Source organism: Antedon mediterranea, chromosome 9, assembly GCF_964355755.1.
Source record: "Antedon mediterranea chromosome 9, ecAntMedi1.1, whole genome shotgun sequence".
Lineage (NCBI taxonomy): Eukaryota > Metazoa > Echinodermata > Crinoidea > Comatulida > Antedonidae > Antedon > Antedon mediterranea.
The window spans coordinates 17,289,939-17,362,027 of record NC_092678.1 but is presented as its reverse complement, the minus strand read 5'-3'; the positions used below and the strand labels follow the sequence as shown (position 1 = coordinate 17,362,027).

General features: G+C 32.7%; 1 protein-coding gene and 1 long non-coding RNA gene across 2 annotated transcripts; one reads left to right on the top strand and one right to left on the bottom strand.

The window, feature by feature from the left end:
- The first annotated feature begins 9,464 nt into the window (after positions 1-9,464).
- LOC140059213 (uncharacterized) lies at positions 9,465-12,847 on the top strand. Its single transcript, XR_011847143.1, has 5 exons — positions 9,465-9,850; positions 11,287-11,362; positions 12,019-12,069; positions 12,264-12,326; positions 12,783-12,847. It is a non-coding gene; the product is annotated as an uncharacterized lncRNA (long non-coding RNA).
- A 24,783-nt stretch (positions 12,848-37,630) lies between these two features.
- On the bottom strand, positions 37,631-56,177 carry LOC140058258 (NCK-interacting protein with SH3 domain-like). Its single transcript, XM_072103823.1, has 6 exons — positions 55,938-56,177; positions 52,539-52,648; positions 50,709-51,300; positions 49,347-49,505; positions 47,990-48,076; positions 37,631-37,855 (listed from the first exon to the last, which is right to left on the bottom strand). The coding sequence occupies exons 1-6, from the start codon at positions 56,106-56,108 to the stop codon at positions 37,631-37,633; spliced, it is 1,344 nt and encodes a 447-aa protein (XP_071959924.1). The 5' UTR covers positions 56,109-56,177.
- Between the last annotated feature and the right edge of the window lie 15,912 nt (positions 56,178-72,089).

Here is a 72,089-nt window from a genome sequence, read left to right as displayed (position 1 = left end):
TAATGTTATAAAAACGTATTATAATAACGTAGTTTATATGTTATTCATTAACGTAACATTTTTACGTCTTGATAACGTACCAATATAACATTTATACAACGTTCAAGACAAACGTTCAGAAATACGTTATACGAACGTAAAATACAAACTATAAACTAACGTTAATTTAAGATGTAATAATAATGTTCTAAAAACGTATTATAATAACGTAGTTTATATGTTATTCATTAACGTAACATTTTTACGTCTTGATAACGTACCAATATAACATTTATACAACGTTCAAGACAAACGTTCAGAAATACGTTATACGAACGTAAAATACAAACTATAAACTAACGTTAATTTAAGATGTAATAATAATGTTATAAAAACGTATTATAATAACGTAGTTTATATGTTATTCATTAACGTAACATTTTTACGTTTTGATAACGTATCAATATAACATTTATACAACGTTCTAGACAAACGTTCAGAAATACGTTTTACGAACGTAAAATACAAACTATAAACTAACGTTAATTTAAGATGCAATAATAATGTTATAAAAACGTATTATAATAACGTAGTTTATATGTTATTCATTAACGTAACATTTTTACGTCTTGATAACGTACCAATATAACATTTATACAACGTTCAAGACAAACGTTCAGAAATACGTTATACGAACGTAAAATACAAACTATAAACTAACGTTAATTTAAGATGTAATAATAATGTTAAAAAAACGTATTATAATAACGTAGTTTATATGTTATTCATTAACGTAACATTTTTACGTCTTGATAACGTACCAATATAACATTTATACAACGTTCAAGACAAACGTTCAGAAATACGTTATACGAACGTAAAATACAAACTATAAACTAACGTTAATTTAAGATGTAGAAATAATGTTATAAAAACGTATTATAATAACGTAGTTTATATGTTATTCATTAACGTAACATTTTGACGTTTTGATAACGTATCAATATAACATTTATACAACGTTCTAGACAAACGTTCAGAAATACGTTATACGAACGTAAAATACAAACTATAAACTAACGTTAATTTAAGATGTAATAATAATGTTATAAAAACGTATTATAATAACGTAGTTTATATGTTATTCATTAACGTAACATTTTTACGTCTTGATAACGTACCAACATAACATTTATACAACGTTCAAGACAAACGTTCAGAAATACGTTATACGAACGTAAAATACAAACTATAAACTAACGTTAACTTAAGATGTAATAATAATGTTATAAAAACGTATTATAATAACGTAGTTTATATGTTATTCATTAACGTAACATTTTTACGACTTGATAACGTATCAATATAACATTTATACAACGTTCAAGACAAACGTTCAGAAATACGTTATACGAACGTAAAAAACAAACTATAAACTAACGTTAATTTAAGATGTAACAATAATGTTATAAAAACGTTTTTTAATAACTTAGTTTTAATTTTATTTATTAACGTAACGTTTTAACGTCTTAATAACGTACAAGTATAACACTTATACAACGTTTAAGACAAACTTTGTGAAATACGTTGTACAAATGTAAAATGCAAACTATAACATAACGTTAATTTAAGATGTAATAATAATGTTATAAAAACGTATTATAATAACATATATTTTATGTTACTTATTAACATAACATTTTAAAGTCTTGATTAACTCCAAATATAACATTTATACAACGTTCAAAGCAAACGTTCGGCAAACACGTTGTAAAAACGTAAAGTACAAACTATAAAATAACGTTATTTTAAGATGTAATAATAATGTTATAAAAACGTATTATAATAACGTAGTTTTTATGTTATTTATTAACGTATCATTTTAACGTCTTGATAACGTACCAAGGTAACATTTATAAAACATTCAAGACAAACGTTCAGATAATTTTAGATGTAATGCAAATGTATAATATTATCATCACGTAGTATTTATGTTATTTAGTAACGTAACATATTGTGTTTTGATTATTATATTAGATTAGTATTTTTTATATTAAATAATGTTTTTGAACACATTTACGGCCGGCATCTTGTTGGTTCCCCCTCCTGTTGGAATCACTTTTTAGTCTGGAGTACGCCCTCTCTGGATAATTTAACGGGTTTGTCGATCGCGCCCTCAATTTAAGAGTTATTTTGAACAACAATCTTAATAACAATTACGCTATTAGAAGCGCAAACAAATGACTATTTTTATAAATGTCTCCTTCAATCTGTGCGCGCGTCTTACAAAAAACAAACTTACATTAAATTAGGTTTTTTTAATATATTTAGGCCTATTTATATTTTTATAGAATAATTTGTGTTTATAAACTATGTATTTTATTTCCGAACAAAAATTTATATAAATACAGGTATAGGCCTAGGCCTACTAATACTACTAGCCTAGTTAGGCCCCAGCCCCTCCCCCCCCCCACACCCTAAAAATCCCCTTCCCTCTTATTATCATAATTATATGATTGTATTGCAACCACGTCTTTAGAAAAAAACAATTTGTATCCAAATCTAATTTGATACGAAAACATCCTTCCACATTCCAAGAAAAAAACTAGCTCCTACTACTAGCTATTCTATACAGTACAATTTCTACAATACAACATCAATCAAATTTCCCCCCGCAAAAGAGGCCTACACTTTTTGAGACTCGTCAATATTTTCCCGTCGAAGTAATTCTTAGTTCATTACTAGGTAGTATAAGTATAGGCTTTGATAAATCATTTAATACAAATAAAAAAGTAGAACCACCAGAAATTTTTTCCGCTATAGTAGGCCTAAATGGCATGGTCTAACTTAACCTTCTACCTACTAGGGAACGTAGGTTGGCCGAGGCACTCTACTTGACTTGCTAGGCCCCCCACACTACAAGTCCTAGGCCTACCCGTTAGGCCAATTTCTATCGCGGAGTGGTGATAAGGATACGCAGCTAAAGTGAATTTCCTCCGCTACACTGAACCACGAGCTAAGCCTACATGTTTACCGAGACTCGTCAATTTATTTTTTATGGCATCAATGCTACATATTTTGCCCATTGGTAATACATTTTATCGTACTAAAAGTACTTATTAATTTAATTAATTATGTCTATACTTTATTTATTTAGATATTTAGTTTTCGTTTCTTGTTGAATAAACTACAAATAAATAAAGCTATTGTATTTCTAAAGGTTCCTTTAGCAAAATGGAATCACCTTTCCTATAGTATAAGAATACAAAAATATTTATGATCTCGCTATCTAAACGATGTAGCCTGTGGGGTTAAAGAATACTCGAGCGGAAGAATAGAACACACAATAACCATATCTATTACCAGTAAAACAGCGTCCTCTCATATTATTGCGCGTAGGTTTCAAATAACGGAAAAAAAATCAAATAATATCTAATTAATGACTAATAATTACATTACATTTAATATTTAATAGCATAAGTGTGTTCCACTCATAAAAGAGTATTTAATTCCAAAATTTTAATACAGTATATCGGAAAGTTAGATTTTTATTAGTAATAGATATTTAGTATTATTTGGATAAAATAAAACTGTAAAACATCATTAAAAAACCATCGCGGAAAAATACTTAACCAATTTCAATTTTGTTCAAATTTGGTACAATAATTTTATATGTATTTATTTATCTTTAGTATAAAAATTGGGCACTTTACTAGAATTTTAGATGATTTGGACATTTTTATTTTTTCAAAATATGATGCCTATGGTTCTATAATACATTTACAACATTTTTTTACTAAAAGTGCGCCTAAGTTAATTTTTTTTAAATACTTGACACTAGTATTTTTCTTTTACATTATAACATTTGTGTAGTACATATAAATAATACAAATACAAAAAAGTAGGCGCGCCTATAATATTTTCTTGAGTTTGACAGTAATTTTCATTGGTGAAACGTTGGCTGCTAGTTAAATTTTCTTAATCAAAAGATCAATTATTGTTCATTTTGGTATATTAATGGAGAGTGAGATCAAACCAGTCGTGAATTAAAATTTCCATAATTTCATATTATTACATTCGCCATTTACATCGCATTATAAATAGTATTTTATAGTGGATTTGGAATAGCTAACATCATGTGTGTAGTTTAAACCATGGAGGTATAAACTAACTACACTATATCAGGAGATAATGCAAAGATTAAAGGAATTAATTGTAAGTCCCCCATGCATTTGGCAATTCGCATTAATGAATACAACAACAGGAAACAACATATCATTGCATATTTACTTTAAAATCTTATCTAAATGTCTAATAAAACCATGAGATAAAAACTACAATTGCAATCTTCTAACCTTAATCATATTTGGCACTTATTCATAAATTCTAATACTGATGTTAAAATACACCTAACACTTGGAAGCGACTGTCAGTGTTCAGTAAAGAAACCCATCTAATACTTGATAAATTTTGCAAAATAAATAAATGTCTAATAAAGGAAATAATATTGATCAAAGTATTTAACTACACTCAACAAACAATCGAATTCTATAAAGCAAAATTGTTTATCTAAATTAGGATGAATACAATTACATAAGTAGTCATCAGTGTAGCTCATTTCCTTTAATAACAAACGTTGGTTCTTAGAACAGTGTATTTTTCACTTTTTCATTAAATTGTGTATTCAAAATAAGTATACACTCATTAAAGAGCGTTATTAAACACAAACGATTGTATTGTATTTAAAAATTTGAAAGTTAACATTTAAAAAGTATAATACACGGCCGATGTACATAATATTTAATCCGAGTTCTACACTGTAACTTGTGCAGATATCCTATTACAAGAAGGTATATCGTTAATTACCATGGTAACTTATATAAATCAACCTTCTAGAATGGAATTTAAAGTATAGGTCAACATTAACCGCTTGGCAAACAGATCTTAAATTAAAAACCATTTAAAGACAAAACAGTATTGACAGATATATATGTTTGTTTTTGTTCTGTCTGATTAATACAATTTTATTACCAACTATCATACTTTTCTGCTTAACTGTGTTTTTATATTATTATATAGCTACATTTATTCATTCATATTTTGTATTTCACCTAATATGTTATCACATTTATTTCCGCCCTTTAGATACAATCTTTAATTTCAAAATATAATCCTGTGTTCTTATTTTGTTGTGTTTTGTATAATGTAATTAATGTGTAATTAAACTATCCCCTGCTATTACTTCATCAATAACGATTGCACGGGACCATATTAATTATTAGTATAAAGACGGGAAAGGCACAAGAATTACAGTTTTTATGGCCGTTTGACTACAAAATAGCTGGCTGAGAGACCCATATTTTTAAATAAAACTCACTTCACTTTCCAAATCCTGAGTTTGAGAATGCAAATTGAAAAAAAGGAAGATTAGGCCTATTGAGGGGGCCTATTGGTAAATTGAAAGCATGAAATGTTCCTTAAATTAAATCCTCCGAATTAATTTGTATGGCGTAATTATGCTTAGTTTATTTCTAAATTCTGAAGAATACGTTCTTATTGAACAAAATATGGTGCGGCTTGCTAGACTCCCAACTTGTACCGATCATATTACAAGAAGGTAGTCATTAATTTCCATGGTAACTGGTCTTAAATGTATAGAATAAGGTCAACTCCATCAATTCATTAATATAAAGAAACAGAATCGTACGTCCAGTTATGATAGTTAATGATTACAGTTTACATTATACAGTTTCATTATTTATTCGGTCTATTTCAGTATATACATATACAAATTTGGGAGACCAGTCAACCTAAGTGAACCTAATCACTGTAGCTGAGCCGGTTATTTTAAAAACTATTGTATCTTTAGAAACTAAAGTTTCACATATAAAATATACTAACAAATGGTATGATAGTCTAGTAATAGTATTTAAACTTTTTAAGCGCAATAATGCTGAATAGGGCTTACAATGTCATCAACATGAACTATTACTTAATAATGTTTAAACGTTTGCAGAATTATTCTGTTGAATTAATGATTAGTATAGTACTAGTAGGTATATTATTAATTAGGTGAATCTAGTACTTATTTGTGACTTTTATGAATAATATAACCAATGATCTCAGGGAATCGGTTAACCATGAAGGAAATAATATTGATCAAAGTATTTAAATCTACTCTCAACAAACAATCGAATTCTATAAAGCAAAATTGTTTATCTAAATTAGGATGAATACAATTACATAAGTAGTCATCAGTGTAGCTCATTTCCTTTAACAAACGTTGATTCTTCTTAGAACAGTGTATTTTTCACTTTTTCATTAAATTGTGTATTCAAAATAAGTATACACTCATTAAAGAGCGTTATTAAACACAAACGATTGTATTGTATTTAAAAATTTGAAAGTTAACATTTAAAAAGTATAATACACGGCCGATGTACATAATATTTAATCCGAGTTCTACACTGTAACTTGTGCAGATATCCTATTACAAGAGGGTATGTCGTTAATTACCATGGTAACTTATATAAATCAACCTTCTAGAATGGAATTTAAAGTATAGGTCAACATTAACCGCTTGGCAAACAGATCTTAAATTAAAAACCATTTAACAAAACAGTATTGACCGATATATATGTTTGTTTTTGTTCTTTCTGATTACAATTTTATTACCAACTATCATACTTTTCTGCTTAACTGTGTTTTTATATTATTATATAGCTACATTTATTCATTCATATTTTGTATTTCACCTAATATGTTATCACATTTATTTCCGCCCTTTAGATACAAACTTTAATTTCAAAATGTAATCCTGTGTTCTTATTTTGTTGTGTTTTGTATAATGTAATTAATGTGTAATTAAACTACCCCCTGCTATTACTTCATCAATAACGATTCACGGGACCATATTTATTAGTATAAAGACGGGAAAGGCATAAGAATTACAGTTTTTATGGCCGTTTGACTACAAAATAGCTGGCTGAGAGACCCATATTTTTAAATAAAACTTACTTCACTTTCCAAATCCTGAGTTTGAGAATGCAAATTGAAAAAAAGGAAGACAGGAAAGCTGACAACGAATAAGTTGTCAATGTATTTTAAGCAAATGAGTGGGCCTATTGGGGGCCTATTGGTAAATTGAAAGCATGAAATGTCCCTTAAATTAAATCCTCCGAATTAATTTGTATGGTGTAATTATGCTTAGTTTATTTCTAAATTCTGAAGAATACGTTCTTATTGAACATAATGGTGCGGCTTGCTAGACTCCCAACTTGTACTGATCATATTACAAGAAGGTATTCGTTAATTTCCATGGTAACTGGTCTTAAATGTATAGAAGGTCAACTCCATCAATTCATTTTATAAAGAAACAGAATCGTACGTCCAGTTATGATAGTTAATGATTACAGTTTATATTATACAGTTTCATTATTTATTCGGTCTATTTCAGTATATACATATACAAATTTGGGAGACCAGGGTCAACCTAAGTGAACCTAATCACTGTAGCTGAGCCGGTTATTTTAAAAACTATTGTATCTTTAGAAACTAAAGTTTCACATATAAAATATACTAAAGTAACAAAGATGGTAGGATAGTCTAGTCATAGTATTTAAACTTAAGCGCAATAATGCTGAATAGGGCTTACATTACAATGTCATCAACATGAAATATTACTTAATAATAATATGTTTAAATGTTTGCAGAATTATTCTGTTGAATTAATTTGTAGTATAGTAGGTATAAATATTATTAATTAGGTGAATCTAGTACTTATTTGTGACTTTTATGAATAATATAACCAATGATCTCAGGGAATCGGTTAACCATGAAGGAAATTATATTGATCAAAAATATTTAAATCTACACTCAACAAACAATCGAATTCTATAAAGCAAAATTGTTTATCTAAATTATGATGAATACAATTACATAATTAGTCATCAGTGTAGCTCATTTCCTTTAACAAACATTGGTTCTTAGAACAGTGTATTTTTCATCTTGAAAATCGTTCCATTGATAATTCCGTATGATAATTCAGAAATGTTGATCTCACTTTTTCATTAAATTGTGTATTCAAAATAAATAAAATTATAAAACAAAACATAGTCATTGTCATACACTCATTAAACACAAACGATTAAAAATGTGAATGTTAACATTTAAAAAGTATACGGCCGATGCGGTGTACATTATAATATTTAATTTATAATATTTAACCCGAGTTCTACTCTGCAACTTGTACTATCCTATTACAAGAGGGTACGTCGTTAATTACCATGGTAACTTAATGGAAGTTAATTTATAGGTCAACATTAACGCATTGGCAAACAGATCTTAAAATACAATTTAAAAACTTTAAAAAAGTATTGACCGATATATATGTTTGTTTTTGTTCCTTCTGATTACATTTTCAAAATTTCAAATAAAAAAAAGTTTGCAAATGTAACGAGGTTGAAATGAATATCACTTTGTTTGAGTATGTCCAAACTACAAAGAAATTAGTCACTGCTTTTTGAAAAATGAGAAAAGTTTATATTTTTACTAATGAATAACAAAAATAAAAAAGTAATCAATAACCTGGTATAATTTGCCCTTTTCGCATATAAAAAAAAAACTAACTATTATGCTTTTACTGCTACTTACATTTAATTTTATGTAGGCCTATTATTTTATATTATGGTACTTGGGCCAGTGGCCTACTGTTGAATAATGTATAGTTAACCTGTTGATCAGCTTATTGCTAATGTCGGTAACTTGATCATACATTACAAGAATGTAAGGTCGTTAATTTCCAGAAAGCCAACAATTACAGAATTAAAGTATAAGGTCAACGTTATTAACTTGTACAAGTAAATCTAAAGATAAAAGCTCTTTATGGGATGTTCTATCCAATAAATAAGTAAATTTAAATTTACGAATAAAAAGAAATTCAATTATTAGGCTCTATAGGAATGGTGATAAATATCTATATAATGTAGCGATATTCTAAAAGCAGTATTGTTATCTTATTGTATTTAAGTTCATATTTACTTAGTAGCTTGTATATCCTCAATGATAGTTTGATTTTACACATTCCACACTCTGAATTAATTAAGATTGTACCTCCTTTATCTAGGTTTCCATAACAACTGGTCAATTTTGTGGGTTTTGTGGTGGGGAATAAGAAAGTTTTATACCCTGTGTTATCATGGAATACTGTGAAATTGGATATATGAGTCAGATCTGTGTAGTTAGTATTGAGTTTTAAAAGTAAGCAGTTGTGTTATAATTAAAAAAAGCATTTTTTATTGGAATTCTGTGTTTCATCGATTTTGTAGCTGAAATTGAGAACCTGGGTTTAAGTTATTATTGTTATTATTTTGTGAAGAGCTACATATAGAGTATAGACTAAAGTTTCACATAATATAAAATCTACTAACAAAGGGTTATGATAATCATAAATGAAGCGCAATAATGCTAAAGAGGGAATGCTAAAATAGGGCTAAATAGTCTACAATAATACTGGGTTGATCAAACCATGGATCTATAAAGTATAGGTTCAAACTATAGAAGTCTAGTCAATTTGTTTTAGAGCTACAAACATTATTTGTTCAAAATAAATAATTGTATTCGTGGAGGTGAAACGTCGCCATTTAAAAAGCTTGCTTGAGTCATCGGCACTGCGCCTTCTTTACATATCAGGGTATCAACCAATCACAGATGGAGCTCAGAATAATAAATTCGACACGGCGCGGGATTTAAATTCTAAATACATACGTGTCACTTGCATTCTGCTGCGGAAAAAGAGAAGCTCGTTCAAAAAATCAAGTAAACTATCCTAATTATTATCAACAACAACTTCTATCAAGCCAATATATTTGCGGTGAGTTATTGTTTCATTAATCGTTATATATTGAGGCTTTTTAATTTTTGGTTAATCGACGATGCTTTGTATCTTTTCCTACAGAAAACAATGCAATGTAGGTTGCTTATGTAATTACTAGCATAGAGATATTATAGTGTATAATAGATAATAGATATTATAATATCTCTATGTTACTAGATATTAAAAAATCCGTGAATATTTATTTAACATAACATGGTTTATTTATTGTTTGGAATACATTATCAATAAATAATACAATTTTGCGATGTTACATTTATACTACCTTTTTAGAAAACCAAATCTAATTAGGCTTACTACTAGGCCTAGCCTAGACCTGGTTATAAACTGTTACATTTGACGTTTAATTACCGTAATTATTAAACTATTTAGTATTTACAAAGGATGGGCCTATAGACTAGGTTTCGTTTTTATTATCATTACTTACTAATGTTATAAAGTTGTAAATTAACTTAATAGTTATAAATGGTCATGATGATGGAGTGAGATCCATTAAATATAACATGCATATGTTTTTTTGCTAAATGAATAGTACAGTAGTTTCTAAACCATGTAAATTGTTCACTGTTAGCACGACCTTAATGACTAGCTTTGACCAGAGCCATATAATAAAGAGTTACGACATTGAAAATTAGAAGCCATTTTTGTGTCAAAGAATTCGCACGCTGAGGGCGCGCCCGTCTATTTTGTATCAGAGCCATATATAGAGCATTTTCCTGTAGTTCATGCATTATTTTTAGATTTTTTTGTCTATGAAATAACGCTTATATTCCGTTTTTATTTTAGTAATTAATTGTATTAATGGTATTAATTTGGTAACATATATATATATTGGGTCTATAATAACAATAATTATATTTGTAATAATTTGCCTTTATTTAAATATTGTTCATACCCTATTCGATATATTAACAAATATATCCATGACACTTTATTATTTTTTTAAGTCATCAAAGCATGAATTATGAATTGAAAATATTACATAATTGTTATTAATAGGACGTAGGGGTAGTTACGGGATGTTTCGTTCCAAAATCAATCAATCGAACTTTATAATGTACTAGCGCACGCGCGCGCAATATTCTTTGCCGCAAGTACTTCTGTACGCTGTGCACATCGATATTTCAACGTAAAATGTGTAATTACATTTTTTAAATATAAGAAAAAGTTTAAAGTATTTTCTTGTTCCTATACTTTACATGCATTAACGGAGACAAGTTTGACATAAAATTGATCTACATATCACGTGACTACAGTATAATCCAATGTCGTAACTCTTTATATATCTGGCTTTGGCTAGATTAATTCGGCACCCGATAAATTCATCATTAAAAACATTCTTGAAATATGAAATAACTCAAGACCTTTACTAATTTGAAAAGGTAACTATATGACTATCAACATTTTTTATACAGATTTTAGAAGACTGCATAGCCTAAAATAACTCAAAACCAAATCATCATCAACTTCTATTTTATAGACACATTTTCGGTGAGTTATTTTTATTTATCATTCACAAAATTGCACTTGTTTGTTGTTTTAAATATGCTACAGTACTAACTTAACATGCTGACAATTTACTGTTTTTTTTGTGCTAAAACATTATGTCATTTTTATGTTATATGATTTATTCAGTTTAAAATGAGTCCGGACTCCCTTTTGTAGATGAATATTTAAAAATAAAAAAGTCGCTTACTTGCCAACTCTTCCATGCATTTCCTTAATTAAACAATCAAATGTATTTCTCCATTTAAATAAGATTTCAATTTGTTAAATTTAAATATTAATTTAAACATTTCAGTTAAAAGTATTTTTACAACAATTTAATATTTTGTTTTCTCTTTTTACCCCCAAAATAAGTAGTTAACAGTAGAAATTTAATTTTTTTTTACATGGATATACCCAGTGGGTCGTACAGTACATGATTCAATCACTTTTATATTAGTTCGGTGGGGTTTGCTATGTTTTTTGGGAGGTTTGCGGGGTTTAGCAAAACCCATACTGTCAATGTTTTCTCTTTCTCATCTTGGGAATACTTTTGGAAAAAATGGAACCAAAAAGTAATTAAGTTAAGCGTTTAAAAGAAAATCAATTTAAACAAAGACTTATGTTAAATTAATAATGTGTTATTTTTAATTTAATTATAGATGATAGTGAAAGTGATGACAGCATGGCTCAAGAGTCGGTAACAATACATAGTAAGTCATAGTTGCTCTAATTTAAACATTGAGTTTACCTTCATTATTACAGTACTTGCGAAATAATGTTGTCAAGTATACAGTAGTAGTTGCTAATATTTATACTTTGTTTTTTGGCAAGTTATAGACCAGGGGGCTAACAGGTATATTCTCACAGACTATGCCTATTGAAATATTTTTTTTTATTATTGTAGCAAATGACAAGATAGAAGAAATAACGGAAACATCGGTCGCTTCTCTGTAGGACTCTATGATTGGTAATATACCCCTTTTTTAAGTAGCCGTTAACAATTTGTATTTGAAGTTCAATTTTTCTTTCTTTTCTTTTCTTTTATTCAATTTTTTTCACACACAAGTTATGTGAAACAATGATAACAGGTATCATAGTAATAAACAATAAGGTAATCAAACTAATTTGAAAAAAATATATAGGGATACTTGTACTTTAACAAAAAACAAAGAAGTGTGAAAGGAGGTCAAATAAGACAAATAATACTAGACGCTTAAAACCAAATGTGCTCATGCACATTAGTACTTATGTGTTCGGCGCGCGCATAATGTAAAAGTACTGAACTTTCTAAATTATAAGTCGTTTATTTACTAACAACAATTTATGTCATAATGGCATTAATGTTTACTGCTAATACAGAATTTTAAAGTTTTAAATGTGTACATTGTGGCTAATAACTCTCATTCAAATTGTTCATCTTTAGAATCGTGTATGCGAGCTCACCCACAAACGATTGAAGCAATGTGAGATAGAGATTGCTGAAACACTGAAGCACACTCCCAACAGACCAGGTGGCTCAAGATACAAGGTAAGAATAAATTTAATTTGATTTATCATTTATTTGTTTTTTACCATGGCGAAATAACTTATTCCTCCATGCTTTTACGTATCACTCATATTGTAATGATGAAGTTTACTATAGTCCGCATCAGTTTAAAGACTAAATAGTTTACAAATTAAAAGATACTATAGTCATTATTGTTCAGTTTCACCAAGTGGTATATAAGCAATAAAACACATTCGTACAATCGCACTCAAACGAATAATTAATGTAAAGTTACGGGATACAAATGTTGGAATAAAGTAAATTACAACTAACGTCTGGTACTATACTGATAGGGCTTGGTATTTAGACCCAACAACACTATCCAATTACAACTAACGTCTGGTACTATACTGATAGGGCTTGGTATTTAGACCCAACAACACTATCCAATACGAAATAAACATAACAACTACATACTGTAATGTAAATTTAATAGGGAATGTGCAACCACATAAAAAACACCAAATAGTCAATAGCCAAAATCTTTTATAATTTAAACGTGGGGAAAATTCGATTAGAATGACAATAATTAAATTTTGTAAACTAGTAACACTTAACATTTTTTTTTAAAGACTTGCTGCTAAGAGATAATTTTATTTACCTAGTTTTACAATTTGTTATCTTTTCAGGAACGGAATGTGCCAGACAGAAGAGAGGAGGACGACTTATAGGCAAATTTGCTCATTCTCGTTTAAGAACAATGTTTCTCATTATCGTATCATCGTAATTACTGCTGGTTCTCGTTCCTGATCAAAAATAGCGAAAGCTCTCTAATAATAATCAAGTTCCTACCTCTTAAGCTATTTGCAATACATTATGTCTTTTTTTAATCAGATAATAGAATAAATCAAACAATATTTCATTTTAAATTGCTTGTTTTTATATGTCTTATACAGTACTAACTACATGTTTTAACAAATAACGAGCTATGTAACGCGTATATCTGCAGAACACTATATATAATATGTGGTAACGTTAGCCAAATCGTTGTATATAACTAAGTATTACATTTTCAGGACGTCAAATATGGACGTTATAAATACGTCGTCAGTGGTAAAAAGTTTATGATGTAACATTATCAAACTACGATTTGAAAATGTATCTGGTACGTTATAATGAACGTTACTAGTTCGTATGTGCGAAAGTTATAATTACGCCTTACATACGTTATTTAAAAACATTGAGAACGTTAAAAACACGTAGCAAATACGTCATTTACAAACGTAGAAGGCACGTTCCTAACACGTTAATTGTGAACATGTTTAGGACGTTATAAAAACGCGTTGCATACGTTATGTATGAATGTTATTTTGGACGTTAAAAACATGTTGCAAACACGTCATTTACAAACATTACATAAAACGTTAAAAAAACGTTTAGGACACGTTTTTTATCAACGTTATTGCAGAAGTTGTATATACGTTTTGAATACGTTATTTATGAACATTATTGATGACGTTCAAAAGACGTTATAAACACGTTATTTTGAATGTTATTTTGGACGTTATAAAGTCGTATAAAAAGGTTGACATTTTCTCGTTCGTGCAACGTTATTGTAGAAGTTATAAATACGTATTTAACACGTTATTTCTGAACATTATTGAGGACGTTCAAAAAACGTTATAAACACGTTATTTTGAACGTTATTTTGGACGTTAAAAAGTCGTATAAAAAGGTCGACATTTTCTCGTTCGTGCAACGTTATTGTAGAAGTTATAAATACGTATTTAACACGTTATTTCTGAACATTATTGAGGACGTTCAAAAAACGTTATAAACACGTTATTTTGAACGTTATTTTGGACGTTAAAAAGTCGTATAAAAAGGTCGACATTTTCTCGTTCGTGCAACGTTATTGTAGAAGTTATAAATACGTATTTAACACGTTATTTATGAACATTATTGAGGACGTTCAAAAAACGTTATAAACACGTTATTTTGAACGTTATTTTGGACGTTATAAAGTCGTATAAAAAGGTCGACATTTTTGCGTTCGTACAACGTTATTAGAAAACGTTTTTATAACCAAAAAATAACGTAATTATAACGTTACCAAAACGTAAAATTGTTTGCTGGGGAAGCACTTGCAATTGTATATGGTGTAAAAAAGTTTCATAAATATGTGTATGGTTGTAAATTTATGATTGTGACGGACCATAAGCCGTTGTTAGGGATTTTTGGTGAAGGGAAAGGTATTCCACAAATGGCTTCCCCCAGAATGCAAAGGTGGGCATTAATGTTATCAGGGTATGATTACAATTTGAAGTTTAAACCAGGGGAAGATAACCAAAATGCTGATGCATTGAGTAGAGTACCTGTAGGGGAAATACCTAAAGACCCTCCTATACCAGGAGACATAATTATGTTGTTAGAAAAAATTAACAATTCACCAATCAAGAGTAAAGATGTTGTAATATGGACTCGTAGAGATCCTACATTAAGTATAGTATATAAGTATGTGCAAATGGGATGGAAAGATAATGTGGGAAATGACTCTGATTTGTTACCATATTATAGGAGAAAGAATGAACTAAGTACAGAGAATGGTATTGTTCTTTGGGGTGCACGTATTGTTATGCCAAGTGCAGGAAGGGAAACAATGTTGAAACAATTACATGAAGGACATCCAGGGATTGCGAGAATGAAAGCAGTTGCACGCACATATGTTTGGTGGCCAAATATGGATAGTCAAATTGAGGAGACTGTAAAAGCTTGTACGCAATGCCAGTGTCATAAGAACTTGCCCGCAGCTGCACCGCTAAATCCGTGGCCATGGCCAGAAAAAGCATGGTCCAGGATTCACATTGACTATGCCGGTCCATTCATGAACAAAATGATTTTAGTGGTAGTGGATGCACATTCTAAGTGGATAGAAGCAGTAGCGATGGACACGAGCACTTCTCAAGCAACGATAGCAAAGTTAAGAAACATGTTTGCGACTTTTGGAATCCCTGAACTGTTAGTTTCAGATAATGGATCGAATTTTACGAGTGAGGAATTTGCAGAATTTCTCAAGCGTAACGGTATAAAACATGTTCGAACCGCACCTTATCACCCTGCGTCAAATGGACAAGCGGAACGCGCTGTAGAGACTGTAAAAGAAGGACTTAGAAAAATGGAGACCGGAAACATGGAGACAAAACTTTCTAGATTTTTATTTAACTACCGAAATACACCCCATACAACTACAGGAGAAACACCAGCCAAGCTTATGTTCGGAAGACCCATTAAAACTCATCTACATTTGTTAATGCCAAGTATTGGAGTCCAAGTGAGAAAGGGGCAGGCAGAGCAAAAAACAGCGACATGATTCAAAAGCGAAAGAGCGAGTATTTAGTGTGTCAGAGAACATTTTTGTACGAGACATCGTGAAAGGTATATGGCTACCGGGTGTAATAACAGAACAATCGGGTCCGGTTTCATATCATTTAAAGTTAAACGATGGCAGAGTTTTTAAAAGGCACGTAGACCACATTCGCAAACGAACAACAGATGAACCAAAGGAAAATGAGCGAGACGACGTTTTATCATATCCTTTTAGTTTGAGCAATACTAACCATGAGACAGCGAAAAACGCACCTCCGATCGTAAGGCGCTCACATCGAGCAAGACATCCTCCAGACAGATACCAATAGATACATTCAGTGAGATCAGTTGTGTTTAAACATTGTTAAAGTAGTTGTTAGTTAGATAGTAGTTGATGTTTACTTGTTATTTTTTTTGGTTTAAAGGAAAAGGAAAGAGGCAATTATTATTAAGAAGGAAGGGATGTCATATACTGTACATTACTTGTACTGTAATTGTAACCGATTGTAATGGTCTAAGGCCCTCTATATATTTAGTGTTGTGGAGAATGAATAAAGCCCCGGATGCGGGGAAGATGGAGAACGACTAAACTTAGACTCACGTGTGTTTACTTGTTGTGCTTTTATTGTTCAGATATTTACCTTAAATGGTTTTAGTACACAACACATGTGTAATACGTTCAAATGTAATATTTTTCTTTTTGCTTTTTTTGAATTTTTCTATTTTGGCATTGTTTTGTCTCTTTAATTCAGTTACTGTAGCACCATCGGTGGCCATAATGAAACATAAAAATATAGCAGAATACATGGATCATCGTCATTTAACGGTTGTATTGTATCGTAGATATTGAAATACATCTAGAAATCATATAAAAAACAGCTAAAACATGCAAATAATGATAATACGAGAAATCATATGATATGGAAAGTACAACATAATTAAAAAAAAAAAAAAAAAAAAAAAAAAAGACAGTTAATGAAAAACAGCTAATAGTATCCCCATTTTACACTTTCTCTGGGAAAAAATTAGAAACAAGTGTTTCTCAACTGATTTGTGTCATATGTGGTCTATATATCCACCAAAAAAAAGTTCCAGCTCATCTGGCCTGGGGAAAGCCGCCATTTTGGATTTTCAAAATGGCCGCCGTAAAATACAGGTTTTTGCTCATATCTCCTCTTCTACATCATGCATGGAAATGATTTTGGTGGCAAAATGTATGTTTTGAGGGTCAAGGAATCTAAATACAGCATTTTGAAGTTTACTCAATGACCGCCATCTTGTTTTTCAAAATGGCCGTCTTAAAATACAGATTTGTGCTTATCTCAGCTTCTATATCATGTATAGACATGATTTTGGTGGCAAAATGTAGGTTTTGACGGTCAAGGAATCCAAATACAGCATTAATTTGAATTTCACCCAATGGCCGCCATTTTGAAAATCAAATGGCTGCTATAAAATTTACAGATTTTTTTTCATATCTCAGCTTCTACATCATATGAACGTAATTTTGGTAGAAAAGTATATGTTTTGAAGGTCAAGGAATTCAAATATAGTATCTTAAAGTTCACCTAATGCCCGCCATTTTGTTTTCAAAATGGCTGCCATAAAATTTACAGATTTGTCCTCGTACCTCAGCTCCTACATCGTGCATGGAAGTGATTTTGGTGGCAATGTTTATGTTTTGAGGGTCAAGAAATCTAAATACAGCTTTTTGAAGTTCACTCAATGGCCACCATTTTGATTGTCAAAATGGTGACCATAAGCTACAGGTTTTTGCTAATTTATGAGCTACTATGATTATGATTTTGCTAAGTCTATGTTTTGATGGTTACAGAATAAAAACAAAATTCAGCTTTTGAAATACAGTTGGAAAGTGATGACGAGAATAAGTCAATATGTTGGTGATAATATATGGGAACCACAATGATTATGGAGGAGATACCCCAGGAGATACTGTACTCAAGAAGATATCAGCGATGTACTGTAACTATATCATTCGCGTGAAGAACCTAAAAATAAAATATTCTAAAAAAGTTTGTTAGACGACATTTTAAGATATTTTCCAAATCCTAAAGAGAAGCATGGCCAACTTTAGTTAAGCATATTCCAATCAGATACATTATAGATAAAGCAAGTAAAGCAATTTAAAGCAACATATCTTATGTGACTGAATGGATGGTTACCTAATACACTGGGGACTAACACTACTTCACCATAATGTAGACATAAGAATTATCCAATTTGCAGATGACACTGTGTTTTTTCTCAAACACCAAAACTCAATTAAACCGATTATAGATATACTGGATGAATTTTCTATATATTCTGGACTCAGAATTAATTATGAAAAAAGTAACATTATGAGAATAGGATCGTTAAGAAACTGCGACTCTGAAAACGTATATCTAGCTGCTTATCTATCAGTCATAATAATCAAACATGGAGGAGTTTATCTTTTCAGGAGCTTTCTTGGTTATATTGGACATAATGGTGGGTTGAGGTTTTGAAGTTGTGCATAACCTACTTTAAAGAGAGCTGTATATTCTAAAGCTCTAAGAGGATGAAGCTATGTATCATATAATGATGACACGAGATGAAGATGTACCATTTTGTCTCCAGATGTAGACACAGTATAGGACAATTGACTATGATGGCCAATATGCCTAAAAGACAAATTTCCATATGCATACAATACAAGATGTTCCAAAAGAATGGATATCATGCAACGTGTTATAATGGTGAAGAATCAGTTTTCAGACACTCTCACAATAGAGAAAACTTTATGTATCTTGAAATTTGTCTTTCAGCATTTCCAGATATAGCCTTCCACTTTTGGCATTTTGGCCATGACCAGCTGCTGCAAATATGAAAGCATACTGTAGATGCTATATCTGAACCTGGAGCTCCCAATTGCACAATCATGCCTAAAAAGTTATACCATCTAATGATACAGCCACAGCTTAAATTTTCTTGATATCTTTTTGACTTTCCCAGAAAGCTCTTAAGAATCTTTCGAGTTTGACGACAAATGGCAGTTTTCTTTCTCTAACTATTTGCATTACTTTACGTCACATTGGTTGATCGAAGGTTATTCTGATGGCAGATAAGCAGCTAGATTTAAACATAAATGCAGACCATTTAGGGTGACTAGTGTTGATCTCCCAGTGTATTACTATGTATTCATAAGATATGTTACTTGCTTTATCCATAAGTTGTACTTTTAACTGCAAGTTGGCCATGCTTCTCTTTATATTTGGAAAATATCTTTACATGTCTATGTAACTTCTTTAGAATATCTGGTTTATTAGTTTCTTCTCGCGAATGATAGTTACAGTACACTCTCTGGTATTTTCTTGTGTACCTCTTTGGTCGTAATCAGTATGGAACTCGATCTTGTGATTAACTCACGACGTTGACATAGTAATAATGAGGATTGTGATAGCGATAGATCTCGGAGACTAGACAAAGAGGATTGTACATAAATGTTGTTATTATTATATGTTGTGGTCCCGGTTGTGCCAGTTTGAATTGGAATTTTAAAACTATTACTGTATTTAACAAACTGTATGCAAAAAAAAGCAACATCTCTAAAGCCAGTGGAGCAGTAGCCTTCAACTATGAATTTGGTCCTAAATGGAATAAGAAGATCTGATCACTTTCGGCGACTCTGTATTTTAGAATGCTGATTTTTTATTCTGTAACAATCAAGACATAGACTTAGTTATCAAAATCATGTCTTCATTATTTATATGAGCTAAGAAATTAGCAAAACCTGTATTTTATGGCGGCCATTTTGAAAAACAAAATGTTGGCCATTAAATGAACATAAAAAAATGCTGTAATTGAAATACTTGACCCTCAAAATATATACATTGCCACCAAAATCACTTCCATACATTATGTGGAAGCTGAGATAAGAGCAAAAATCTGTATTTTTATGGTGGCCATTTTGAAAAACAAATGGCGGCCATTTTGAACATTGAGTGAATTACGAAATTGCTGTTTTTCGATTTCTTGACACTCACAATTACACTTTGTCACTAAAATCACGTTGATACACGATGTAGAATTTGAGATGAGTACAAATCTGTATTTTATGGCGGCCATTTTGAAAAACAAGATGGCAGACATTCAGTAAACTTCAAAATGCTGTATTTGGATTCATTGACCCTCAAAACATATACTTTGCCACCAAAATCATATCCATACATGATGTGGAAGCTGATATATGAGCAAAAATATGTATTTTATGGCGGCCATTTTAAAAATCCAAAATGGCGGCTTTTCCCAGGCCAGATGAGCTGGAACTTTTTTTTGGTGGATATATAGAACCTATATAACTCAAATCAGTTGAGAAACACTTGTTTCTAATTTTTTCCCAGATTGGCCCTTTTTAGACTTAAAATAGGGATACTATAAAACATGCAAATAATGATAATACGAGATAAAGTAACAAACATAAAATTAGTATTATATCAATTATACCTTGTAATTGTTTCACTGTCAGAGTGACACGCCTAATTGGACATAAGCCTTTTTGGCCTCTGTTGGCACAATATAGAGATTTTGTTGTTATTTTTTCTTTGTATTTCGAAATTAATAAATAGATACTTTTTTATCGTAATTTCCGTTGGTACTGTATTGTTTGTATGCTTTGATTTGTACGTTTAATACGGTAATTTGTTATTATAAGTGTTTTATTAAATGAGAATTTACATAATTATTCAAAATGTGTCATCATTAGATATTGTAGCAGATAATACGTCACACTGTGTTGCACTTTTTGTAAACTATTTACAAATCATATAATTCTTTAATTAATTGCACCACATACTCTACCATGGTATAACGAACAGTTCTTATGACACATTGTGTTACAATTATAATATGACGAATCCAATCAGCAGTATATTAGGGTTTTATCTATGGATAACATTCTTCTAGAAGGTATAAGTGAGAACAAGTTTAAGAAAGGATTTAGCGAAGGCAATACATAGGTCTCTACACCAGGCTGCTATGGTATACAAGGTGTTTTTTTTTTGCCTAACATAATCTTACAGACACATTTCAGAACGTGGTTAAAGCAAAGACCTCCATTTTAAGCCGGAGTAACGTATTCTGGTCTAACACACCTGATTATCGGTACTGTATCCCGATTTCTCCATTAACATAGAAAATTCGATAACACAGCATCATTAAACATTATGATTAATGTAGTCATAATATAAATGCGTTAATTCCTCCGTAGTTAGGTGAACATAGGAGATATCAATTCCATGGGCACAAATGAGAGAATCATTCGAGAACTCGTCCTTATGATTATCGAAAATTGATGTCATTATTCTTACGTCTGATGTATATTAACGACATTGTTTTTATTTCTTCATGTTTATATTTGTCAGATTTTTTTAAAGAAATTTGGACAAATCAGAAATTTTTATCGGGTGAACTATTAGGCCTATACTGTGTAATACTTTTAATTATGTTTATTTTAAATCATAGTTAAGTGTAACTTTATGCTTTAGTGTAATAGTGTTGTAATAAGCTTATTTTGCACGAGGAACAAATATTATATATCTTCTTCTCATGAAAACGTCAGTTTAACTCTTTTCCTCATAAAAACAATTATTTTTTTTTTTTCCCTTTCGTGGGGTCACCCACATTTATTCATTCCTTTTACAAATATATATTATATAACATACATACATTTTTATAAAAATAAAGAACAATACAATTCAATATAACAGCTAAAAAGGCACTATATCTATACATGTACATAAAATCGATAGAGTAAAAGTATGCTTTAGAAACGTACATTTTATGTTTATTGCAAGTTATAGTAAAAGTACGACTATTTATCATTTAAATTTACTTTATATTAAGAAATGTATTAAAAATTAGCTGTTTCTTTTATTATATCTTAAATCAGTACTCACAATTTGTTTCTTTATTTTTTTTGACCTTATATTACATCCGTTACAAATATATACACACATACACACATTAATATACCTATTTACATTTACGAATCAGTTTAATATAGTTATTATAAACACATTATATGCTACTTTTTATGTTTTGGCCTTGTATAACATTTGTTTCATTCCACTATTTCTATTCCTTTAAAGTTCTTTTCTTACTATGTTGGCCCTTTACATTTACCAGTTTGTTTACTTATATGTTTGACCGTGTGTTTCAGTCTATGTTTTACCCTAATACATTTATTTCTATCATGTATTAGTTTTAGTATAAGTCTAGGTGTTAGTTTTACACTACAGCTTGTACTAGTTTTATATTTTTCTTATTTTATGAATTCTAATAATTTAATTTTAACATCATTCCATTTTATAACTGCTTTATACTGATTACATGCGTATTCATTTTCTATAAGATTTTTTAATTCAAACTTAAACATATTCAAGATACTTTTTGATTCGTTACCCATCATGTTATCTAATAAACTAAGCCTTATGCGGGATTTGTATATACAAAACGTAAAGATAGATGTTAGCTCATTTACAAGTTTATCTTTGGAACCAGTAACTATATCAAACAAATGTATTGGCGTTTCATTAGGAAAACATTCAACAATAAGATTATTGAATTTCCTCCAAACAGGCTTAATCACTTTACACTTAAGTAACATATGTTCTTCGTTTTCTATCACATTCTTACATCTATCGCAAATATTAGTTTTAGACAATTTCCAAATATGTAATCTTTTATTACAAACAAGTATGCGATGTAAAAGTTTAAAATTGAATTGCGCAACTTTTACCATATGTTTCATATCTTTGACTTTATTATTCCATATTTTGTTCCATACCATAGTCTTATTTAAAAACTCTGCTTCCCATTTTACTTGGGAGATTGGCACTGTCTTTAGTTCAAATATAAACTTATCATAAAAACCTGTTTTAACATTTGATTTGAATAATTCATTTTTAATATCAACATTAACTTGTTCTTTCTCTAATCTATGTCGTGCCAATACTTCCTTCCATTCAATAGGAATATCATTCATGAGCTTGAAGTATTCTATTATCCCATTATGCTTTACTGTAAATGTAATATCTTTCTTTTTGCTCTTTTTGAGTTTTTCTATTTTGGCATTGTTTATGCGAACTCAAGACTATTTAATTCAGTTACTGTAGCACCATCGGCGGCCATAACGAAACGTAAAAATATAGCAGAACACATGGATCATCGTCATTTAACTGTTGTATTGTATCGTAGATATTGATCTATGTCATCATATGATATGCAAAGTACAACATGATTACAGTAAAATATAGATAAAACATAATTATATATCATGTAGAAGAAGTTAATGAAAAACAGCTAAAACATGCAAATAACATGATAATACGAGCTAAAGTAACATTAAACAAGTATTAGTATGTCCTTGTATATACCTTGTAATGGTTTCACTTCTGGAATGACACGCCTAATTGGACTTGACCTCTGCTAGCACAATAAGATATTTATTGTTATGTTTTGTTTGTTTTTCTAAATTATATATAAAATATATAATGTTTTATCATCCTATCCCTTGGTACTGTATATATTATTTATTACATTTTTCACAATTTTCAGGTGGTTGGCCAATAACCAAATAACAACAATTACCAGCAAATGTGTTCGAATGTTTCACTTGTTTATAATACTTTTGAAAATAGTATATTTTCGTTGTAATAAAACCACACTTATTGTCACATAATTTCATTTTTTATCCTTTGCAAAGACAGAATATTCATCCAAAACTAAACTTATGTATTGCATTTTTCTCGGTTTTCAGATCGTTGTCCTATAACCAAATAACAACATTACCAGCCAATGTGTTTGATGGTTTGACATCATTGACAACACTGTGAGTGCCTTCTCTTGTTTATCATACTTTTGAAAATAGTATATTTTCGTTGTAATATAACCACACTTATTGTCATATTATTTTATTTTTTACCCTTTGCCCTATTCGTATAATTATTATTATCATTATTAGTAAATGTTATTTTTTTCGCGTGATTTATGTTTTTCCAGCATTTTCTAGTAATTTTACCAGCTTTCAAACAATTTCGACTTAAAATCACGTCATACGAGCACGTCGAATTGGACAATTTGCGCTCGTTTTTGCTGAAAAAGTAAAATAAATCGTCATAATTATGCCTTTTTTTAAACAGTCATAGTTTCTAAACTACATGGTGAAGTTTATTTTTTTACATATTCTGGAAGTAGATGAGTTGTTGATATCGGATCATGTATCAATATGGCTAACTAGACATTGTGACGTCATCGTATGGCCACTCGAATATAAATATATAGGATTTTTGTCTCTTTTGTCATAGCTCCTCACATTTAATAGAACGCATCTCCACTTATCCATATTCCATTTCCCACCATTTTTTTATATTGTCTAGGTCAATCAATTATCTTTCGCATGATTTACAATTTTTAAAATTGTGATGACTTCATCATGTTCAAAAGCGTGAATAAATTTGATCACTTTTTTTCATCATTCCAATAAATTTAAATTTATTATAGCTCCTCAGAATAAAAAGTGATACACATGATTAAAACGTTTTCTGGAAGCTGGAAATCATGTACAAATTATGCGAATCGGATGTTGTGACGTCATCATATGGCCAGTTCAATTATAAAAGTCGTAATTTCATATTTTGCGTCATAGTTCATGACATTTAAAAGAGCGCGCTTCCGTATTCTACGTATCCAAATTTTTTCAACACGATATGTTGTTGCTCAGATAATTTCCTTCCAAAATTGCTATCTACGTGTTTCATTTTGATGACATCATCATGGTAAAAATTGGATGAAAAAGCGGTTCCCGGTATTTTCACCTATTCTGCACTGGTTGTAGTACGTATACAGATATATAGTGTATACTCTATATACTTAGACGTGACATATAATAGAGAGCACACTAATATTTTTTCAATGGCATAATCGTTTTTCTGTGCGCAATATTGTAAAGTATGACGTACACGTGTCATTTTCGCTGCGGATAACCTAACTCGTCCATAGTTACGAGTTCAAATCTAGTTGTTATTATCATTATTAGTAAATATTATTAAATGAAAAATAATGTTATTATGAGAGGCATTGGTTATCTTTCCTTCCGTACGGTGGAATAGCTGCACTTGTTCTTTATTCGCACGCGCAACACATGGTTTGTATCTTTCTCTTATAAAAAACGTCAAAATTAGGGCGCATCGGTTACCTAATGTGGTGGTACGTACATTCAGTTTCAGTTTTATTTCACACAGCATAGTGCACTTTATACATTTTTCTACTTTGTGTTTAAGTCTGAACCTCCAAATAAAACAAACATAACTATTGTGATGACTGAAATAATCTAGAAGAAAAACAATACTTAAAATGCACTTTAAATAAGTTCTTCTAAGTGCACGAAAAAAAACCTCAAAAAGCTATAAAGCATAACTATGAATTAATAATTGTTATTATTAGCGTTATCCGTCCGTAAGATAAACTTAATTTATCATTTTCTAGAGTTTAGGCATCTGACAACAACAACAAATAATACACTACCTTCTCTCCTTTTTTTCTGATTTTCAAGTTTTATAAATAAAGTTGAGGTGATATCTGTTTGGAATTGTACACTTTATATTTTCCGCTCCCTCAGATTTGCACCTCCTCGTGGCAAAAATTAGCTTGCCTTTCATTTGACATTGTTTCGAGTGCCAAACGAAGTCTAAATCGCCCACTGAAATGCTGAATATAAATAACTGTACTGTGAAATATAGCAGACAAATGTAGTGGTTATCTATTTATTGTATTGTTGTACAGTATTATTATTAATATTGTTTTAAATCAATCCGTTTGAAATGAGTGTCTTTTTTTTCAATATCTGTAGGTATTTAAACGATAATGTCATAACTACCATAGATCAAGGTGCATTTTCTGCTTTTGCTTCATCACTTTCAAAACTGTAAGTTAATACTGTATAGACTTGTCCCAAGTCTCTGTTATTGTCTTTTTTCTGTTGTCGCGTTTCGATGTTTTCTATACAGTGTGTACACGTACCATACGTATGAAACGCCATGTTTGTCAAAATGTTTAATAATCCACATGTAGTTGTTTGATGCTCTGTACAATTATCGGACTCATATTCATTAATTCTTGTCATACAACAGATTATGTGTCGTAGACATAGTCTGTAAAATATGTACACTTTATAATAGCTTTGTTCCCGATATACACACATGGTACTCGTCCGTTGGACACCCGATTCTCGTACGGTGGTACCTGTTTATGTCTAAAGGCAATAAACAACCCATGCAGTTTCCTGCCTCTTGACTACAACCTTTCTCTCACTAAACATTACATTGCTTTCTTTTTAAATATGATGTTTGACCATTAAGTCTACTTTAAAATGACATAACATCAGTGCCATATTTAACACAGTGTCACCCCGGTCATAGACATGAACGCGCATTTGAGCACACAACGGCGTCTTTAAAACATTGCCATGAGGTCATTGTATCTTTGTCCAGTAAAGATAAGTCAACAACAACAATTTTGTTTGGTTTTGTTTGCTTGATATGGTCCAAATGAACATCATATCTAAAGTTTACCAAAAGGAAATTGGGTTAATTAACATAAATTCAAAATGATCGCCATTTACCACTTGAAGTCTCATATCTCCTTAATTAATGGTTGGTGGTGGTGGTGGTGGTGGCACGGATAGATATACATGTTATATTATATTATCATATTTAAATTACAGTATGAAGTCATAACTTGTAGTTAAATCTGTCTGTTTTGTAAAGAAATTAGTTTAAATTATTGTAAATATAATAGTAATATATGCTTAGATATAATATCTAAAATGAACTACTGTATATATTTCAATCAAAAGCAACAGTTCGGATGACCTATTTTTGTATTACAGCGTCCGTGCGTTACGTCCAAGTTAGTAACGTACAGGGTAAACCACTAAAGACATAAGAATGAGAAATGTCTTCATGACCTAATACCACTGAATCTTTTACTCATTTTTATTTTAAAATATTTTTTTTTGCAGTTTGATACATGGCAACGAATTAAAAAATTACAAAGATAGTACTTTTGAAAACTTGATCAACATAAACGAATTGTAAGTATTAACATGGTTTTTTAAAGCTAAGATCATCGTCAAAAGTTTGCAATTTATTAATATATACAATTAATATAAACAAACATGAACTTACAAGTCGGTGTCAAGTTTACATTGATATTGTTATTGGCACAATGGTCACATACTTCAATCAAATTAACTTAACAACATGAATTTCGCATAAGATATAAGATAACTTAAATCTAACCAAATAAAATCGACTTAAAAGTACGAACGTATATTCAGGTAAGACATCATTATCGAATTACTATGTCGATATGGCAAAAAAAAAAAAAAAAAAATAGGTCATTTGTAGTTTTAATAAAGTTTACTACTAAAAATAAAAGGAAAAAACAAATGTTTTCAGTTACCAAACATAAACACCAATCTGAATTTTTGGATGTAAATTAGTTTGTTCAGGAAAATTATTATTTTTTTCTTGATCCATGGTCAAAGTGAATAACTATCATGTTTTTATTTATACATCACCAAAAATAGGCATTCGGATCATCGCCGCATTTGCTGCCTTGTTTATAAAATTGAAGTCTGCGAGCCGAGAGTTACCCTTGCAGCATGTAAAGAAATATTAAAGGGAAAATTCCGAGAGTTGATGTGTCCGATGGATTCGACAAGAAGCACTGAAGATTTTACGGTAATGTACAGTAGTATATGAATACACAGCACTGTGTTATCTTACCTTAACACTGACAATCCACCTAACTAAGTAATATTTTATTCTTCCTTTTTTTGGTCTTTTATTTCATTCTGCTGTACACTTTACATCTCTCTCTATATATTCTCTGTATATTATAGACAAACAATGTTTGTTTTTTTTTCAGTTTTTATATTTTTTAAGCAGTTACAATAATGTGACCGGCAAAAGGACATTCATACCAATTCCATTAAGTTTTACAAATTCAGAAGCATTTTACAGAAATCCCTTTCTCGCGACAAGTGCATTGTCTCGGTCTGGCTGTTATTATTATATTATCATGTTTGTATTGCTGAGCGAAAGGAGTTATAAGAATATGTTGTTGAATAGAAATCTCTTTAAAATGCTATTTTTATTTGCCATCCCATGATTTAAGTTTTGGGAGGTCAATTGCCCTCCCTCTCACCGTTCCCATGCCTGTGTTGAACGTCAGTGGATTTTCAGTTAAAGCGGTGAATTTGCAACGCACGAAATCGATAGAACTTTGTCTAGCTTCGGGCGAATCTTTTCGCGTGACGTGTAAATGCTCAGTGTGAACCGGCTTGGCACTTAGGCCTACCTAGTTTGCATGTGAACATATAGGCAATTGTAAAAATCCCAAACGAGGCCGATAATTTCCTCAGGAATATCCCACTACCCCGTTTGAAAAGAAACGCATTATGATTATCGGAAACAACAACTAATTTTCTTTCCATTTTTAATAATTGTTTTTACGTTTTTTTTCCTTCTGCAGACGATGGCTCCTGATTTCTGAACTGAGAATGCGATAAAGCATATTCCGTTAACAACGTTACAATCAAGATGGCCACGGATACTTTCATCCTGGCCATCGGCTTCTGGTTAGCGGAAGTGGCAGACATATGCTCTGCTTTCCATAGTAAGTGTTGCGGAAATAAACTGTTTGTTGATGACGCTTTGTGTACAACTCGTAAAACTTAAAAACAAGGTTTCCTCTGAAATTTCCAGACGAAGACTAATAATTTAATCGTGTTTATATCAATCATTTTTACAGTTTATTGTTTTCTAAATGTTTTTGTTATTGCATTTTCGATTTTGCATTAATGACCTTACAACACTTCATTATCACAACAATCAAGCCTCATATATTTATTGTACAATGATTTGTTTTTCCAAATGCTACCGTACTTCATGTAATTCTGCACAAAACAATATTCAATACTGCAGACTTTAATTCCATCTTTCTGTTTCTATCCGGAAATCCATACATCGATCCGATTTACTACAAATAAATAACAAACTTTATTTTGAGAAATACATAACCATTGGTTATACCATAATTACAACGATATAATGATATGCCTATAAAGTGAGTATAATACAAACACGTGCTTTTTCTAGCTGAGCTGTGGGCTACATAAGACTTATACTACTACTGTAGGTCATTCAGCATCTTCATGCTTCTAATAAACCCTTTAATCCAGCCCTCACTCTAACTCTAGCCTTCTTTAAGCCTCTAAACCTCAGTCCACTTCAGGCTAAGCTGTAATTGTATCGACTCAACAAGCTACATATATTACAAAAGAACACTGCACAAGTATACATAATAAATAGGTCTAATTTGCATAAACCATATGGTTGTGCTGTGCTTGTGTTGATACCCATCACAATAGAATCACTGAAGTGTGACGGTTAGTTAAGTATAATTATACAAACACAGGCACAACACACAATAAAGATAGGATTGACACTTACACTTTCATTGTATCTTCTTCTTGTCTGCAAATATTTAAAATGTAAAAACATCCGTATTGTTGTACAGTAGTAGCAATTGACAACATTTACAGCATGCTAATTCATTTCGAAGTCCCTCTCATTTGTAAAAGTAATCTTGAAAAGAAGCCCAGCCAAGAGCCCTAATAAAGAAGAAGCCCATGAGCTTCTTTTTAAAGTTTTACGGTTAAACTTATTGATTTACATTGTAGTTTGGTGGATTTGGTAGATAAGTTGTTGTTTTATTTCAGTGTATATAATGTTGGCTTTTTCATTAATATTAAACATTTACATTTATCGATTTACAGTACTTCGGTGGATTAGTTTTATGTAAGATTTGGTAGATAAAATGTAGTATTTATTTCAATTGATGTTGGCTTATTTTATTAATATAACCTATACATTTATCGATGTAGTTTGGTGGATTGTATTAGTTTTATGTAAGAATTGATGTTGGCTTATTTCATTAATATACCTATACATTTATGGATGTAGTTTGGTGGATTGTATTAGTGTTATGTAAGATTTAGTAGATGAAATGTAGTATTTATTTCAATTGATGTTGGCTTATTTCATTAATATAACCTATACATTTATGGATGTAGTTTGGTGGATTGTATTAGTTTTATGTAACATTTGGTAGATACGATGTTGTTATATTTCAATTGATGTTGGCTTATTTCATTATACCTATACATGGATGTTGTTTGGTAAATTGTATTAGTGTTGTTATGTTGTATTAGTTATAAGTAAGATTTGATAGATAAAGTATACCGTACTATATTATTATAATTAATAATCGCTTTTCATTAAAATGAAGATAAAGTTATTATTATGAATATTTCATAGGTCATATAAAACAAATACTATTTGTTTGTATCTCGATCCCCACTGATGAAATTCTTTTTTAAAGAAAAACGAATTTCAAGAGCTGATGTGGGCTAGCCGACCTCGTAAAGATTGAAGCCCACCTCCAAAAAATAACAAATCAAAAAGAAGCCACTCTTTATTTTAAAAATGTAATCTCGAGAAGAGGCCCACCATCGATTTAAAGCCTCCTGGGATTATCTGTCTTATTTTTAAGATAGTTTAGGCTTCTTTTTCTAGAGGGTCGGTTTGGCAGTGCAACGGATGTTATGCGAAAATATTTGCTGACCGCTCGTTTTCCGTTGCAATTTGCCAAGTAACATTAACAATGTGGATTACTATAATCTATATAAATTAACAATTTAAAAATCAATTAAAACCTTTTTATTTCAAATAATATTATTACAGTTTGTGAAGCGCCGCTGATTATGTGCTTATCATCTATAATGTATATCTCTAAATAAGTGTTAATGTTAATACCTTAGTTGATAATACTGTATGCATATAACGAATGGGTTAACATGAACATAAACATGAATCTGCTTCAAGATTTGTTTGGCTGACGAGATATATATTATTATAGTGGAAATTCAGTAATTTAGTGATAATTGACCCATGACCTCTATCGTTCGTTTAACGTTTTTGGTACCAAAATATATCGGATATGACCAATACTGACGAATAGACAAACATTACGGTAGTATAGGCTACCTACTTGCCGTGTACACTGTGGTCGGTCCACTATATGAGAGAAGCCGCCTTTATTCTCATCTAATTATTTCCTTAGAAAAAAATAAATAAAAAAACTTAAATGCTTATTTTATTTGGCCTTTTAAACAATATTGATGTAATTTTATTGTTGCAGTTATAGCATACAAGAGTTTTTGATTTAATGTAATAATGTAATTTCCATAGGGTTGGTGAACCTGTCCATTATAATTATACCGTCATGGGAGTAATGTGCTTTTGAGTATATACATATATATTTTATATTTTATTTTTTATATAACATCACCTGTAAGTGGGAACATTGTTCCTGTTGAAAAGTTTTTGAATAAAAGTAAATAAATATTGGTGTTTTACTGTCCACAACAACAACATTATAATGGACAAATTAAATGCGTACCGGTATAATGACATATTTCATCAACCCTGATCTATAACTTTGTTTGCTTTATTATGTTGTGATTAATTGGTATAACCGTATCAATGTATAGTCTGGTGAAGATTCTGTGAAAACAAGTATTACTGCATGCTTGGTACATTATGCTTGGTTCCACTACAGAGACGCAATGCACAGAGCGCAACGTTAGTGACCAATCACAAGTGATGGATTTTGTGATTGGTCAACTCACTTGCATCCAGCCTATGTACTTTTTTTTTCGGTATAAAAAACACATATACAAAAAGTAGCAGAAGCTGAAAGTATTGCATTTACATAAAATCAGTATTAAAAGTTAACAATGTAACCAATATTAGCCTACAAGCGATGGGTTATTCGAACTCTACTGTCGCTTGTGTGATTGGTCAACTCACTTGCTTTGCTTCTACCTATAGGCCTATCCTCCTTGCATTGGGTCTCTTGTGGGAACCACAAGCTTTACTTTGTTGTGAACATTTATTAATATTTGATTGAAATAAATCATTGCTGTGAAAATATAATCGTTAAAGTTTTTTTGTTGTACTTTTAGTCCTATAATATTGTTTGGTGATATAGGCTATCAAGGCTCTGTGGTCAGATGTAAATAATATTATATTATATTATAATATTTCGTATTTAATTATTAGGCAAATGACCAATAGGCCTACACATAATATTGATGCCCTTTTCGGGAAGACATACTAAACTGCGTGCGGTGAGATGTACGACGGGACAGACAGCCGGTTACAGAATATGGCAGAGATATTGAATAATATAGGTCAAGGGATCAAATTTCTAATTGTAACTGACTAGAATAGAATGCATCATTAGACGCAACCATTAGCGGAATGACTGATGTGAGTGATTAATGTGTTTTACGGACGGATTCAAAGACTATCATACCAGTGGGCTGTTCATTGGTCAAATGATTGACACTTTGTATCACCATTTGTAACTGAAGCTGTGACGATATTGCAAGAATACTGGAACGTTTTTTTTTTCTAATGATTTGGCGAAACGCTCCTATTAATTAGGTCTACTAGCAGAGGGTTCGATGAGTTTTGAAAAGTTATGGAAATGTGGTCTAACCTATAGCAATTCAGTTTTTTTAAGGCCCTTTTTACCTGTCCGAGCCTTTGGAAATATCTATATCTTATTTATTAATAATGCTACTACATTTTTTTTAATCTCCTCCAAAGCCACTGAAAGGTACGTAATCACATTTGGCACACACTTATGTTTATTAAGGGGCCACACACGATAGGCTATGTCACTTTCCTGAATTTTAAGGATAAACACTAAAAAAAGGCAAAAAATAGCAGTAATTTGACGTCTCAGCGACCATGTTACGTCACTGTATAAACTACGCAACCTCCTATGTTGTGTACCGCCATGGCCGGATCTACAAATACCATTCCGGGCCGTTAAATAAACAATCTTTAGTCAACCGATATCGAATGACCGCGCCGTTGAATTTTTAATGAATTATCCTTGGAACAGAATGTATTTTGTAAATCACGGTTTGGCTCAGTGAGGAAATCACCGTGACCATTGATATCAATGCTTAGTAGGTTCGAGTTCAATCCGCGACATGTGTACTAATTAAGTATCACCGTTTATAGCTAAAAATCAAAACTAAACCACAATGTAATTATAAAACTAGCAATAAAGATACGAACAAATGCACACAACAAAATAGAAAAAAAAATCACATGAAAAAAATGTAAATGAACAAACAAAAAAAACACACAAATAAAACGAATCCAATAGCCTAGGTGTTGTGTTTCCACAAAACAAATGTATAGTTTTGTGTCATTGTTTCAAAAATGTAAATAAAATAACACACACAAATAAAAGGAATACAATCCGCTAAATATTAAATATCAACAAAAATACATCCAAAATGTTTGTGTCCGAGCGCATCACTGTTAATTATTCCAATACTTCACATCTTAATTCGATAACTTACCAATTCATCTTTTATCATTAAAAAGTTTTAATCTCTGCCGACTGAGAAGTCTGTCCCGCTCATGCACGTTGTCATTTTCTGAGGCCCACCCCAAATCCAGTATTGCTTTCATTTTGTAGCTTACAGATATTTCAAAGTAATAGTAGTATACTCCGTGTATAAAAAAAATCTTAAGTAGTTCCGAATTGAATTGTTGACAATTTGTTAGTTTGAAAAAAAAACAATTTGTCAGGGGTCGGCAAGCAAATTTTTATTTCGTACAAAGTTAGGGCCCCTTATGTGAAAGATAGCCGAACTACTTAAGTTCCTAAATATAACTAAACCTAACCCTCTAAATAATCACTCTCTCACTATAAAGTAAAAAGAACCCCATAGGCCTACATCGACATGTAAAGTCCATAGCCTAATCCACTCGACTACACAGACGGCTCGACAGAAAACCTTTGTATTAGCGAATTGTTAGCTCATTTCTGACGTAGCTTATGGACATTATTAATGAATATCCATGTTTATTTTGTGAGGGGTCCCCCAACTTATGTACAAAAAGAAATATTGTGGCCGGGAAAAGTACGCTTTTATTATAATTAATAATCATGCCATGCGAATAATTATTAAGGTAGGCAAACCGTGCGGAGCACTGGTTTCTGGTAGACCACACTTTAATTACAAAAGTAGCAAGTACGTAACAAATCTCCCTTACAAAAAAATTGCAAAATATGAAAACCAGTGAAATAAAAATAAAATATAAATAAATAAACTTAATTCGTGTTTCCACAGCAATGTATTTTTTTCATTCAATTTTTATCCACTTTTTTTATCTCTACGTATCAAATAATTAATACACCACGAAAAACACCCAAAATAATTTACACAGCACAATTTTTCTTAAGCGTCTTTTATTTTCCAGTCAAAAGTAAACTCAAAGTTCCATATCCACTGTACCATTGCTTTAATTTTTAGCCTACATATATTGAAGTGAAGGAATAGCGTATTACAAACCAATGGCTTTAAATACAGTAGTTCCGAATGTTATTCTTGATACAATTTGTTTTTATTTTAATAATTTGTCAAAGTACCTTTATCAAAGTGCGCTGTTATTATACTTGCCCATGCAAAGCTGTTTAAAGACCGTGCGGCGCACGTGTTACTGCTAGTTATAGTTATATATAATATATTCTGTCTTTTCATTTTGTAGGAAATTGTACGCGCTGCGTTTTTATTTGTTTCGCAATTCGTCTTGTTGGCAAAAGTAACCCTCGATTTCCACTCAAGCTCTCTCCGTACATACCGGTAATTAATGGGATGGTATTCATTTCATTTTTTGTACATTATTAAAAAGTTTTTTTTAATAGTAGTTGAGAGGGCGCTAAGCTACGATGCAGTAAAGACGTGTATACTTGTAGCTCCTGAAATTTACTCACAAATCATCACATTTTTTAGCGCTCCTTTCAAAAACAAAATCAGTGCCGTATTTACATAATTTTTACACTGAAAGTAAAACTCTCTATTGAATATGGAAAAATCGATAGCTAAAAAGGAAAAAATAACCTATCATCTGAGGTCCACCCCTGGCCAAGGCAGCCAAGGGTCAGATTCGGAGCGGAAACATTATGAGTGCGGCTGAACTGAACCAGAATATCAGCCGTCAAATGCGATAACTCTCTTCAAAACTTGACCTAATACTCAACAAACTGGAGTCGATGGTTAAACGAGTCAATAAGCTAGAAGGGTAAGATGACCAAAATTGAGGAAAACGTAAAAAAAAAAAACACCGGAGTCATCACAAAGATAACGCAATCGCTAGAATTCATGGAAAAATCAGTGGAGGACAATACGAACAAATTTAAGTCAGTTAATGAAACTTTAGATACTATTACCTATCTAGAAAAGATAGAAAACGATCTCGAAAATAGATCGAGGAGGAATAATATAATCATTCAAAATGTACCAGAAGATTACGAGAAGGGAGGCAATTTATCGTGCAAGGAATTTGTAGAATTTGTATTCACTTCGCATATGAAATTAGAGAATGAGGATGACATAGAAGTGGAACGATTCCACAGAATCCCAATAAGGCGCTCATCATCGAGGAGACAAAGACCAATTAACTGTTGAGCTACGTGGGCAGGCAAATTTGTTCAAAGCCAAGCAGCGAAAACATTGAAGGGCAATCCACTAAACAATAACAGTATTTATATAAGCGATGACGTATCCCGTAAGACTTCTAAGACAAACACTAAAAGTAAAACATTTAAAAAAAATTAGGCAAAGATCGGACGTAAAGTTTGCCTTCATCCCTTTTAGTGTGCCACCAGTAATCAAGTACAAGACACATGATGGACTTTTAAAAACATATGTTAGATAAACAATAATTCAAAATAGGAGAAACAAGTAATTTTATGCTAAGCCCTATAAAACAATAATTTTATTGCATTAGTCTGATATTCTATGACTTTGCAAATGTATGTTAAATTGTGTATGTTTGTTTTTTTATTTTTATTGGCTAGAGGTAGTACGTAATAGTAAAACAGTCATTTATCATAGCAATACAGGTAGCCATTTGAACAGTACAGTAAAACAATGGCTGAAATGCCAAGCTCAACGTTTACCATATTCTGTACATGCTAAGTAACCACACAATAGAAACCAATGGAACGATGCTCATGAACAATGCTGTACATGCCAACATACCATACTCAATGAGTTGTATGGCTAACGTCAACCAACCTATCTTTGAAACATCATTCAAGGGATATTCATTGCTTAAAAAATGTATGTTTACTTTGTTATTATTGATTATTAACTGTAAATTAATGTAATGATTTGTTATAATTATGCTTAGAAATGCAGACGGACGATTACACAGTGAACGATGGCAAAAACACTATGTCCATGACATACCATATTTGGATAATCTATATATAAACTAGAATTTAATTCGTCACTTTGACGAATTATAGGTGATCATTTTTATCATTTTAATGAAATTAACACTTGTTAAACGTGCATGTACGTTAACATTCGATCGTAAAAAGTTGATGTACGCCATCCTATGACATGATGCATACGCTTATAGTGCCGAGTTGTGCCTATTATATGCCATTTACAATATGTACAGTATATACTGTATATCTATCACAAAGACCCTATCAAACTTAACTTGTTAATAAGATATTAGAAGTGGAATTGTGGCTTGGTAGTTATGATGCTTGGCTACCACTCCAAGAGTCCTGGGTTCAAGTCCTGTCACATATCAGACAAAATTACAACCCCACTCCCAAAGACTTGTCATAAGACTTTGTTTTTGTAGAGCATCTTGTGTATATGTTTGTCTTGTGAACCTCTAAAGCCCCTTTCTCACAGATGTGCCTGCAATATTACCGGTATTATGCTGGCGTCGTGCCGGTATCGTTACCGGCATCCATTCTCATCGGACTATCGTGCCGGAAATATAACCGGAATATACCAGTTTTCTGTGAGAAAGGAGTCGGGCATATTCGGCCAATATAAAGTCTCTGACAAATTAATAAATGAGGGCATCGTTTATTGTTATTATTTTTGTCTAGCGATATATGGCGGAGAATTATAAGTCACAGATTACGTACTCACAGAATGCCCGTCGGGCATTGCGGGGAATATCCCTAGAATATTACTATTTCTAAAGCAGGTCATGTCGATGCCGGTATAATGCCAAGACGACCCGTTCTCACAGAAAACCATACCTACATGGTAATGGTATATTCCCGCAATATTCCTGGCACACAGCTCTGTGAGAAAGGGCTCTAGGGTCACAAATGATCAGCAATTGCTGGATGGATCACCCTCATTAAAATATAGTAAAAAAAACCACAAAAAACACAGAAAAAATCTAACCATAGTGCGTATATGGGATTGATTCCCCTTGTGAAAATACCATTGTAAGTACTAGAGCAGAGAAGCAGAGTTTTTGGATATTTTTTTTGTCAGTCATCGTATCACGAGCAATCTCAACCGGTAGCACCGACGTCAGCAGATAAGAGAGGGCGAACATGTCTAACGAACATATACAGCCAAAAACCTTTAGTAACAGAAGCCGTATACTTGTCCTTGTTTCCTAGGAGGAAATGGAGGAGAAAACACAAATATCATATCTCCACTTACAAAACGAGCAATTGGCGCTTTATTAATATTGGAGACAGATAGGATCTTCTCTGTGTGGAAGTCATTACCATATCATGCATATTTATGAGTTGTTAGCTAAATTTCATAATTTTGGAATTTTTGAACTTATTTAGTTTTCTTATAATTATGGAATAAGCTAAAAATCTCAAAAAATTTACCTAATATCTGAGTGACAACCTTATTTCCAAAAATTGATCCTTAGTGTTCCCGGTCTGGGAATTGTTTTGGTGTAATATTTTTGTTACTTATATTAGTGGGCAACAATGTAACTATAGCTTTTAATTAGGTCTTTATTTAAATTATAAAAATGAAAAATTAAAATTTCAAAATGATATTTCAAATCATAAAAATTTTATGATTTGATATATATACATATTTAATATGTCCAGGATTAAAATTGATCACCTTTAATGAATACGGGCCCATTTGCCCGGTGTAAACCTCTTTATTTTTAAGTTAGAGAAGAAGTTTCAATAACTCTTTGAAGTACATTTTGTTTTTTTTTTTATTGGAAAATTGCAAGGAAGAATTTTTAAGTATTTACTGTATATCCTCAAGTGTTAGTAACCACAAAGTGAAGAGGAATTGAGCAAACATTTAATATCCAAGAATTATTTTTATCAAGATTAAAGAATAAGGAAATGAAGCTACAACAGTGTATCTCTACTGTATTTAAAAGGATCGATGTTTCAATGCTAGCACTGTTTTTTGTTTTTTTTTTGGTTTATATCCATCTAAAATTTTGCCATAGATATTATATTATATATTTTTGGATTAGAATAATTACTGTAAACTTTAAAAAGATATAGTTACTTCGCTGTTTCTAGATTTAGTCATTTATTTCATTTACTAAATAATGTGCTTGATATAAAAAACCACCTATATCATCAAAAGCATAGAGAATAGAGCTCCTTTTAAGTACAAGAAGTTAATTTTATCGCAAACAAAAATAAAACATGACCAATATAGTAACCCGCTTATCTTTTAACTATTATATTATACGTCTCAAAATTAGACACAAGTACAGAACAGTATAGATAGTAGCGTTCCTTTTAAGTACAAGAAGTTGATTTTATCGCAACCAAAATAAAACATGATCAATATAGTAATCCTTATCTTTAAACTATTATATATACATCTCAAAATTAGACACAAGTACAGAACAGTATAGATAGTAGCGCTCCTTTAAAGTACCAGAAGTTGATTTTATCGCAACCAAAATAAAACATGCTCAATATAGTAACCCTTATCTTTTAACTATTATATTATACGTCTCAAAATCAGACACAAGTACAGAACAGCATAGATAGTAGCGTTCCTTTAAAGTACAAGAAGTTGATTTTATTGCAACCGAAAATAAAACATAGCAAATACAGTAATCCTTATCTTTAAACTATTATATATACGTCTCAAAATTAGACACAAGTACAGAACAGTATAGATAGTAGCGCTCTTTTTAAATACAAGAAGTTGATTTTATTGCAACCGAAAATAAAACATAGCCAATATAGTAATCCTTATCTTTAAAGACCCCTTCCCTGCAATTTTGGACGTTTTTTGGAAAATAATACATATATATCACTTTAAAAACATTAAACCATGTCATTCCTTGTCTTAAATGTACGTTTTATGGTAAATTATGATAAAAAGTGAGAAACAATGCACTACCTAAGTAGCTCGCGGCGATCGACCTCTCGTGGACGGTCTCAGGCCTAGCCTAGCTAGGCTTAGTTTTGTAGGCCTAGCTGGTAAACATCGGTAACGTACGAACATCGTACGCTAGCTATATACCTAGCCTGACGTTGTATAGTTGCTGCATTAATTGTCTTTCTATTTTTGCCAGACTCCGTTGATACAAATTGGGGAAAACCCGGTATTTTCGCTGAAAAGTTATAGTCTGGTAGTTGAAGGGTTGAACCGGGAAAAAAATGGTACAAAGCAAATTTTTACATCGTTGGAAGCGCAATTTTATGGAGAATAACATATCCAAAATCGACAAAAATCCAACTTGGGGAAAATTTTTTAGACGCGTTTTACTTTTATTTTGTCAATTTACTTAAAAAACCACTTTTACAGTCATTATAATCGTATATCTTGGAAACCGCTAACTGTAGAGTCTTTAATTTGGTCTCTAATTGTTTGTTATGTACATATTTCTATTTGCTCTTACGAAATTCTTTTTCAAAAAATGGCGGGAAAGTTTATTTCTTGACATCTTGACCTTTGACCTCATATTTCGATATCTCAATAAATACTGAGTGTACACATTTAAAATTGGTCTTAAATTGTTCGTAAAGTGAACATTTCTATTCATGCTAATGACAAGTTTTTAAAATAAACAACATTAAAGAGGTCATTTTGAAACCATAAACTTGTATAATAACATGGAAGATGGAACATTTTGTAATAAAATCGACTTAATTACAAAATTAGGCCATACCATTCTTTTTCACTATTCTTCATCTGATTCATCAACAACCAATTCCTCTGAATTTTTGCAACTGTCCCCTCTGCAATCTCCACATGGTGTTACACATTTCAGTCCATTTTTACGACATGAACATAAATTTGTACCACATGGGTTGTTGGATGATAATTTGCACTTGCAACGAACAAACTTTAGTAAAGTGTCTGGTACTGCAGCAGAATCTGTCATGATTGGAGTTAGATGGGTTCCTTCGCATTTCCAACCCCATTGTAAAGGGTCCAAGTCAGTATTTAGTTTTGACCACACAAGTATCTGTAAATGTACCCGCAGACTATGGAAATATGCTGCTCTCTCTGTAGGTGGAAGTTTTTGAGGCTCAATAGATGATTTTGATGCTACCATATCCATAAATTTCACATACCGTAAGTTGTTTAAAGATTCACAGTTTTTTCCACCGTAGATTATTTTGAATACTTCAAGTCCAGCTTTTCCAATATCTTCTGCTGTTGCACTCTCATCACTAATTGACTTGGATAACTGTTGTAATTCCTTGGAACTACGAATTTTCTTCAGAAGATTAATTTTTCCTTGGCCAAATATGGCAGATGTCGTATCGCAGCCACTCCAAGCATGAGCGAATGACAATTGTGATGTTACATCATTGCCAGTATTCTTGACAAGATCACACATTTTCTACAACTTTAGCTCTTTATTATATGACTGTTTCGCTTCAGTATATATCTGCCATAGTTGGGTTAAAGTGGTACATCAGCAACACAAGCACGTCTGTGTCATCGGCTACCACATCAACAGTTTGCCCTTGCCGTGCGTACTCTAGAGCAAATGAAACAATCATCAGCATCTCCGGTACTTGTATGAACTACATGCCCATCTTTTTTGAGGTAGCAGCTTAACAATTCAATTATTTGACATTTATTTTTCTCATTCGATAGAAATATGTGCTGATTACGATGTGCTTGAATTAATTCATTCAGTTGAATATCGGCGGATGTTCTTCCAACACGCCTTTGATGCTCATGGTCTTTTATTGATGGTCCCTTTTCATAACACAATGCATGAATCTCCAAATTTTTTACGAACATAACTCGCATACTGCATGGCTATATCTTTATATGTTGCCCTTTGCTCTGTGTAAGAGCTCCTCCATCTAAAACATAAATTGTATGTTGGTTTCGTGTAAGTGATTGTGTTCTGCTTCTCAGTTCTGATGGAATCAAATATTTCCAAAAAGTTTGTAAATGACGTGGTATCCACATTTTGCCTCGTTCAATATTGCCGATGTCGTCATTCATGGGATATGATTCAGTGTTGTACTTACTTTCTCCTATTTCTGCTCGTAAGATAGTTGCTGCAGTACATACAATTCGCTCTGATTCATCTTCAATGTTTTGTTTTCTCTCCGAGTACCATTTCTCATTAAAGACACCTTCCCTACAATTTGTGACGTTTTGTAAAAATAATACATATATATTACTTTAAAAACATTAAACCAGGTCATTCCTTGTCTTAAATGTAAATATTTTCGCTGAAAAGTTAGGAGTATTCCATTTATTTGGGCCTTGCGATCGATCGAAAAGTGGGTTAATTACAGAAGAAAAGCAGAAATATCAATCCGCGCGCAATGCATTTTGGGATTTATAGCGGGCAGCTATAATTACTAGAATCGACTTATTTTTCACATTTTTAACCATTTAAAGACGAAAAAAGTTATCGCAATAGGACCATATAGTATTATTTTTACATTAAATATAGTTTGTGATCTTAAAATAGATCTAAAAAACGTAGGAAAGGTGTCTTTAAGTATTTTGCCATGTTTTTTAAACAAACAATATTTCCACATCCTTCAACCTCCGCAAAGAAAATAAATTGTTTGTAACGTTCTTCTAGCTTTTGTTTTAGTCTTTTAACTGAGTATATTATAGACTCTTCAGCTAACTCTCTCATCTTTGTGTGTTATTCTGTAAGACTGTAGAGTTCTGCATCAGCGTCTAATTCCAGCCACTGGCACAGTTTTTCAAAACATTGCAGCATTTCTTGGTGTTCATGCCTTCTTTGCTGCTTTTTTACATCGTCTTTGATGAGCTCTTTATTTAGCATAAAACGTGAAAAACAATCATGATGATAAACAGCTTCTGCTGCAACTAGATCTATACGTCCATGCAGACGTTTTTCAATTTCAGAAGCCCAAGAGTCTGCTTGTGCTGCGCATTTCTCCAAAAGTCTACCACGAATCGGTAATGTTGTAACAATATGTACACGTGGTGTTCTATTTGGATGCCTAGTATCAACTGTAGTGGATTTCCCGCACAAAAAAAATCTCTCTTCCAGTTGAAAGGTAAATCATTAGATCGTAGCCTTTTCACACTTGAAACATCATCCTCACGTTCTTCATCACGCCCAACTGGGACTCTTTCATTGGTAAATTTTCCACGACATTTCTTATGAACTAATACTTTACCAATTGGTGTGGACTTGGCACATTCAGTTAAATAATTTAACAAATCTAAATGTCCACGGTTTTTACTGAACTCAATCATGGTGAGAATTCCCTTTCTTGTTACATTGACTGGCACAACATCATACTCATACCAAGTGTACATACACACAACGGTCTTCATTAAAGTTGTTATAGACATAAATATTTTCCATCTTTGACTTTTGTATTGATTTATTCTCACTGTAGACCTATGATGTGTCTGATCTTTTAGGCTCTACCAATATTTAAATGTAGCTTAACTAGACATTTTACACAAATTATATATATAAAGTATATAACTTAAACTGCTAATTAGATATATTAATAAATAATATTATTCATAAGATTTTGTTTAATACCTAACTTTCATAAAAAACCATGCTCAAAAAAGTTTTTCAGAAAATGAATAATTTAAAAAACCTAAATGTATATTAACTTTTCTGATTGGCCTAATAGATGAAGTTTGCGTACAAAATACTAAATACACCAATCAGAATTAAGCTTACATTGCTAACTAGGCAATGCCCTTAGGTTAAATAAAGGTCACAGATTTACACACTGTGTGTGTGATGATTGTGTGGTCAATCAGATTTCTTATTTAACTTTGTAAGTAGGCTGTAACTACAAACCTGAACACAAAATGTTTGAAGATTGGTAAACAAATAATCATTTTACTAATATTTGTAGACATTTTAGGCAATGTACAATATAGATAAATAATTTGAGTAAAACTAAGCTACTTGATACTCTAGGCCTAGGTAGGCCTAGGCTAGTCACTGACTGTGCTAGATAGGCCTGGCAATGCATTTCAAGTCCCTGTGTTAATTACTAGGCCCGTAAAGGAGGCAGTAGAAAAACGTATCTAAAATGTTTTCCCCAAGCTAGATTTTTGTCGATTTTTGATATGTTGTTCTCCATAAAATTGCGCTTCTAATGATGTAAAAATTTGCTTTGTACCATTTTTTTCCGGGTAGGGCCTATATTTTTGGTTCAACTACCAGACTATTAGGAGTCTTCCATTTGTTTTGGCTTCACGATCGATCGAAAAGTGGGCGAATTACAGGTGAAAAACAACAATATCAATCCGCGCGCAATGCATTTTGGGATTTATAGCGGGCCGCTATAATTATTAAAATCGATTTATTTTTCACATTTTTAACCGTTTAAAGACGAAAAAAGTTATCGCAATAGGACCATATAGTATTATTTTTACATTAAATATAGTTTGTGATCTTAAATTAGATCTAAAAAACGTAGGGAATGGGGCTTTAAACTATTATATATACGTCTCAAAATTAGACACAAGTACAGAACAGTATAGATAGTAGCGCTCCTTTTAAATACAAGAAGTTGATTTTATTGCAACCGAAAATAAAACATAGCCAATATGGTAATCCTTATCTTTAAACTATTATATATACAACTCAAAATCAGACACAAGTACAGAACAGTATAGATAGTAGCGCTCCTTTAAAGTACCAGAAGTTGATTTTATCGCAACCGAAAATAAAACATTACCAATATAGTAATTCTTATCTTTAAAACTATGTACTCAAAACCAGACACAAGTACAGAACAGTGAGTACACCAACTTATTATAATAGTATTAACTTCCTGCATTCAACAAAACATTACATTATAAAACAATTAATTTCTTCTCTAAGGAATAACTATCATGTAAAGATACAAATAAATAAAACCAACATCCTGAATGTTAGTAGCCATTTATACTCCTGGGCAAAGGGAGACAATTATGGATAATAGGTGCTGGTCAAGAACAAAATAAAAATTGAATTGTCTAGAAATTATTTCAGATAAAAGAATAGAATGAATATTCCAAGAACGTTATGTTTAGGTCACTAGTAAATATATTATACTTTAAAAAAAAAGAAATTGTATCATTGTTATACTTGGAGAAACCTTTAAATTAAATACTTTAACATGATTATCATACTAAAAAAACATTATTTTTTAGTTGATCAGTTTCAGTTAACTATTCCTTTTGTAAGATTAACTAGTTCTTCCCACTTTATTTATGTTTCTGGACTTTTAATATGGAATCAATTAGATACTAGTATTGTTAAAGTTGTATTGTCCCCCAAAACATGAAAAATAAAGATGAAAAAAATCAAATTTTGAATAGACCATTTTGTAGTTATAATAAAGTTATTCACTTTCGCCGAAAAAAAATCCGAAAAAAATATTGATTTCGCTTATAAAAAATCAAAATAAGTTTACCATTTTTTCGAACTCATAAGTTCAGAAATTCCAAAATAACGATGGTTAGCTAACAGCTCATAAATATGCATGATATGTTAATGAGTATCCAAACAGGGGAGATCCGATCTGTTCACCACGTAAAAACTAAACAAACATGTGCGAAGAACAGAAGAAAGTGCTGGGGTTTCCCTGATATGATCGTATGATGTAAAAAGCTCTGCCGTTAATTTTCTGGTAAGTAGAATTCTATTTAGATGAATGACACATCCTCCTATAATATATAATTTTTGGCGTATAGTTATAGGCTTAGCTATCTAGGCCTATAATATAAGCCTACTTCTACTATCTAGTAGGGCCTAGGCCTAGTTAGTACTGTAGTTTACTACTGTGTAGTGTAGTGTAGCAGCAGCTGGAGGCAGGCAGATAATCGGGTCAGAAAAGTAGACGGGAACCCACTTTGAGGCCTAGCTAGGTTCTATATATCGTACTCACCTAGCTAAGCCATCACTCCACAACTAGCTACAGGAAATAGGCCTACTATGTTGATGTACTACCACTGATATACATTTGGAGCTCGAATTAATTTTAAAGTCTAAAAAAAGACTAACTGATGACAAAAAACGAACATTTACAGTACCAAAGAAGTTGACGATAGAATAGATTGTTGTTGATAGCAACCAAAACGAAAACACTAGTAATTAGACTAGGCCTTTTTTAGGGAGGAGATGCACTTTTCAGGGATTCCTTAATGTACATTAGTACCCCAAATTGAAAACTTCAGATTCATGTACAGAAATAATAATTATATGTATGCAATACATTGTGAAATATTTAACTTTTCTATTTGACTTTTGTATTTGACTTTTGTATTTATATATCATTGTTTTTCAATTTATAGACTTAAGCTAATGAAGACTGGAACAGAAGGTACACCAATACAACATTTTAAAGGCAACTGGCAGTAGACTCGGTAGTGGAACACAAGATAAATATTGGATGACTATCATAAAGCATTAGGCAAATGTGTTGGTTGTTTTCCAGCTTTTAAAATGTTGTATAGTTTTCATAATTCGAGCAATAACATTTGTATACAGCATTAAATAAATAAAAAATACTACTACAGTACATGAGATAAAATCACCATAATTTTAATGTGTGAAGATTTACAGTACAGTACAGTAAAAAATGAGTTAATTACTAGTATATTTCATTGAATTTTAGCATTATTGTTGACAATTTATTTTCAACTATTAATTGATGTGTTGATTGTGGCATTACAGCAATAGCTTGTCTTCTGTGATTGTTCATCCATTTTAAAGTGTCATAGTACGAAACGTTCAAATAAATATTGTGAATGTTGCTACCACATTTTGTTTTGATTTCTTCACCATTTTCCACTACTTGCTCATATTGTTCATTCAAGTGTGTTAATACCTATTAAAAGAAAGACATTATTTATTAAAATATGTACATAAAAAGTTTAATTGTGTGAATGTTGGTTTGAACGTTATTGCTTTGGAAGAATTTTCAACATAACGGTACTAAGTACTGTAAAGTACACATTCCGAAAAATATTTAACTTAGATTATTTGGTCATTTTCTCTAAAATAATTACATTATTGGATGTACAGTATAGGAGGCCTAGTTACAATTTTCACAAATTTATATTAGCATTAAAATCTAATTAATCATGAAGGAAAAACCAAGCACCATAATCTCTCCTGGCCCTGGTGGTGACCTTATTTTCTATTTTTGGCAGCCATTCACAAGTTTTCGCTTTTTGAGTTTTGCTGCTCTTATGTATAATTTTTTTTAATCACAAACTCTACATAGAAAAGAAAATTAAATGTTTTAAAATGAATGAAAAGTGATATGAATAATGATAAATTAAAGACTATTATTAATATTATAGTATTATACTAAAAATAAGACGAGTTGGTGGTGTCGAAATTCACACAAGTCACAATAAAACCATGGAGGTATAAAATATTTTATTTTTATACCTCCATGCTAAAACCTTATTCCTTACTCCATGCTCACAGATGAATGTTATAGGCCTAATCCTATTTAAAGCTAGGTTGGCAATAACTATTAATAAGGCTTACAAGTTGTATCTATTAGTATTAGCTAGGCCTGCTACTCACTCAGGGTGAACCCTCACTCAGGCCTACAACTAGGCCTAGTGCTACTACTCTAGGCCTAGCCAATAGATAGGGGATAGTACACTAGATAGCCAGTACAGCTGTAATGGGCTAGCTAGGCTTCCTATACTAACTAACAAAACTGCACCATAGAAACTACAGTTCTTACTTACCAATCTGCTAGGGCCTAGCCATAGTCTTTTCTTCAAGTAGGAGTTGTTTTTTTTGTTGTTAAACTACAGAACTTTCCCACATTGTCGTCTCGCCATATCACGTCGTATTTTTTTTCTGATGACCTAGAGGTCACATACACGCACAAGAATCATACAATATGCATAATTCATAAGCTAATTCAGGTCAAGGGTTAAATTAAACCGGAAGCCAGCTGGCTGCCAGCCAACAGACTTCCGGTTGACTATTTTTTACTTTAAATTACGATTTTCTAAGGTAAATAATTTTTTTTTTTATCCAATTTTTTTTCAAAGTGAATAACTTTTATGTATCATTAAAATGGCCTTTAAAAAAATTTTTTTTTTTGTTCAGGGGGACAATACATCTTTAACTCTTCCTCTCTCTCAACTTTTCGTAAAAACTTAAAAAATTATTTATTATCATTTCCTCCCATCCAGTACACAAACGGGTCCAACGTTGTTTAACTTTAGTAATCTGCCGAGAACCGGTGCTTCAACACAGTATGGACATGGCTGCTAAGTGACACAAATCAATGACTATGATTATAACACTGATTCATACAGTTTAACAAATTGATATTCTGCTTACCATTTGATAGTATTGTACAAGAGTTGATAGCGGCTCAAATTCCTCTTGTCGGATAACTCCCACACTAACACATTTATCAGCATCATTCTGTCAGGACATTAAAGAATACTTCCAGTTTAGATTTAGAAAAGTGTGATGTGCCCAAATATAGCAGTAATATTCCCAAATATGGAAGTGATATGACATCATCATGTCTATATATGGGCACATCACATTTTTTGTCACAATCACATACAGTTTGATAGTGTCGACAGAGCTTTAGATAGTTTAAAATAAATGGATTAAATTAATGAATGAACAACAAAATAATTAAAACAAAGAAAGTATCAACCAAATGAATTTATAACCAATTGAAACAAAAGGTCAGAAATTCATTTTAACAACTCGGTTGATCTTTGATATCCCTTACAAGCAGTGGCCTAATGCAGGTGGCGAAGAACTCTGGTAGTTGCATTGGACTTCTCCTGCTCTGGAGCGCCTTAAAGACACCTGCCCTATATTTTTTAGATTCAATTTAAGATCATAAACTATATTTAATGTAAAAATAATACTATTAGTCCTATTGCGATAACTTTTTTCGTCTTTAAATGGTTAAAAATGTGAATAGGTATAGCTAGCGTACAATGTTCGTACGTTACCGATGTTTACCAGCTAGGCCTACAAAACAAAGCCTAGCTAGGCTATAGGCCTAAAGACTGTGCACAAGAGGTCATTCGCCGTGAGCTACTTAGGTAGTGCATTGTTTCTCACTTGTTATCATAATTTACCATAAAACGTACATTTAAGACAAGGAATGACCTGGTTTAATGTTTTTAAAGTAAAATATATGCATTATTTTTACAAAACGTCACAAATTGTAAGGAAGGTGTCTTTAAACTCTGGGGTTCCTGAGTTTAGCCAGTGAGCATTCATCATAGCTGTTATGCCACTATTTACAAGTAATTATTTTTTAATGACTTTTAAGTTTTAATATAATTAACCAATCAAGCCCAACATTTGTAAATATATAAGAATTTGTAATAATTAATGTTATCTGTTGATCTTCGTGCAATTTTTATAGTAAATTTAAGTTTAAATAAATTAAACCGTTCATTACTGTATCATAGGCCTTAATGTGTTTTTTCTACGTTAAACTTGGTTTTATGTTAATTATCATTTTCCTATGTAAGCTCTTCATTTCAACTATGAGTTGTATTTTGAGTCTTTTTATACCGGAAAAAAAAAACCTAATGTAGGTAACGTTGGTGGCTAACAGCTATAGTAGCAACGTTACTAGGCCGGTACAAGAAGGTTGGCTGTACTGGGCTGTATTCTATTATATCTTTAGTTTTGGTGGCCTTAAAAATAATTTATTTACCAATATTGAAAGAAGTTCTTCTAAATACTCCGTAATGATAGACTCATCCTCGTGAAGTGCCCAGCTTCTCTGTTGCGCATCATCCTTACAACTTGTCAGCTCAGAAAAAATCACCTGGAGGCGCTCTTCATCCCGTCCACCTCCAACAGATACCCCTGACTACGTAATAGATGGAAACGAATCATTGCTAATGTATAGTTTCTTTAAAGAGGTTTCTAAAGGGCCTAAAAATTGTTAAAGGACAACATGACTGAGGACCATATTTTCACAACGTATTAGGGATGTACATATGATTTCAGAACAATCGCGAGATTAAGGATATCGCCGCATGCGCTCGCCGTACAGCCGTCGTCGTAAACTACTGTGACGTCACAGGTGCATCGAAAAATTTACTAAATGAGTCCAGATACGCAAAAGAAACAATAAAAACAACGATTCTTATGGTTTATTGACGAAGTGTGTTTACTAGAAATATTCTCGATTTGCCAGACTTTGCCAGAAAACACATGACGTAAATTTTGCGATGCACCTGTGACATCACAGAAAATTACGGTGACGGCTGTACGGCAACTGCATGCATCGATATCCTTAATCTCGCGATGGTTCTGAAATCATATGTACATCCCTAATACGTTGTTAAAAAATGCTCCTCGGTCAAGTTGTCCTTTAATAAAGTGCTGAACCTTTATCTTTTGCATTTCATTCTATCTTTAGGGATAAGAGGGCTGAACAGCGTGCCTCTTAGATCATCTATGGTATCATAATTAACATGGTAATTTGTATACTTGGTATGATTTTTTGATACAGTATGCCAATATACTGTAATTCATACCACTAAGCAAAATATTGTTGGATGTAGAATATTATTATGAGGACATTCATCAAATATTGTTTGAGAAATAACTGTTTTTGTAAACTAACTAACTGTACAAATAGGAACTCTCTTGGGAAATATGATATATTAATATTATTAATATACAACAGTTGATAATTTAGCTTTGCAAGCAATCATATGCTATTATTATTATGAGGTTGATCTTTAAACAGTGACTCGGGATGTTTACAGTAGTTTGATAGGAGAAAGAAAATCTATATAAAGTCGACTCTCTGAACACCAGAAACTCTTCCAATACCAGATTTTTCTTGAAGTTCAAAAGGTCCAAAATTTATTTTTACCAATAAAAACACATTCCGAATACCAGAATTTCCGGAAAACCAGACATATTTGGCCAGCCCAAAGGTGTCCGGTATTAGGAGAGTTGACTGTACTGACATTACCCTCAAAATTAATTATGTAAATAAATATAACAATAAGTAAATATAACTGATATAATTGAAAAATAAACATTTTGATTAACTTACTGTATTCAATGTTTTTATAATATTCTCCATTACCATGGCAACACTTGGCACGGAATCTTTAACATGATTCAACACCATGGCAACAGCCACTTTTGATTTATTAAAACTGAGGTTTGTGTTAACTCGCACTATTTCAACTAATTCAGGACCAAGATTTGAAGCTATTGCACTGTCTGAGCGCGCTCTGTGTGTTGGACTAATCAACGACTCCATGGTTGGTGACTTTGCAAGTTCACGTGGTGATAATGGTGCTCGGTATTTTCGTACGGGCGATGGCATAGGACTCGTGGAAGCATCAACAGGCTGCGATGTTGACGATTGCGACGTTGAGTCTGGAGGTGGAACGGGGATTACAGATTGCACTTGTTGCGCTGGAGGTGAGGGCGTTTTAATTGATTTAGTACTAGATGCTCGTTTGACAGGTGAGTTTTGTGGTGACGTCGGAGGCGTGTTGTCTTTTGTAAATGAGTTTCGAGTTTGTTGAGAGGATGATAGTTGGCTAGGGGGCGCTGCTGGTGCTACTCTCTTTGGTTGAGGTACATTTTCACCTAGCTGTTCACGCATGATGGTTTGACGATGTTCAACAAGCTTCCTACAAAAAGATTAAAATTGATTAGTAAGGCCCTTCTGCATACAACTTCGTACATGCCAACACTACCGTTTTGGACGGGAGACTCCCGTATTTTAGACTTGTCTTCCGGCCTAATATTGTGCTCCCGGTTTTCCACATTTTCTCTGGGTTACAAAGATAACTGAATTTTGATGTATTTGTGTGGTTTTCTGTGTAAAAATATAACAAAAAGGCTTACACAAGCAAATTTATGATATTTAAACCATTGTATGACCATCTGCGGTCATCATTTTTTATTTTCTTCACAACGGAAAGGGGATTCCCCTCACATAGCCACCACGCAATACTGTTTGTGACGTTACACACTGCACTCCTTACCTCTCGATAATAGATAGCGGGTGCTGTTGACCTAAAAAAAACACCACTTCCCGATTTTTTTAATTCAGATGTTGGCATGTATGCAAGTTTGTAAAGTATACATAGGTTACTAAGTTACACTAACAAAAGTAATAATGAAGTATACTAATTACTAACATAGAAATATTATGCTAATGTTGAATAAGGAGCAACATTTTCATTGAAAGAGATTCAACCAAAGCTCTGTCAACACTATCAAACTTTATGCGACAAACAAATGTGATGTGCCAATATGGACATGATGATGTCATATTACTACCATATTTGGGCAAATCACACTTTTTTTGTCAAATTAGTTTGATAGTGTAGACAGAGCTTAAGTATGGACGAGTGCAGCACTAAGACACTCGGTTTGCTAAAAGTGGCTGGCAAGATTATTTGTAAATTAAATATAGGCCTACAATGGAAAACTGTTGATGACCCCTGACCTGATTCAATCCAGAAACAGTAACTGGTTCAACATGATAGTTACTGCTCTGTGTGGATAATTAATTAACTTATTAATTAATAAGTGCTTTTCACATTTTCTGTTGATTGTTCAGCGGTTAGTAGAGGCGCCCTGCAATTTGCGCTATATAAATTGAACATTATTATTATTCTTATTACTAACTAAGGCAATCTAACAACAGGACACTGAGCTTGCCTTGCCAACATAGGAACTTTGATCTTATGTCTGGCTGCGACAAATACCAACAATACTGTACAATGTACATTGTCTGCGGCGCGCTGTGTCTGTTAAGACGTGTGGAACTGATTGTGTCGCAGCCACAGATAAACCCTTTGATCTCCAGAGCTCAGCATCCTACTGTTAGGATTGCCTTGGTTAACTTAACACACTTAACTGTAAGCTTTTTCTTTGTTCAGGTGTGTAAACCCCATTCTTATTGGTTGCTGCTATATGAAGGAACTCCATTGCACGATCAATAGACGCAAGAACTTGATCTGATGGTAACTAAAAACACATAAAATAATTAATTTGTAATTTAACATAAATAGACCCTATTTCACATTATGATTGAGTCCTGTGACGCTCCAGGATCGGGTACAAGTTTTTCAAGCCTGTTCTTAGCGTGTTTACACTTGTGTTCGCAAAACCTGAGGATTAATTTACATTTTCTAAAGCCATTGGTCACGGTTCACTGCATAAGCCAGCCCAAACATAAAAGCCGCTACTGGACCCACCTCGAGAGGTGGTCCAGGTCTGCATCCGGCCCAGGGCTGGCCTAACTTTATGAAGTTTTTACACTTATCGATTGCCGACCCAGGGCCAGTTCAAATCGTAAGTGTAAATGGGGTCATAGAGTCTGAGAGATTTGAAATGCGTAACATTTTTTTTAATGGGGAAGGACAGGGAATTCTAGAACCGCCTGTAGCGTCTAGACAAATTTGGCACTTTTAGATTTTTTCTTCATTTTTGTTTCAACAAGCGTGTGCAAGAAAGAGGGCTGGTCGGATTCGCATGTAAACTTTTGTGGCGGCCATAGATGATAACAACACCACCGCGCCATTGTATTTTTTTATTTTTTGTACAAAATGCATGTTTCATTAAAAATCACTTTGAAATGCCACACAAATCGAGCTGGTTCATAACTACGTTTTAATAAACTTTTGCTTTTAAGAAGAAATGCTTTAATACTGCCTCATGCTTCGATTACAATAAGGGTTAGGGTTACTATGAAATTAGTGCATGCATTGATATCCTTAATCTCGCGATGGTTCTGAAATCATATGTACATCCCTAATAATGAAATTAGATTATAAAGTTCAAACTTTATGTGACAAAAAAAGTGTGATGTGCCCATAATATATGGATACGATGATGTCATATCACTACCACATTTGGGAATACCTTATTTGGGCGCATCATATTTTTTGCCACATCTAGTGTAGACAGAGCTTAGGACAAAGTTGGTAATTATAAATTAACAGACAGTATGTAAACCAGCATTTAAACACACACAACGAACATGATCACTTATGTTACAACACAACATTGGAATGGTTCACTGTACATCATCTCAAACGTCCATCCATCAATGATGTATTATTACACATATATATGTATATAGGTAACTTTATTCCAAAAAATGTAACAAAACCACGCACTGTGGATTTACAAAATCTGATAAGTTCTTACATGCATGCATCCTACAACAACAAAAAATATAAAATAACGTAAAAATAAAGATTCAAAATAACAAAAGCCACTTATTTCTTATTTATTATTACACATAGCAATAAGTTTATGTAATTAAATGTAATGTTGCCCATATATGGACATGATGATGTCATATCACTACCATATTTGGACATATCACTACCATATTTGGCCATATCACTATCATATTTGGGCATATCACTACCATATTTGGGCACATCACACCGGTGACTGGTGTAATTGATAACTTCTAATGTTAGTTGTTTAAAGCCCCATTCCCTACGTTTTTTAGATCTAATTTAAGATCACAAACTATATTTAATGTAAAAATAATACTATATGGTCCTATTGCGATAACTTTTTTCGTCTTTAAACGGTTAAAAATGTGAAAAATAAATCGATTCTTATAATTATAGCGGCCCGCTATAAATCCCAAAATGCATTGCGCGCGGATTGATATTTTTGTTTTTCACCTGTAATTCGCCCACTTTTCGATCGATCGTGAAGCCAAAACAAATGGAAGACTCCTAACTTTTCAGCAAAAATACCGGGTTTTCCCCAATTTGTATCAACGGAGTCTGGCAAAAATAGAAAGACAATTAATGCAGCAACTATACAACGTCAGGCTATGTATATAGCTAGCGTACAAAACTAAGTCTAGCTAGGCTAGGCCTAAGACCGTCCACGAGAGGTCGATCGCCGCGAGCTACTTAGGTAGTGCATTGTTTCTCACTTTTTATCATAATTTACCATAAAACGTACATTTAAGACAAGGAATGACATGGTTTAATGTTTTTAAAGTGATATGTATGTATTATTTTCCAAAAAACGTCCAAAATTGCAGGGAAGGGGTCTTTAAAAAAATTGTATAAAATTGAAATATAAACTAACATTTATTAATACTAAATGCTTTTAGTAGGCGTGCACCTACAATATACCATAATTACGAACATTACATTTTGTGTAATGCACCTTTTCAATTGAATGACTCACAATACGACTCCCGGGAGAGGTGCGTCATGGGTGCATCATTTACAAATAATTATTGACGCAGGGGTGCAACAAAAAACTTAAATGGTAGGTTACATCAATAAACAATGGTATTTTCAATGTATGTCACTCTACCACTCACCCACTATATTATAACCAACAAGGTAATGTTCTTAATATGTTAAATGACGCACATCAGACAAATGTGTGTGTGGGGGGGGGGGGGGGTCATAGAGTGGGTCATACAATTGACAAGTGATATAGGCTTTAAATTATGCACATTTGTCATTGTCAAAATGACCCACTATACGACCCCCAGGAGAAGTGCGTCATTTACAAATAATTATTGACACAAGGGTGCATCAAAAAACCTAGATGGTACATCATATCAATGAACAATGGTGTGTCAATGTCAATGTCAATTACCACCCACCATATAATAAACAACATGGTCACAGTGCGTCATGGTCACCTAAAGGTAATACATATTTTTTACACACGGGTGCATACTTTGGACAAATGACACACCTCGCCCGGAGGTCGTATAGTGGGTCATACAATTGACAAGTGCATTAAGATTATAGAAGATGTGCCGGATCCTTTTTTTATAAACAAGGCCAAGTCATTAAGTCGCGTGCTACAATGCATAGTGATACCGGACCGGCAGACATACCGACAGACAAACTGACCGACCGACAGACAGAACAACCGACATAGTGAACTATAGAGTCGCGTCCACGCAACTAAAAACCTACCACTGATCTAGGCCTAGGCCTAATCATTTTCGTTATATTTTACGGTTTTTACATGATCGTCTAGCCTGGCCGCCTAGGCCTAGATAGGCCCTCCCCTACATCGCAAGCATGCTGTGTTTCAATTTCCATCCATGTGATTAAATGTTTGATAAATAGAGAAAGAAGGCCTAGCTAGGCTATGATGCAGCAGGGCAGTCACTTCTCTCCCTGGTCTAGATTCATAGCCAATTTCTTTAGACCTATAGATCTTCAAGTAGCTAGGCTAGCTAGCTAGCCTAGGCCAAACACATCCCACTTCCATCCATCCATCATACTGCGCGAGAACAGACCGTCCTTACCTCATCTTTTGTGACATAATTCGCCGGTACGTATCCTACCGTACCGGACTGATCGGACATAACTTGCCACCAATGACCGTTGCTTTTGTCAAGCAAGGTAAACCGTTGCCCTTTCTGAAAGTTCATAGACTTCCCATCTTTACTTTGATAGTCATACAAAGCTCGAAACATTGTTGTTGTTTATTTACAACAATCATTCGGCGAACTGAAAGACCTTTATTAGTTTCATGGGCGTCGCCATCACAGTTTATATGGGAGGCCCTCTATTGTCGACAAGAAATCACAAACTTTCTTTAAAAATAAATAATAAATGTTGTTGGCGGCGCATAACGGCAATATTGAATAAACTTTTAAAACGTTTTTATTTCATTTATTTAAAACATATTTATACAGAATAACATAATTCAGAAAATAAAATGTAAACAATCGGGTTTACCTATGGTCCTTCCCTGCAATTGTTGATGTTTTGATATTAAAAACAAGACGCGCTAAACTACAGTTAATAATAGGCATACAATGACATTTACATTGAAATATCAAAATAGGAAAAATAGGATAAGATAATTAAGATATAATTAAATTAAATAAGATATTTATCGATACAAATTAACCGATAAAGTTCCTGAAAAATCAGATATTTCGGATAAATGCGATACTTTTTTACATAAAATACACATTGTTGCGTTGTGATTGGACACTTGTGTCCGGTAATGACGGTTCATGCGCACTTTATTTTTGCTTTAATCATCTGTTTGGTTGACTGATCATTTGTTTTACGCTGCGGGGGAAACACAGCCTTAAATCTCGGTTCCCACTAGGACGCAGCGCAAGGACGTAGACGCAAGGCAAGCGATCGCGAGTTGACCAATCACACTCGACTGTTGGAATAATCCATCGCTTGAGATTGGTCAAATCACGTTGCGTTGCGTTACGTCCTTGCGTTGATCTAACTTTGTATTTTTTCTTTTTCTGTCTCAAAATGTCATTTTTTTGTAATTGTAATGCGTCTTTCTATGTTTTATGTTTCATGTTTCATGTTTCATTTTGTAGACTACAAAGACAAGCCTCTTTGGCTTCTTGAACATAAACAATGTAAACTGTCTGTTGATGAAGTTGGAACCAAGCTTTACGCTATATTTTAAACTTCGTTCTCACTAGACACACAACGTAAGGGATTTGACCAATCACAAGCGATAGATTATTCGAACTGTCGCTTGTCTTTGGTCACTGCTCCCTTGCGTTGCGTCTACGTTCTTACGATGTGTCCAAGTGAGAACTAAGCTTAGCGCAACGTAAGGGATTTGACCAATCACAAGCGATAGATTATTCGAACTGTCGCTTGTCATTGGTCACTGCTTCCTTGCGTTGCGTCTACGTTCTTACGATGCGTCCAAGTGAAAACTAAGCTTAGCGCAACGTAAGGGATTTGACCAATCACAAGCGATGGATTATTCGAACTGTCGCTTGTCATTGGTAACTGCTCGCTTGCGTTGCGTCTACGTTCTTACGATGCGTCCAAGTGAGAACTAAGCTTAGCGCAACATAAGGGATTTGACCAATCACAAGCGATGGATTATTCGAACTGTCGCTTGTCATTGGTCAACTCGCTAGCGTTGCGTCTACGTTCATACGTTGCGTTCAATTGAGAAACAATGAGGTTGTTATCATGATTTATTTATCAACAATTTATCTAACAGTACGTTAGCAAAGGAGTTAATTTTTAGTATTGACATAATTTGATTCATCAACTCCACTAATATGAATAAAAACTATGTGTGCGTTTGACATGAAGATAATGAAACAAACATTTACTACTTTTGGTTAAACATAAATATTTTATCTGAAGCACATAAGAAGATTTAATAATTATTACTTCTTTGAAACATAAATATTACGATGAAATACGTTTATGTATATATGCATTATGTATACAACTAATGGCAAAATGAAGACTTTAACAGATGGACTCGTATCAGTCTTCTCTCAACGGTTTGTAAACAAATAAATAATTAATCAAAGGATATATCTGATAATTCAATTAAACGTTTACAAACTTAACAACACGATCGAAGAACAACGCAACCAGATCTTAGTATAATCTTATAAAGGTTAAAATTATTGTAGAACAACATAATACATGCAACATCAGTAACAAACTCATAATTTATTTAGTATAGGCCTGGTGATACAATTTATCTAATCAATGTTGTAAATTGTCTAACAGCAATATCATAATTTAATGAAGACCACCAAAAACAAGTGTTATAAGTTGGAAAGAATCACGGAGGTAAGTTTCATTCGCGGATACGAGTGAGTGAACTTACGGAATTGCGGAAATCGTCAACGAATCAGTACTGAAATACGTAACAAGATGTTTATCTTTAGCGTTATCATGTTGTTGGTTGTTGTACCGTTTTCAAGCTGTTCTAGTCGTGAGTATGCTTTCAAGTACTTCAACTTATTTTACTTTTTAAATCAAAAAAATATAAATAAGAATTGATTGAAAGTCGTAATTCTCCACAATTTTACACAATCGTTTTTATATTGAGCAATTCCCAACCGTGATTCTCTTTCTACAGAAAACTGGTCAATACTGTAGAACATAGAAACAACAATTGCCCGACTGATTTTTTTTTTAAAACTTATAATGTGTGGATTGAAAAATTTAATTCTCCGAAATTTTACACAATCATTTCTATCTTGAGCAACCGTCATTTCTTTTCTACAGAAAACTGGTTAATTCTGTAGAACATAATTATAAACAACAATTGCCCGACTAATTGTCTTTTTAAATCAATAACATTTGAGAATCCATTAGAAATTATAATTGGCTACAATTTTACACAAATGGTTTATCTCTCTTGATCAATCGTGATTCCGTTTCTACATAACATACTAAAAATTGTCTGACTATGAGTTTAATCAATAACATGAACTCAGTCAGACGATTGTTGTTTATTTAATTTTACATAAGTTAAGAAGGCTATGTTATTGGTAAATTGTATTGACCTGGTACACCAAGCTTTGGCGCATGTGCAGATTTAGGTTTTGGCGAAAGAGTAGGTGCTAACTTTCCTTGTACAGTTAAATCTGGACACCTGGTAGTAAACTTACTCGATTTAGTTACCAAAGTATACACGGAAATCAAATATTTTTCATCAATAGGTAATAATTGATAAAATTCACACTTTTATAAATGGGATAACTGGGCCGTGGCAATTACTGATTAATTACTATTTGTACATTTGTAATCTAATGTAATTTTATGTATTATGTGTACCCTATTTTATACTATATAGCACGGCCTGATTAAATGACAATAATTGTTGTTAAAACTATATTATAAAAACACATGGATGGGTAAAAATAACTAGTAATAATGGGAGTATGTTTCTATACGTGTATGATCCAAAACAATTTCCGCGGTAATAATGTGCAGCGCATTGAGAGCTTGATAATATATGCACTATTATAAGAATGAACTATTATCCTTATCCTTATCCTTACCGTTACCGTTACCGTTACCGTTACCGTTGCCGTTGCCGTTGCCGTTGCCGTTGCCGTTGCCGTTGCCGTTGCCGTTGCCGTTGCCGTATCCGTTGCCGTTGTCGTTGCCGTTGCCGTTGCCGTTGCCGTTGCCGTTGCCGTTGCCGTTGCCGTTGCCGTTGCCGTTGCCGTTGCCGTTGCCGTTGCCGTTGCCGTTGCCGTTGCCGTTGCCGTTGCCGCTGCCGCTGCCGCTGCCGCTGCCGCTGCCGCTGCCGCTGCCGCTACCGCTACCACTACCGCTACCGCTACCGTTACCGTTACCGTTACCGTTACCGTTATCATATCATAATCATTATTATTATTATCATTATTAGGCCTATCATATTAAAACCATCAATAACAATTAGATAGTATAGGATTATCCGGATATATTACCTTTAAGGTTATTTTGAAAATATAAAATATTGTGATTACCTAAATTATCAATCACGCTATTTTTCTATTAATACAATAGTATCAGTAGGCCTATATACATTTATCCGTGTATTATTATTATCTTATTTCTCTTTTTGCAGAATGTAACATGGATATTCATCTTGAATCTGAGAACTCATCATATGTATTTTGGTCTCCTAATTATCCGAATGATTACAACAACAATTTCAAGTGTAAATGGATGGTTACAACCTCTCCGGAGTTGGTTATTCGTATTGAATTCAACGACTTTCAACTGGAGGACGCATTTGATTTTTTGAATATAGCATTTTCAGGAAATGAATATAAAGTTAGATTTACAGGTTCAGCATTTGATTCTCTAGTTTCCAACAACAACACAATGTGGATTTCTTTATCTACTGATGAGAGTGTAACAAAGAGAGGATTTAATGCAACAGTTACAGCAGTAATTGTTCCACAGGGTAAGTGATTGTTAACATAATTTAGAAAATAGTTTATATATTATTTTTTAATTTAATTGGTGCAAGAAAGTATTCACATTTTAGGCTAACCTGAAAATATAAGTAAAATGAGAATTGAAGATATATTATCCCCTGAAAAAATAATGTTTTTGAATATTTTGTTGAATATGCCATTTTAATGTCACATAAGAGTTATCCACATTGACCAATTGGATTTACTTGAAAAAGAAATAGTCAAACTAGCTGCGCTGCCAGTTCAATGAGGTTGTGTTGAAATTAATCTGTTTATTTTGTCTTTTATAAGTAGAAACATTATTATTTCGGTCTTTTCTATGGAATTGATTAACTTTATTAAAACTAAAAAATGGCCTATTATAAGTCTGATAAATGAAGAATAATATAAAAAATAAATAATTTTTTTTTTTTAATAAAAATATTTAATTAATTAATCATAATCTAGTATATGCTCTTTACTTGATTGATAATTAGACACAGAGAATTAGGCAAACAAACGCTCCCTGTTCAACCTAAAATCTTAAAGCACCCTCTGCAAAAACAATTGATAAATTGGAAGACATTCACAAACGTACTGGTATGAGGTTTCCAAATAACTATAATGCAAAGTTACTTTATCCCGGTAGAAATTCGATATTGTTACAAACGACACATTCATGAATCACTCTGGTATCCTCAATTGCAAAACATAATTGCACCACGTCTCCGACTTTATATAACCAATACTCCGGAGAAGATAGACAAGGAGCAACATATGGGTCGCGACCCAATGTTTGGGTCGCAAAAAAAAATTTATATGGGTCGCGAATTTGTCTCCGATACTGAAATTTGTTATCAATTATACACTGATCTAGGCCTATATGTGAAATATTCTTAGTTTTGTAGAATCTACAACATTGATTACATTTTACATCAACAGGTACTGACGCGCAGTGAGTCCGTAGCGTACACATTATTGGGAATCGACGACGGGGCAATGGACGCTTTTGACGCATAGTTCGTTGTTAATATACAAGTGAGGAATCCCCTTTTAGGAGGTGGATTTATTAACATACCAACTGGTTTTACGACGCTATTTTGTTTGTACTTTGCAAAGGAGTGTGTAACTTGACTGAAAAACTGCGAACTTTGATGTACCGGCGGTGGGAATTTTTACAATGAACATTAGAATAATAGAAAGAACAATATAAACAGGTCCATCCCAAATTACACTCATAGCAATGTTGTTTAGGCCCTAGCCAGGAGAAATCGTTATGGTTCGGGAGAACCCCTTGACGTTAGCATTGAACGCAAATGTGTTTACCGGCGGAAAAAAAAGGCTACGACCGTTTTGCCAATTGCGAGCGCGCCATTATTAGAGTGTCATTTCCGGCTAACTAGAGGTGCCATCTATCATGATTTTTATGTGCGAGAGTACCATTTTCAGCCATCTAGGGTGTCATTTAACAAAATTCGATTTGACACAGGCCCCACAGTGGGGTCTGTAAGATCAAATACGCAATGTTGGGTCGCGAAAATTCACAAAATAGGATCATGGGGTCGCTGTCAAAAAAGGTTGCGGAACGTTGTTGTAGACTATACCAATTACACCGGCAGACCTAATTGGAAACATTGAGAGACATTTGAAGTAACAAGAGATTTTTTTTTGTACTAAATATTTAGCCGGTGTGCGGCAAATCCTCGAATCGAAAATTGCAGATGTACAACAGTTAGTGTATCAAAATGATATGCTGAGTTTATGATATCTTTGAAGAAAAAATACCAGAATAAAGATACACCTATACCTTTAAAAAACTTCCAATACTACTCAAGAGCAAAGTACCATACCATTAATAGTTAAATCATAAACATAGTTAATACATTTCTATTGCTATATTTAGGGTTTTACTGTCCATTTGAATTAAACTAGTTACTAAAGCTAATTTCACAATTTTTTTTGTACAGAAAAATTATTTTTAACACAGATATGTCCAACTGGATGCGAGTGTACATTTAGCTACTTAAGTTGTCGGAATTATATTACTACAGCCGAGGAGGAATCAGTAAGGAACTACAATAATCATCAACCAATAACATATTTGTAAGTATCATCCAAAAACCTGTTTAGTGCAAAGTGAAATCTGTAGGCCTACATAAATGGCTGAATTATGATAAAAGACGAGTGTACTGGTACAAATTATAGAAATGAAAATGATACGATGGAAAAGTAGGATTATTTAATGTAGGCCTAATTAAGAATAATCCCCAAAAACATACACATTTAACTAAGAATGTTTCCGTACGTAAGTTCCGTATTGATTGGTATGTGCAGCAATGTGCTTCCAAAATGCCTCTCACTATCGACACTAACAATAAATAAAACAATACCATCGTGGGTGACTCGAACTGAAAATACCTCAATTCAAAACCCAGCATAGTATATAGTTACACATAATGTAATGAATATTAGAATTTAAGGCACTAAGTTGTGCGAATCATATTAATGTTGAGACTTCCTACGTTCATCAATTTGATATACAGTAACGAACTGTATTTTGTACAATGTTTATTTAAAGATTAAGTAAAAAGGAATATTTGTTTGAAAACATATCTATATTATGTTGGTACTTGGTTTATTCATAAATTAAAAAAAATCATGTTACCTTTTGTCAGTGTTAAGTATTTGCTTACGTCATTGAATCAATGTGTGAGATGTTTTATTAATCTTTAGTTGAGCTAGCCAAACTTTTCATCGAGCACTGTTTGCTATACAGATAACATCGATTTTCTGTATAAATTGCTCGCTTTATTTGTTTTGTTATACTTCAATTATTGTATACCTTCAGATTAAATCAGCTGTGTTGGTTTGAGTTCAGATATGCACTATCTTTCTCTTTTATAGAGGCTACCTATACAAATAACTTACTGTACAAAGCTTAAATCATACAAAGTATTCTTAACTTTAGCTGACTCTCCTTGAAAATTGTTGGAGAAAACGTTTATCTTTTATTAACGCTGCTGCTAAATTTCTGATTATGGTATAGGAATTGATTATTGATCAATTGCCTTTAAGATTTATTAAAGGTTTGATATATCTCTCCATTTAAGAAACGTTTTTCCTGTAGTGTTTAGCGATCATATAAATTGACGACCTATTCCTAACGTACTCAATCGAAAACACTTTGCATTTTAAATTGAATAATATTATAACGTTTGTACTGTTATCGATCCTCTTTAATTTTCACTGACACGTAATATACAATAACAGTACAATACAGATAAATTATCTTACGGTCACTATTTCATCCACTGACAAACACACAAAACTGTAACTATTTTCCCCAAAGAAGACAACCTCAACTCGTGAACTGTTATTTACCAACTGTTTTTATTTTGAAGGGATTTAAGCACTAACGGCATTTCTACATTGCCTGAAAATGCATTTGTTGGTTTGCCGTCATTGGTTACATTGTAAGTGTTTTTTCTTATTTTTTTTTCTTACTTGTAAAAATTCAAATAAATCATGTTAATTGTGAAATTATACATTTAACTGTTAAATCTTACTTGTAAAATGACGGTACGTTAGGGTGTATTAATCAAAGTGAAGCGTTATGGTGGTATGGCTGTGGACAATAACAACTTCTTTGATTAACTCGTTATGGTTAAAGCAGATAAAAAGGTATTTTGGTGGATGATTTTAAGTTTTAAGTTATATTAATGTTTGTAATTTATTGAATTACAGGTATTCAGTGTTTTTCTTAAATCCACCGATGTTATTGTTACAGTCGTCGATCCTTTTATAGAAAAAACGCTTCGTATCTTTCACTATCTGCTTAAATTATTAAACAAATAATGTGCGAGTATGTAGCGGCGCTATATGAGATTATTATAAAGTATTTTTATCGAGTATTCTTTATACGTTTATATCACTTTTTGGCAAATGTATACTGATGTTTTCCTTCACATTCTGTCTTAGGCACAGAGAAGGAGAAATACTTTCACGTGATAGACGGCAAATAAATCATTACACCATTGATTGTCTGTAATTCTAAAATTATTGTAGCAAACATCAGATTACATTTCAACAAGGTTCAGAGACTTTACCTATAACAAATAAATTATAAAGCTAAATCATATGAATTATTAACATCTTAACATCAGCCGATCAACCCCCTTTAACCAAAGGAAAAATGAATTCGTAAGCATAAATAAACGACCAAATCAATGATCTACAACCTGTCAATAAACTTTACATTGTTTTTTAAATAATAATTTAACGTTCTTATTGCTATCGACCATCTAGTAATACACGTAATACAATACAGAATACATTTATTTACGGTCACTATTTTACATTATTCTTTATTATTAAAGTGGATACAACATAAAATATGTTTTTTCCTAATGTAGTGTATTTTGCAAAATAAATAAACGATAAAAATAAGTTGTATTAACACATTAACAGAAAGTGGTAATCATCTTCAATTTCATTCCTGTTACAAATTTTACATAGTTTATTTTCTCGTTTTATATCTCACGCCATCTAACATTGATTCCTAAAAAATATTTGCTTAATTTCAGTTGAGTTGAGTCTGAATTTGGTGGAATATTTGCCCTTGCTACATAGACCAGAGACTATACCTATAACAAATAAATTACAAAGCTAAATCATACAAAGTATTACCCATTCAGCCGATCAATCCCCCTTAACCAAAGAAAAAATTAATTCGTAAACCTAAGAAAAACCACCAAATCTAGACAAAAATCCAATGATTTAGTTTATCGAACATTTTTTTTTTACAATAGTCTAACGTTCGTATGGTTAAACCTTCTATAGATTAAATAAATAAAACAATACTATACAGGAAGAATCGAACTGAAGAATAAAAAAAAAACAGCACTACAGTTCAAAGTGAGTAAACCCAGGCCAATGTAGGCCTAATGAATATCATAATTAAAGGCACTAAGATATGTGCGTATCATAATTCATTTTGAGGCTTCCTTCGTTCGTAAACTATAGCTTGGGATCATGTTGTATCATTTTGTGATCTGACCGCCCAATGCTTGGACATCTCTTTGCTGTATAAGCATTTTTAACATTTCCATATTGCCTTCTCGTAGCAACGTTTACATGTTGATGAAGGTGTGGAATTACGTTTGAAAGCTCTTTATGGGATCCTTTGTGGAAATCACCTAGTAACAACTTTATTGAATCTGTAGATTTGCAGCTTAGGTGTCTATCTATCTCAGCGACTTTAGCACAAGCTACTTTGAAGTCTGCTTTCTTGTGTATACAGATAATGGTGACTAGAACATGCGAGAATTCCCTTTGCAAGTAAAATGGAAGATGGGCAACTTCCAAGAACAATTATATGATCCATAATCCGAAACAGATTTATTAAGCCAAGTTTCAGTACTGTCCCTGTATTCGAATAGGTATACTGGCATTTGCAGCCCATTCACTAAACTTTTTTTTGAGTGAGTGAGCATTACCAAAAATAACAGCTGGCATTGGAGGTTTGAATTTTTTCCTTCGAAGTTTGACGCGTCTTCCACATTTTGTCCACGCTTCCTGTGACGTGTTTGATAGTTTGAACTTGATCAGGATCCATCTCTGGCGGAACAGGTTCCGACCAACTAGGCTTCGGATCTTTAGTTCTACGTACTCAATCGATAAACTTTGTATTTTAATTTAATAATATGTTAACGTTTATACCATTATCGACCCTCTTTAATTTTCACTGACAGGTAATACTGTACACACTAACAGTACAATACAGATACATTATTTTACAGTCACTATTTCATCCACTGACATACACACATGCAACTATTTTTCCCAACTCGTGAACTGTTAATTTTACCAAGTATTCATGTTTTTATTTTGAAGGGATTTAAGTAGTAACAACATTACTACATTGCATGAAAATGCATTTGATGGTTTGACATCATTGGTTACACTGTAAGTGTTTATTCTCATTTTTTAACAAATAACAAATTCTTTGACTTTTTCTTTATTATTAAAGCGGATACAACATAAAATCTGTTTTTCCTAATTTAGTGTATTTTGCAAAATAAATCAAACGATAAATTTAAGTTGTATTAACACATTAACAGAAAGTGGTAATCATTTTCAATTTCATTCCTGTTACTATGTACAGTTTGTCTCTTGTTTTATCTCATACCATCTAACATTAATTATTAAACAACATTTTAAACCTTCTATAGATTAAATAAATAAAACAATACTATCCTGGAAGAATCGAACTGAAAAATAAACAAGGCCAACAGCCATAAGTCGCGTGCTCTCAGAAAAAAATGAACTTTCAAAAAGTAATGTACTTTAAAACTTTTCTGTACATCAAAACAGTTCAAAAAGTACAGAAAAGCGATAAAACGCATAGTGATACCGGACCGACAGACAGACCGACAGATCGACAGACCGACCGACATAGTGAACTATTGAGTCCACGCGACTAAAAAAACAGCACCACAATGGGTTAACCCAGGCCTAATGTAGGCCTAATGGATATCATAAAGATATGTGCGTGTATCATATTCATTTTTAGGCTTCCTAAGTTCGTGAATTATAGCTTTGGATCATGCTGTATCATTTCGTGATCTGACCGCCCAATGCCTGGATATCTCTTTGCCGTATAAGCATTTTAAATATATCCATAGCAAATATCAAGTATAGTGCCTTCTCTCGTAGCAATGTTTACATATTGATGAAGGTGTGGAATTACCTTTGAAAGCTCTTTATGGGATCCTTTGTTGAAATCACCTAGTAAGAGCTTTATTGAATCTGGAAATTTGCAGCTTAGGTGTCTATCTACCTCAGCGAGTTTAGTGCAAGCTACTTTGAAGTCTGCTTTCGGGTGTATAGGCCTATAGATAATGATGACTAGAACTTGCGAGAATTCCCTTTGCAAGTAAAAGGGACGATGGGAAACTTTTAATAATTGCAGGTCACAAGTCCAATTTTTTGATCCATGATCCGATAAAGATTCATTCAGCCAAGTTTCAGTGAGCGCCACAAGGCAACTATCCCTGCATTCGAACAGGTATACTGGCATTTGCAGCCAATTCACTTGTTTTTGAGTGAGTGAGCATTACCAAATATAACAGATGGCATTGGAGGTTTTAATTTTTTCCTTCGAAGTTTGACGCGTCTTCCACATTTTCCACGCTTCCTGTGACGTGTTTGATAGTTTGAACTTGATCAGGATCCATCTCTGGCGGAACAGGTTCCGACCAGTTAGGCTTCCGATCTTTTTGTTCTACGTACTTGATTGATAAATGTTGAATTTTAATTTTAATAATATGTTAACTTTTGTACCATTATCAATCCTCTTCAATGTTCACTGACACGTCACGTAATACACACTAACAGTACAATACAGATACATTATTTTACGGTCACTATTTTGTCCGCTGACTTACAAACCAAACTGTACCTATTTTTCCCAACTCGTGAACTGTTATTTTACCAAGTATTCATGTTTTTATTTTGAAGGGATTTAAGAGGTAACGACATTACTACATTGCATGAAAATGCATTTGGTGGCTTGACATCATTGGTTACACTGTAAGTGTTTATTCTCATTTTTTAACAAATAACAAATTCTTTGACTTTTTCTTTATTATTAAAGCGGATACAACATAAAATATGTTTTTCCTAATTTAGTGTATTTTGCAAAATAAATCAAACGATAAAAATAAGTTGTATTAACACTTTAACAGAAAGTGGTAATCATCTTCAATTTCATTCCTGTTACTATGTACAGTTTGTCTCTTGTTTTATCTCATACCATCTAACATTAATTATTAAACAACATTTTAAACCTTCTATAGATTAAATAAATAAAACAATACTATCCTGGAAGAATCGAACTGAAAAATAAACAAGGCCAACAGCCATAAGTCGCGTGCTCTCAGAAAAAAATGAACTTTCAAAAAGTAATGTACTTTAAAACTTTTCTGTACATCAAAACAGTTCAAAAAGTACAGAAAAGCGATAAAACGCATAGTGATACCAGACCGACAGACAGACCGACAGACCGACCGACCGACCGACATAGTGAACTATTGAGTCGCGTCCACGCGACTAAAAAAACAGCACCACAATGGGTTAACCCAGGCCAAATGTAGGCCTAATGAATATCATAATTAAAGATATGTGCGTGTATCATATTCATTTTGAGGCTTCCTAAGTTCGTGAATTATAGCTTTGGATCATGCTGTATCATTTCGTGATCTGACCGCCCAATGCCTGGATATCTCTTTGCTGTATAAGCATTTTAACTATATCCATAGCACATATCAAGTATAGTGCCTTTTCTCGTAGCAACGTTTACATATTGATGAAGGTGTGGAATTACCTTTGAAAGCTCTTTATGGGATCCTTTGTTGAAATCACCTAGTAAGAGCTTTTTTTAATCTGGAGATTTGCAGCTTATATTAGGTGTCTATCTACCTCAGCGACTTTAGTGCAAGCTACTTTGTAGTCTGCTTTCTGGTGTATAGGCCTATAGATAATGATGACTAGAACTTGCGAGAATTCCCTTTACAAGTAAAAGGGACGATGGGCAACTTTTAATAATTGCAGGTTACAAGAAAAATTTTTTGATCCATGATCCGATAAAGATTCATTTAGCCAAGTTTCAGTGAGCGCAACTGGCAACTGTCCCTGTATACTGGCATTTGCAGCCAATTCAATTGTTTTTGAGTGAGTGAGCATTACCAAAAATAACAGCTGGCATTGGAGGGTTGAATTTTTTCCTTCGAAGTTTGACGCGTCTTCCACATTTGTCCACGCTTCCTGTGACGTGTTTGACAGTTTGAACTTGATCAGGATCCATCTCTGGCGAACAGGTTCCGACCAGTTAGGCTTCCGATCTTTTTGTTCTACGTACTTGATTGATAAACTTTGTATTTTAATTTTAATAATATTTTAACTTTTGATTTGACATACTAACAGTACAATACAGATAAATTATTTGACGGTCACTATTTTGTCCACTGACATACACACCAAACTGTACCTATTTTTCCCAAAGAAGAAAACATCAACTCGTGAACTGTTATTTTAACATGTATTTATGTTTTTATTTTTAAGGAATTTAGGAAGTAATGACATTACTATATTGCATGAAAATGCATTTGGTGGTTTGACATCATTGGTTACACTGTAAGTGTTTATTCTCATGTTTTTCCTTACTGGTAAACATTTAAAAGCTTTACAATTGTAAGTAAATCATGTTAATTGTAAAATTATGCATTTAAGGGTAGGTTTAACTGTTTCTAAATATCAGTACGTTGTATTAGGCCAATAATATCACTTTTAAAATGACGGTACACTATTCACCCATTCATTCATTTTCTTTATTTCGGATAGTACATCCATATACAAATCATACAAAAAACAAAAATAGAAACAATTTCACCAGGAAATTAACAATATAAGCCACTTCCACAAAACCAACCTACAATATCCTAAATACCAATTTGTACCAACGCTGATGTAGGTTGGATTGTGTAAGGACGTTAACAGACTATGGTTTGAATCAGGCTATTGCAACTGTCATTAATTATGTTCTTAAAACTATAATGTATAGCGTTCCATCTAATTATAGAATGAGGGAACGTTATTCGTTAAAAAACATCATGCTATAACTAAGAATTTTCAGTAGCTTACGCAACCCGTTATTAAAGAAAACTTTAAATTAGTTTACAGTACCTTCACGGAATTTACTCCATAGAGTCATACAGTATTGACCTACATTAACGCAAAACATTTTAAATAACTGACATTTAACTTCAACGGAACATTTGTAGAATGTCCTGTATAATGCATTAGCTTTGATATACAGAGCTCGATACTGTTTCTTAATATCATTATCATAATTCAGAGAGTTAAAAATCACATGACCCAAGTATGTTATACAGTCAACAAATTCAAGGTCATTGTGGTTTAGCTTAACACTAGGTCAACCTTGTAACTTACGTACACGAGCACATAAAAACATACACTTGGATTGTATAGTACCGTACACAATATCTCGATTCGTAGCATAAAGTTCAAAAACATTAATGAGATTCAGTACTCCAATAGAAAAAGAAGCCATGAGAAGCATGTCATCAGCGTAACTGAGACAATTAACTTTGTTATCACCAATAGTACACCCATGATTGGACTCTCTAAGTTGTACATAAAGATCGTCAATATAATAGGCTACATTGTAAAGCAGTGGAGACATTACACCCCCTTGGCGCACACCGTTAATAACAGAAAAAAAGTGAAGGGACACAATGTCCCCATTTAACAACAAATTCTTGATTATCAAACCAGTGTCGTAAGCTCCTAACTACAAAGATAGGCACACCTCTTTCAACTAAAACTTTAAATAAGATTTGACTCGATCGAACGCTTTTGGTGCGTCCAGAAAGAAACTATGGCAATTGAAAGCTTAGGACTTAATTAAAAGACTATTAAGTAATACATGTGGTATAAGTGTACTTATCAATATCCTGTTTACTAACGGACTTGCAGTTAACAATAGTTGCAATGTTATGTCTGTCGTTATCTTGAATCATGGGTTATAGGCTTATCCCATAAAACATCATTAATACAAAATGCAATAGAGAAATGATCAGACCCTATGAAATCATATAGCTAAAATTACAATAGCTAAAACTACAATTACAATCCTGTTGGTGCAGTACCCGCTGCTTACTTGAGCTCGAATCTAACCACTGGCCATCAGCGCAAGCTCGGTGGTCTAGAGGTATGAACGCCAGGCTAGTGATCTGGAGGTCGTGGGTTCGAGTCTCACCCGAGAACTACTTGCGAATGTTTTCGCAAATATTCTCAATTTTACTTAGTAGGGCAAAACATCTAATCACTCAACTACCTGACGCAAAACTACAATTACAATTACTTAAACTAGAATGAGAACTCTGAGTGGAAACTAAATGGTCCAACCGACTGGTTGTGTTATGTGCTATAGAAGGTAAACGTGTCAGACGTGAACCCCGATTCTCACAGCCTACCAGAACTATATAAACTCTTTCTAAACAATGTAGCTACACTTCCAGAGATGCGGAGGTATCAATAGACGACGTGCCATAACAGTCAAAATCAATATACAGCGTTTCCAAGAGGTGAAGCTCATCATAACATAGCCATGTTTCTTGCAAACAAATAACATCATACGTCTCGCATAAGTCAATAATCTTCTTCTGTTTAGACTTTAATTTCTTACAGTTATATGAAACTACTCGGACATCACAAGTTTGATGAACAGCCATGACTAACCAGTATGGTTAAAGCTGGAGTCATATTGATTATCTTTCAAACCAATTCTAGGCTCATAATATTTACGAATGATGGCATTAGCAGGCCAGAGTGACGGACCAAGTATATATTCTCTTTATATTTAGCATCACAGCTCAACAATAAAGGAGCATATTCATCACTTTTAACAGTCAAAGCACTCACTTTTGCATTGATTTCCATCCACGGTGGTATCAACGGACATAATTCCAAGGAAGGCATGTGTCTGCTTTTTTGTGGCTTTTGCTTATACGTACCTTGACGAGAAGCATCACTTAAACAGCATTAGGAAAATACTTGGCGTTGCTAGCATTATTGCAGTTCAATGAAGTTTTGACTGTTCAATAACACTCATTCAGCTTAATCTTGATGTGTTGTCTTTCAGTAAAACCATGCTCAACATCTCCTTTTACAAGCTGC

Coding starts and splice junctions, on each gene's coding strand:
- LOC140058258 (XM_072103823.1), bottom strand. CDS start 56,108: ATGTTTCGAGCTTTGTATGACTATCAAAGTAAAGATGGGAAGTCTATG. Junction 51,301..52,538: donor GAACAAAGAAAAAGCTTACA/GTTAAGTGTGTT, acceptor ATCTTTTTGTAG/GAAGCTTGTTGAACATCGTC. Junction 37,856..47,989: donor TTGTACAATACTATCAAATG/GTAAGCAGAATA, acceptor ATTTCCTCCTAG/GAAACAAGGACAAGTATACG.